At 43.0% G+C, this 72,089-nt stretch overlaps 1 protein-coding gene across 3 annotated transcripts; it reads left to right on the top strand.

Moving 5' to 3' along the window:
• The first annotated feature begins 25,761 nt into the window (after positions 1-25,761).
• LOC137074982 (macrophage receptor MARCO-like) lies at positions 25,762-65,223 on the top strand. Of its 3 annotated transcripts, XM_067443096.1 has the most exons (23): positions 25,762-25,776; positions 27,449-27,599; positions 31,723-31,824; positions 32,565-32,674; positions 33,511-33,598; positions 38,439-38,510; positions 39,974-40,027; positions 40,143-40,241; positions 40,339-40,383; positions 40,531-40,611; positions 40,904-40,966; positions 55,744-55,797; positions 55,915-56,013; positions 56,110-56,154; positions 56,302-56,382; positions 56,673-56,735; positions 62,554-62,649; positions 62,733-62,777; positions 62,862-62,915; positions 63,008-63,025; positions 63,138-63,194; positions 64,592-64,753; positions 64,859-65,223. In XM_067443096.1, the coding sequence occupies exons 2-23, from the start codon at positions 27,482-27,484 to the stop codon at positions 64,987-64,989; spliced, it is 1,737 nt and encodes a 578-aa protein (XP_067299197.1). In that variant the 5' UTR covers positions 25,762-25,776; positions 27,449-27,481; the 3' UTR covers positions 64,990-65,223. The 3 variants fall into 3 exon arrangements, with proteins under 3 accessions (XP_067299197.1, XP_067299198.1, XP_067299196.1); XM_067443095.1 differs by lacking the exon at positions 25,762-25,776 and having other exon boundaries at positions 27,378-27,599; XM_067443097.1 differs by lacking the exons at positions 25,762-25,776; positions 63,138-63,194 and having other exon boundaries at positions 27,376-27,599.
• The last annotated feature ends 6,866 nt before the right edge of the window (positions 65,224-72,089 follow it).

Genomic DNA, 72,089 nt, shown 5'->3' with positions numbered 1-72,089 from the left:
GTTTTTTAAAAGTTTTAGTTAGTTATTTGATGCTATTAAAATGAGAGTGTGACATCATGATTGACAGCTGGGATTGACGGCTTCTCTGAGCGTAGTCACTGAGGCAGTAACAGACTTCAGTTTTAATTTCTACATATAACTCTTTATTTCACACCAACATAATATGTTAATCTGCAGTAAACTGTGCTAATCAGTTCTGCGGGAGTATTTGATACCATGGCTCCACTTCACGCTCACTACAGCGCAAACTCAGGCTCCAAGATGTTAAGTGCCATATTGGGACATTGGCGGCTTTACTTCTCTACAATGGAAGAGAGTAAGGTTTCAAACCGGAGTCAAATCCTTGGGCATCAGAACCCAAAAAATGTGGGTGGGTCCTCTTTCAATTTTTTTTACTTGGATGGATGCCATTTACTTTAGCCTTCAAGTGGTCGTCGTTTAGAAATGTTGGCTTTGGAGTCTGTGAGACCCCAAAATTCAAAACATAATTGTAAAAAATATATGATGAAGATGATTATGATAATTTGATATAATAACTTGATATGATAACTTGATGTGATAACTTGATGTGATGGCTTGATGTAATGGTTTGGTAATACTTGTGTTCCACGATGGTACAATGTTGTCTGAGAGCAACAGCTGAATTTGAAATGTTACTTTTTATTAAATATGACATTTTTAATACATTATAAACTGGATAAATGTGTTTGTTCAGGTGTCTAGTTAAAGAAATTGATTTTTTCAATAAATATATTTATTTTTTCTACATGAAAATGTAAAATGTTTAAATTTGTCCATTGTGGTACAATGTTGCCTTGAGGCAACAAACTTAAAAAATAAAAAATAAAAAAAAATAATGAAATGTTTATTGCTATTGTTAAAGTGTGCTATTTTAAGCAGGAAAAACACCACAAATACATACTTCTTCCTTTTATATTAATTTAGAAAAAAAAAGATACTTATGTGTGTTTGTCAAATGGTAGACATTTGAACTTGGAAATAAATGTCAAATACTTGTGTTAAATTTGATTTTCCATGTATATTTCCACATTGTATATTTCCTTGTCCGCTGTAGAGAAATGCAGGGAGTCTTGTAATAGGTTGTTAAGCCAGCCTATCAGAATTTAGCAGTGTCCTCTCTGATTGGCTGGAATTATGTCATATTGTAACATTGAGTTGTGTTGAGCAAGGGAGCAGTCAGAGCGGGTATCGGAGCCCAAGCAAATGAGACGTTGCACACGTGAAGTATAATGTTGTACATTTTTTATAATGTAATGTTGTTACAAATTTTATTCTTTAAGGATAAACCCCTTGAGAGGCATCATCTAGTTTTCAAGGGGGTCCTAATACACAACATTAAAGATCAAAACACAAAACAAAACAATAACAACAATCATCTAACCTAAATCAACAGACATACCACTACACAATTACTACAAATACAAATAAAAAGTAAAACACAATTAATAATAATATTAATAATAATGAAAATAAGGAATTGTTGCAAAACAATAATACATATACTCAAATAATCTAAAACAATTACAACAAGTTTCAAAACAACATAATTTTTTTAAACACATTAAATGAAGTCACTGTTTGTTTTCCAATGTTACAATAATTATAACTTGAATACTTTTTTTTGTTTGTTTTTTTTTTCTTTGCTAACCACATTACAGTTAATTATTTATTTCTGTCATTCTACTGACAGAATAACACAATGTCAAACAGCATGCATCCATTTTATAATTTTAAAAAGTATTTTCTGGTGTATATGAACACTATTCCACCAAATTTCATTTGGTTCTGAGATCTTGAGAGGTTTATTTTATGAAGAAGAGGCATGACCACTACAACACTTTCATGAAAAATAGCATTACAACTGACCAGCCAAGGGATGATCCTTTCATTAGACTGTGACAGGCTTTGACATTCAGGAACCTTTCAAAATGTGTGCTGTCAGGAAATGTCGAAAATGTATGGCATTACCAGCAGCAGAAATGTGTAATAATTGGCATTGTTATATTGAGTGATATTGGAAAGGGAACTCACACTGCGTCCTGAGACACTATGGGGAAATGCCTTGGTGTGACTGGTAAGGCAATAGCCTGGCGTGGTCATACTCAATTCTAGTCAGAATATGAGTCTGATGCTCCATTGGGCTGTGATTATGGGGCGTGTTTCAACCCAACCAGGAAAGACATCAATTGGACAGACCAACAACCAATCAGAGCAATGAAGCGACATATTGTCAAATGTCAACAGAGCTCAACTGCACTGTGTTGCCAAGGCCGCGTTTTTTTCCGTGAACATGATCGTCATTTCTGAGAGAAATAGTGAAGGTGAAAGCATATACAAACAAGCTCTCCGTTTAGGATTCAAACTAATATAATCCAAGCCCCTTTGATGACGTGCATGATTGCGTTACTGTTGATCATCTGTCCATCATCGTCTAAAGCCCGCCCTGATGATCTCATTGGTCTGAACTGTTTCTGCTCGGGGATAATTACTCCTCTATGGAGCGAGGCCAGACCGAACTGCCCAACCTAAACAATTATAACATAATAAACAATAATAAACATTACCAATTAAAAAATAACTCTTCAAATTCATCTCTTACCTCAAGAGCATTTTTTACACTCCACCTCACATCAAAGAAGCACATATTATTAGTTATTTTACAGTATGCATGATCAGCAGCAACCCTGTACTCTACCAAAGATTTAAACATTCCAAGCAAGTCAGCATTTTGTCCATCATTCTTACAATTATGAGATTTTAAAATGGCCAACTTCGCCTGTCCTACAAGAAAGTTGCCAAGTGTACACTGAGTCTTCCATTCTTTCTTATACTTCACCCCAAGATGAACATATTTTTCGTAAACATCAAGCCAAGCTTAGTAAATATTTTATCCAACAAATCAAACAAAGGAGCTAATATAAAGCAATCATAAAATAAATGTAAAACAGTATCAAGAATATCACAAAAAGGGCATGCAGATAGAACCATTCCATTGAATTCTGACACATGACTATTGGTTGCCACCTCAAAATGGAGTACTCTCCACTGGAGATGTCCAGACCTTTTAGGAATAGGGGGCTTGTACAAACACTGAAACACTTATTTCTGAAGAAACTGATAAAAACTCTCTCCATTTGGTGTCAATGCATTTTTTCAGTTGATTGTAAACTCACACATAAAATATAGCATCTTTTTTGTGGAAGATTACATCTTCAAACCCTTTCAATAAAGTATCATTTAGATCCAAATCAGAACTCATGCTAACTCTAAGATCCGGAAATGACAAAAACATTTCATCATTACCAATGAGGAAAAGATTTTTTAAGATCCTCAATTAACTCTTCAACATATCTCTCTGATCTGATCCCAACTTTATCAGCTATCGATTTAGCCATATGCCACTGACCTTTTGTCAAGTCAATCAGGTCTTTTACAGTAGCTATTCCAGTTTTTAAAAACCTATCAATCACTGAACTCGAAAGAGGAAAGCTGGTTTTAAAAAGAGGATTAAAGAATAATAGTCTAAAACACCATAATGTTTATCATCCTTTCGAAGCATTTTAAACAGTTGCCAAGCTTTAAAGGGGGTGGGGGTGGGGGGGAGCAACAACAGCAGGACGTCCGTCTCTGTGGTATGTACTGTATTTAGTGGCCTGTCAACATGTGTGTGTGTTTATTTGCAGTTTTTGAGGACATAATTGGATTTATGGATTATTGTATGCGACTCAACATTAGCAGTAGCAAGCAAAACGGTTTTGCACGTCAGACTAGTGTAACGTTATACAGAGAACAACAATGGAGTAACCCTTAGCGCATTTGAACGATGAAGCACGCTTTGTGAGAACACTAGGTTTATGTTTGGGTGGTTTTCAATAAACAAACTGACACCTATAGTGGTCAGCTAAACAAATGTATTTAAACACACACCATAGATTGCATGCTCCATTGATAAATTAACTAACGTTATACGGGATCGTGTCGTTTACTGATGTTTACTTACGCGACGATAGCCAACAACATAGATATTTGAAGCAGTTTTACTCACCGCCTGCTTCCAAAGCACGACCGAACCTTTATCGTCACCGCTCCATCAAAAACACACTTCTTTGGTAATTGTTGATTTGGTGAAGTCCTGTGACAGCAGTTACGGTGGAGATCCACTTTTGCGACGCGACAGAAGCGATGTTGTGAAGCTTCCCGTCATTTCTGCGTTCAAATCGGTTCAAATACAGCGCTGCCTTCCCGAAATGCTGTGCTGAAGCGTTGAAGTCACCTGATGTCACCCATAGGAATAAAGTGGAGCGCGGTGCCACTGAAGCGTTGCTCAGAGGAGTGGATCTGCACCTGAGAGAGCGTTTATGGGCGTGCATTTGTCACATGCCTGTCCTGTCTTGTGTGCACATGTGGGTTTTGTCATTCTGAGCATGTGCTCATGTAATTGTCTGATCCCTCCCCCTTGTTATCTGATTAGTGTTGATTTTTCCCTCCTGTTCCTTCTTAATTTCTTCCCCTTATAAGCTCCTTGTGTTTGTCAGTCTGTGTTGGATCCTTGTTTCATGTATACGTCTTCCGTTCCCCCAGTGACTTCTGTTGGTATGTTTTGAGTTTTAGTTTATGTTCTATTATGTGTTTTGCCCCCTCGTGGGTGTTTGTTTTGTATTTATGTTTTATTTTGTTAATAAATTATCACTTCTTCCTGCACTTGAGTCCTCGCACCTTTTCCTTTGTATGTGACGTGACAGAATTTGGTGTCTCGCTCTAGTCACGCGCGCATGCACCCTTCCGGGAGAAGAGCCTTTAGGGCCCATACAAGGACCTTCCGCTCTATCGACGTCAAGTAGACCCATACTCGAAAAAAACTCTCCGAAACTTGTGAGAAACCAGAAGGAGTATTTTTGACACATAAATACTCCATCAAACGTCCAACTTAGTTTTTGAAACTTTGTCTATGTTTAGGATGGGAATCCAAGTCTTTAACAGTATAAAAAGCTCAGTATGCATGAAACAGCACCCCCCCCCCCTTAAAAACAGATAATTAAAAAAAAGAAAAGCTTTTGAAACAAAATATTTCTCAATTAAAGCTGCTGTCTGTAACTTTTTTTGTGTGTTCAAGATTTACAATAATTATGTAATGAGAATGTACAACATGAATCCATTTTCCAAAACGTCTTTTTGTCTTACCCTGAATCATTATGGTACATTTATAATAAGTATTTATATTGGGACTATTTCAGGCCACACTGGTAGGTACCGCTGCGGAGGAGCACAGTCCCTGCGTGATCTGCCATAGACATAAACAGAGAGAAGTAGCTCTGGCTGCAATGTTCTTCCGCAAGACGCATGCAGTTCTGTTTATAAACCACTAGAGTGCAAAAAGATACGGACTGCAGCCTTAAAAAACAACTGCTTATTTAAACTAATTCCACCAATATTCTGCAGAACAGACAACCCGAATGCAATCCAAGGTATTGTGTCTAAACAGTATAATAACTTCTGTAGTGTTTGAAGTTTCATTGTCTTAACCCTTACTTCTAAATGTATTAAACCTTGTCCTCCGTCACTGGAAGATATAAAAATCCAGGAGGAAGCCAATGATAGCCATCCCAAAAGAAATGGACAAAGGCCTTTTGTTCACAACCAGCAGCTCTTCAGGAGGCTCCGACACCGTAAATCTGCGCCCCAACATCGAAGCTGCTAAATTATTAACAATTAAACTTCTCCCTCTATAATATAGCAGGGACAAAGAGACTGAGGCGTTGGGATCCATCTGCAGTAATTTATTTACACAGGTGAGTCAGCAGAGGAATGGAGACAAACAGTATCAGGTCAGAGGCAGGCGGCTAAGGTACAAAAACGATATCAAAGTCCAAGTCAAAAACACAAGAGCAAACAAGAAAACAGCTAGAGACAGCGTTTGGGTAAATCAAGACTTCACAAATGAACAGTGCAGTCCAGATAAAGGTGAGCTGAGGGTCCACAGGTGACACTGATGATAATGAGGTTAACCAGGGGAAATGCAGTCCTAATACACAGGAGAGAGTTATCTGGTTAAACCAGGAGGAGGTGCTGTTGAATGTTCCGTGACAGAGGCCAGCAGTTCGCGATCACCCATTCATAGTTGCGTTCTGCAGAGGTAAGCTTGCGAGAATAAAATGCACATGTGAACATTTTTGCAGGTTTACCATACCGCTGCGACAGGACAGCCCCCAATCCTGTGTTAGACGCATCCACTTTAATGATGAACTCCCTATCAGAATCCGAGTGATGGATAAAGGGATCAGAAGGGAATCTCTCCTTGAGCTGAGCAAAAGCCGCGGTGCAATCCGCTGTCCACTTAAAATATTTTCCCCCTCCTCGAAGCAGAGATGTGAGAGGCGCTACAATTACACTGAAACTGCAGATAAATCTGCTGTAAAAATTGGCAAAGCCCAAAAAGCATTGCAGCTCTTTAACAAAAAGTGGGTTGGTGCCAATTCACCACGGCTTTGACCTTCCTGTCATCCATCAGGACTCCGTCCGCACTGATGATGTAGCCCAGGAAGGAGATACATGTCTGGTGAAACTCACATTTGGAGAGCTTAGCATAGATCTGGTTCTCAATCAGCCGCCCGGACATCCTGGACATGCTCCTCAAGGGAATCAGAAAAAAAACAATCTGAATATCATCAATATAGACAATCACTCTCTGCTGTAACATGTCCCAGAAAACCTCATTTACAAACGCTTGAAAAACTGACGGACTATTGGAAAGGTCTAACAGCATTACCTGATATTCGTAGTGCCTAGATGTAGTAGAGAACGCAGTTTTCCACTCATCACCCCTCTGTATACGAATCAGGTTGTATGCGTTCCTTAAATCCAGCTTGGTGAAGTAGTGGGCAGTGCGGAGCATCTCCAGGGCTGCAGGAACTAATGGGAGAGGATAGCGATATTTCACTGTCACTTCATTCAGGCCACGATAATCAATACACGGCCGAAGACCCCCATCCTTCTTTTTGACAAAAAAAGAATCCGGCAGAGGCCGGAGATGTAGAGGTAACGATGAAACATTAAGGCAGCTGTTAGTCAATGCATGCCCTCATGATCTCTGTTTCAGGTTGTGACAACGGGTAAACCCTTCCGTGTGGAGGCACTGCTCCAGGCAAAAGCTCAATAACACAGTCGCCAGCTCTGTGAGCAGGAAAATGAGAAGCCTCAGTTTCTCTGAAAGACAGAGCTAGGTCATGGTATTCGGGGGGAATTTTCTGGAAATCCACTCGCTTGAGGGAAGCGCTGTGGGGTTCAGTACCTTGGACAGCGACCATGACAGAATGCGGACCACTGGGAAATCCTCCCTTCAGACCAGGAAATTTGGGGGTTATCTCTCTCCAGCCATGGAAGCCCCAAGATGATAGGATGCATGGGCGAGTGAATCATGAATAACTGGATGGTTTCAAAATGCTGCATCCCGACGCTGAGCGTGAGGGGTTGAGTGGTGTATTGCACCTCTCCTGACCCCAGAGGGTGTCCATCGAGTGCTTCGACGGTTACACCAGAGTCACATGCGAGGAGAGAAACATGATGAGTCTTTGCGAATGTAAGATCGATGAAGTTTCCAGCAGCGCCAGAATCAGGTGAACTATTCACCTCAAATAATTTAGAAGCATGATTAGAACTCACCGCAGGAGAATTCTTGAGCGCTGGATTAATCGGATAGATGGCTCTCAGATGTCCCGCCTCTCCGCAATACATGCAGAGATGATTATGGCGTCTCCTCTCCCGCTCCACCATAGAGAGGCGTGTGTAACTAATCTGGATGGGCTCCGGCTCCGCGTTGGGAAGAGCGCCCTCGGCGAAACTGGCCCTGAAAGGTGTGCGGCGGGAGCGAATCAAATTGTCGAGGCGGATAGCGAGCGCCATCAGTTGATTCAGGGATTTGCCGTCGTCACGGCATGCCAGCTCTCCCTGGAGATCTGGGTTCAATCCCTTGCGATATAGGAGTTTTGGAGGTCCCTCCTCCCATCCAATTTGGGCTGCCAGGGTCCGAAACGAGAGTGTGTAGTCCGCTGCGGTCGACTTTCCCTGACGTAATGTGAGCAGTAGTTCTCTGGGATCCTTTCCTCCCGCTGAATGTTCAAACACCTCTCTAAATTGGGTTAAAAACTCATCATGAGAGGGAAAAGAGAGCTGACCTCCATACCAGAGTGCAGTAGCCCACTCCAGAGCCCGACCGGTGAGTAGGGAGCATATGAAGGAAACGTGGCTCGCGTAAGTGGAATAGGACTGTGTCTGCTGGTCAAAATACAAGCTGCACTGCAACAAAAATCCCTTACAGGCAGCAGGTGAGCCATCAAATTTCTCAGGAAGGAATAATTTAGGGTGGTTTGAATTGTTACTCACGGCAGGTGGAGCGGTAGCTGGTGCGGGAGGATTCGGAGCTTGATCTTCAGCCGCGCTCTGCGGGATAGAGCTTGGACAGATCTCACGAGCTCCTCAGTAAGAGCTGTTAATTTTACCAGCTGTTGTTGATGGGTGGTCAGCACCTCCGCTTGAGCGGATACCTCAGAGGCCAGTTGAAGGAAACCTGCTGGATCCTGATGTAGTGAAGTCTTCTGTGACGAAGAGACTGAGGCGTTCAGATCCATCTGCAGTAATTTATCTACAAAGGTGAGTCAGCAGAGGAATGCAGACAAACAGTACAAACAATATCAAATAAGGGCAATCCAAGAAACGAGAGTCAAACAGGCATAAGTCAGAGGCAGACGGCTAAGGTACAAAAACGATATCAAAGTCCAAGTAAAAACCACAAGAGCAAACACGAGGAAACAGTTAGAGACAGTGTATGGGTGAATCAAGACTTCACAAATGAACAATGAACAGCGCAGACCAGATAAAGGTGAGCTGAGGGTCCACAGGTGACACTGATGTAATGATAATGAGGTTAATCAGGGGAAATGCAGTCCTAATACGCAGGAGAGAGGGATCTGGTTGAACCAGGAGGAGGTGCTGTTGAGCGTTCCATGGCAATAGCTTTGGGAGGATCCATCTCCACTTCTGTAGTCTCCACACAACTTTGTCAACTAGGCCTTTACAATTATTTTTCATATAATCATCAGTTCCAAAATATATTCCAAGAACTTTAAAACCATTTAAAATCCATTTACATTGTTCTGGAAGACAAGGAGTGTCCGTGTTTTGCCATTCACCTAATAGCAAGGATGTGCACTTCTCCCAGGTAAATTTTAGCAGATGTGGCTTTTTGAAATGTTTTTAGACTAGAAGTCAAGACATCGATATCCTCAGTGTTTTTTTTAAAATGTTTTTAGACTAGAAGTCCAGACATCGATATCCTCAGTGTTTCTAATAAATACAGTTATGTCGTCAGCATAAGCTGTAAGTTTAACAGGTGGGACTTCTGAAGAACCAGGAACACCAAAACCACATTAACGTTTCCTTAAGTAACACAGCAAAGGCTCAATAGCAATAGAATATAAAAGTCCAGAAAGAGGGCATCCTTGCCGTATCCCTCTAGTTACTACAAAAGGTCTGGATAAACAACCATTAATCCTGAGCATACTAAATGCTTCACTGTATAGCAGCTTAATGCAAGAGACAAATTGTGGACCAAATCCAAAGGCCTCCAGAGTCTTTAGTAGATATAAATGGTCCACTCTGTCAAAAGCTTTCTCTTGATCAAAAGAAAAGAGTCCAATGCCAATTTGATGTTTTTTGGCAACTTCAATAATGTCTCTTATCAAAAACAAGTCAGTTTAGGAACACAGTATGACTGATCCTCATGAATTATAGTTGCCATGCATCTTTTTAACCTGTTAGTTATAGCTTTTGACAAAAAATGTAAATCTGTACACAGCAACAACACAGGACGCCAGTTCTTTAAGAGTCCAAGATCTCCTTTCTTAGGGATTAATGTCAATACTGCTCTTCGACAGCTTAGGGGTAAAACACCTTGCTTAAATGATTCTAGAAAAACCTCATACAAATCATTCTCAAGCCTATCCCAAAAGCTGTTTAAAAACTCAGCAGAGAGACCATCCAGCCCAGGAGATTTTCTACTACTCAGTTCTTTCACGGCACTTGAAAATTCAGAGAAAGTTATGAATACTTCCAGTTCCTTCCCCTCTTCTTTAGACAACCGTGAAAGTTCCTGAAGAAATTAATCTACAGCTGCTTCATCACAGAGCTCTGTTCCTCAGTTCCTCATAAAAAGACAACACAGAATATATAATTTCTCCTTGATTAGTTGTTTCTTTGCCATTAGAAAGTCTTAATTTGTGAAAGAATTTCTGCTCTTTTGACTTCTTCTCCCATCCAAAAAAAGGCAGTTGGAGAATCAATTTCATAACACTTTAAGTATCTCATTCTGACAAGAGTTTCTTTCTCCTGTTCCACCAATAAATTCTTCAGAAGGCATTTGTTCTCATTGATGATGTCAATTGATGATAATAATCCACCTCCATCTTTATAGATGCTTTGCTAAAGAATTCATTCTTCTGTTATCTTCATCTTTGTTTTCAAGTTTACAGTTGTATATTGTTGACAAAAAGCCTTTTCGACCTTTTCAAATTCTTTCAGAAAAACAACTATTGCTTTATTCATCCTAGAAGAAGACATGATGTTCTGTGCACCTACATCTTTGCCAACTGCAACTAAAACGTTCTCAATAGACACTGATCCATCCACCGGCATGCACTTACACGCATGCCGATCGGACAAACAGAAAAAAACCATCGGAGTTTGAGCCCACTTCTATCAGCTATGCTGACAGAAACGTCAACACTCCAATTCTCTATCCTTAATATTCAATATTCAAAAAGGAATAAACCAGAAAAAGAAGGGACATGTCCAGAAACCTTCTTGTTAAACCCATTTTCACTCATTATACCCTTCAACAGATTTACACATACTCAAACCTTATTGTCAAACTTACTATTTCCATCAAACCCAGTTTTCACTCATCGTGTTTAAAGGGGGGGGGGGGTGAAACACTCAGTTTCAGTCAATCTCATGTCAATCTTGAGTACCTATAGAGTAGTATTGCATCCTTCATATCTCCGAAAAGTCTTTAGTTTTATTATATTTCTAAAAGAAATATAGGCTGTACCGAGTCTTTCCGGAAAAAAACGAGCGCCTGGAGGCGTATCGTGTGGGCGGAGCTAAAGAATGACGATCGCGAACAAAGCGGTGACGTCCTCAAGCGTGGAGAAACCCATGGCTATCTCAGCTAATACAGATAATGATCCAGAATCAAATCTGAGGCAGAAATAAATTGAACAGGAGAAACGGCAACATCAGGACGTCCGTCTCTGTGGTATGGACTGTATTTAGTGGCCTGTCAACATTTGTGTGTCTTTACTCGCAGTTTATGAGGACATGATTCGGTTTATGGACTATTGTATGCGACTAACGTTAGACCTTAGCAGTAGCAAGCAAAACGGTTTTACACGTCAGACTAGTGTAACGTTATACAGAACAGCAATGGAGTAACCGTTAGCGCATTTGAATGACGAAGCACGCGATCGTGTCGTTTACTGATGTTTACTCACGCGACGATAGCCAACCGCATAGACATCTGAAGCAGTTTTACTCAGCGGCTGCTTCCAAAGCAGGACCGAACCTTTATCACTGGGACCGCTCCATCAAAAACACACTTCTTTGGTATGATTTGGTGAAGTCCTGTGACAGCAGTGGCGTGGAAATCCACTTTGAGACGCGACTAAAACAATTCTAAAAAGAATAAACAGATAAGATAGGGTGCAATCAGTCTGACATACAGTGGCACAGTGCTCATTCATGGTATATGAAGTAACTGTAAAATCACAGCAATCATATTGGCTAGCAATAGCCTATCACATTATACTAGTGCAACAAGGAAGTATAAAAGGGGTGCCTAGAGAACATCATCCTCTTTTTCGTCTTCAGGGACTGTTTGTTTGAAGTAGGGTTGTCAATTTTTTTTCAAAAATTACGTTCGAATATTCCCTCTAAAAAAACACAAATATTCAAACTATTCAAACTGATTGCGCATTTTGTCAATGGGTGTGTTTACATGCACATCAGTAAACTGATAAGTTAGAATTAACATTTTTTCCTAAGAGGAAAAAAACATATAAGTCGCACTGGACTATAAGTCGCATTAAGGCAGAAGCAGTGCAGAGAGTGTGCGCCCGCTCGCTGTGCATAATCGAGCTGCAGAAAGAAAGTTTGAAGTGAGTGAGAAACTTGTGAAGGACTTGCGAAAAGCAGAGGTTACTTCAACTGTAATGAAGAAAACAAAGAAAGCTAATCGCGGTCGGAAAGCAAGGTGGCCAGAGCTGGAGGAACGAGTCCACTGGGGCTTGAACTCTCTGCCGGGAGAGGCTCAGCTATGCGAGACAAATGCTGCTAGTGTGAATCGTTCTCTGCTGCATTTTTTACTACATTCAGTTTGTAATTTGCAGAATAGGATTTTCTTTATGGGGGGCATTTAGGGTGCATTCACACTTGTAGTTCGGTTCGTTTGGTTCGTTTGGTCCGGACCAAAAAACAAAAACAAACATAATAGTCCTGGTCCGCTTAGCGTTCACACGGGCATTTTTAACAGCGAACCTAAAGTTACCTAACCAAAGGCACAGGGAGACGCTCACAACCTGATTGGTCGGCTTATATGACGTAGGAGCTCGCTTACCGAACATTCAGAACAGTGCTGTGTGCGGATTACACGCGCGGGCATTTTATGCGTGTACATGGTATTATTTTTTACCAGAGAACTCATGAAGAGCTCATGAAATGTTCAAAACATTCAAAACGACGCTGTGTGCTGGATTAAACGCGATCATTTTATGCGTGTAACACATTTGGCATTATTTCTTACCAGAGAACTCATGAAGAGCTCATGAAATGTTCAAAACAACGCTGTGTGCTGGATTAAACGCGATCATTTTATGCGTGTAACACATTTGGCATTATTTCTTACCAGAGAACTCATGAAGAGCTCATGAAATGTTCAAAACAACGCTGTGTGCTGGATTAAACGCGATCATTTTATGCGTGTACATGTGGCATTATTTTTACCCGCTGAGAACTCATGAAGAGCTCATGAAATGTTCAAAACATTCAAGACAGCAGCAGGATTTCCTCCGTTGTGCAGAACAGAGACGGCCGTTCTGTCGTCTGTACCTGCTAATAATGGGCAACACAGGAACTTTGATGAGAAGAGCCAGGTCTGCTTTTTGTGTGTTTTTTCTAGCATTTTCGAAACATGCTCGTCTGACCAAATATTGATGAGGCTCTTCCTCGTTGCTCCACGTTTGCCCTCTAATGTTAAAGTTACTCATTTTGGATACACCGATCTTTCCGCATCGTCAAATCAGCTGCATTATGCGTCGCATCTTGTGACATTACGTCCGGTTTTTGGTCCGTTTACATGCCTTTGGTCCGTGTTGCGTTCATATATAAATCGAACCGCACCAGAGTTCGTTTGGAAGCGGACCGAGACCCATCTTTTTAGCGGTCTCGGTCCGCTTGTTTGGTGCGCACCAGGGTTCGGATGGCAGCGTTCACATATGTTCAAATGAACCGCACTAACCGAGCAACCGCACCAGGGTTCGTTTTAATCGAACCAAACATGACAAGTGTGAACGCACCCTTAGTTTGTGTTCAGTCTTTCTCAGTTGTTTTCTTTAAGTTAATATTTCAGTTAACAGTTTTTTTTTTCTGTTTTCAGTTAATTTTTTCAGGGGTTGGTTTACAGGAGCAGCATAGAGCGCCCTCTCACGGCTATTAGAGCTAAATGTTCAGTATGAATAAATTTGATAAATAAGTCGAAACTGACTATAAGTCGCAGGACCAGCCAAACTATGAAAAAAGTGTGACTTTTTTAAGTGTGAGTCTGGAAAATACGGTTGTGTGTGGATTTGTGTTCCAATCTTTTGGACACTCTTATGTGGGTTGGTTGCTAGGCAACGTGGGGGAGAGGACGCTGGCGTTGTCTGTTCGCCGCTTCTCCACCCACAAATCATGTTAATGTACTATTAGATTTAGATTTTATTTTATTTTCTTATGTTTGTGACTAGTCTAACAGTCAGAGCTACAATTGGGGCTGTTGCTGATTGCTGGCAGCCACTGAGAGGACGTTGTTCGTCGTTTCGCCGTTTTCCACCGCTTCTCTAATGTTTATGTTTGAATTGCTGCGGTTGGTTCTGGTTTGGAGGACATTTGATGTTTCTCGCCACGACTGCTCACTGGTGGTCTCCCTTGGGCTTAAGCTGCATGGTGGCTGAAGTTTGCACCGGGCTAGCATCATCCGGGCCATCGTCATCCGGCATGATGTTGGGATGTTCCGCTTCTCGGCTGCGCCGCTGTTCCGTCCTGCATTGCGGCCATGGAGCGGCTTGGACTTTTGCGCCGACCCCGGTGTGTCCACAAAAGTGCCCGGAAAAATGTTCTGCCTCCTGCATGGTGCTGCGGCGATCCCCATCATTTGAAACGTCATGAAGACCCATCATCTGGTCTTCAGCTGTCATGCCTCGACGATGTCATCAGGACACTGCCGCTGGGAGAAATTTAAAACATGGAGTGGACCACAGTGTGCTGCGGAGCTAACAGAGACTTCCACCATCAGCTGTTTTCTGTTCACCATCAGCTCTGTTTCTGTTCACCATCAGCTCTGTTTCTGTTCACCATCAGCTCTGTTTCTGTTCTGTTTTCTGTGTTGGTTGATTGTTTGTAGTATTCTGTATTTTTACTTGTTAATCATTTTTTTGTTAATTTTTTTTTTATTCATTCCCCCCCCCCCCCCCCCTTGTTGCACTTTGAGATTCTTCGGAATGAAAAGATTAAAATATATTATTATTATTATTATTATTATTATTATTATTATGTGTTGTTGTTTTTTTTGGGGGCGAGAAGCATGCACGCTCAGTTCCTGAGGAGAGCTGTTAGCAGGCAATGCAAGCGTTTCCCTGTTAGAATCAGTCTGGCTTCCCGAGGTAATAGGGACAGGCATCTCACTGAGAGGTGACTGAGATTGTGGAGGTCTCAGATGAAGCTTGATGAAAAGTTAGAGAGAGTGTTATCTCTTTCATTCTGAAGTGGCTGTAAAAAGTGAAAGAGTTCTCTGCTGCCGTCAAGCCAGGAAGAACAGGGGATGGCTGTCGAGGGTGAAGAAAGCGAGACATCTGAGCCCTCACAGGCGCCCTGCACCACAAGTGCTTTTAATATTAGCCCTGAGGTTGGGCTGATGATGAGTTTGTTCCATAATTGAAACCTTACTGTAGGTCCTGCATTGGACTTGGTAGTGAGTGCTTCCTTTCAGGCTGTAAGTGTATGGCAGGCCTCATTTACATTAAGGCCTCCGCTCTTTGAAGTCTCACCATTGGTGAAGAGCCGTTATAAATTATGTGACCTCAGCTCCCTATAAAAAGGAATAAAGGGGGTATTTATTCATAATGTTATATTTTATTTTAAATTATATAGGGATATTTAAACTAGGGCCCTGGAGCTCCAATTATTAGGGAAGGTAACTACTCTCAAAGGAGAGGAGGTACGTAGAAAAGTTGTCACATCTTACTACGTACCTCTTCTCCTTTGAGAGTAGTTTTTGCAACGTTTTTTTTATATAGTGGGTAATATTCAGAACGGAAATTACCTGTAGTGAGTGGCCTGGCCTCCTCTCAAATTAAGAGAGTAATTTAACTAAGGCCGCCACTCATTTGAGCTACCCATTTCAAGTGTTTGATCCCTAGGGTCGCCTTGATAATCATTTTGTGCTGAGTAAGCTGGCTTCCTCTTGCAAATCATTCTGTTGAAGCTGTTGCTCTATCAAGCTTAAGGCAAGTTCTCGATTTTAAGTGTATGGCTTTCTATGAGGCCTTTTTGATAACCTTCCTAGGTTCAGTGAATTAGTTTCCTTTCACTGAGAGATTAAAAAGCACTATGCTGAAGCCTCCGCTCCCCGAGCTTCAGATAGATCATGACCTCAAGTGTCGGCCTTCTGTCTTGCCAATCACCCTGTCGTGAATGAGCTGGCTTCCTCTCAGCCAAGAGTCAATATGTTGAAGCCATGGCTCCACTGAGCTCCAGGCAGATGATGTTCTTAGCATTGGCCACCTTGACTGTCTCCCTGTGGTGAGTGAACTTGGCCTCCTCTCACTTAAGCCAGGTGCACACTGTGTGATTTTGCCCATTTTTTTTTTCCGTCTGAGACAAATTTAGCAAATCCTACTGTCTTTGATCGTTAGTTTGCATGTTCACCGGCAGCCGATTAATGACCGCTGCGATCAAATTTTACCTCAGACGAAATTCTCGCAGTGTCAGAAGATTTGCCGCACAATCCTGCAGTGTGACTTCTCCTATAACGAAAGTCAAATATCTATTTTTTTTCAAGACAAACTATGACCAAATGAGAGCTAGTGGTTTCTTTGTAGCCACCATTGCAGTCCCGTATGTAATGCAGCTCACCGTCACCGCCACCACCACCGAACGTGTCATTCATTGATGATATAAAACACCGGACAAGTTTTTAGCGTGCCTTGACTATCGATCTTACAGTGTGACATGGCTTACATCGGGAATCATGTTCATACAGTCTGACAAGCAACATTCACCAAGGATTTTGAAAAATTTAGTCTTTTGCTCTGTCTTTCCCCTCCAAAAGCTGAGCTTTGACTGATATATTCTTTTCAGTTTCATCTGTGTCAGAAGAAGAAAGTAAACATAGGGCCAACTGATATTTATATGTTTAATGAATCATTTTCTTAGGCAAGTTAATTTACAGCCGGATCCGGGCCATATCTAGGTCAGATGGTGGACCTGCACCTAGATATGACCACAATGTGTTTCACAACAGTCGCTGCATAAGCTTCCTTCGGATCCTAATATTAGGAATGTGTGGTTGAACTTTATTTTTAATGAAGTTCCAGCTGACGTGGGGAAGACATGTTCACTTCAGTTCACTGCGGGATCGTTTGTAAACAAATCTCGATGCGGTCGATGCTGGATTTGGATCCGACAGGAATGGTGCAACACACTTATGTGAGTAAAACGTGTTTTTATATGTAATAGTGTTGCATTGTTATAGATCGTTTTGCTTATGTGTACGTGTCTAACAGAACATACCTTTAGAACGCTGGACTCAGACACGTATGGGCCGGGGATCGCAAAGCCTTGCAGGCCGATGAATCTCATTATATTCTGTTCTTGATCCGCTGTTGTCTCTCGAGTCTGGACATCTGAAGGGTGGCGTGCAAGTGCGCGAGGTTCACGCTTATATCGACTATATATAGTCCAATCAATCGTGTGTCGATGAGAAATAAAACATTGTGTTTGTTTGATAAAGACATTTACGAGCCCTGTGGTCGAGATAATCATTCTGGTTGCTGCTTCTCCCTCAATCTCTACTCTCCCTCGTGAACTGAACTGACAGTGGCATAGATATGATAGGAGCTAAAGCTCATTAAATATGCAAATCTTATCCAATCTTAGCCGTAGGCATTTACTTCTAAGTCTCCGGTGACACGCCCATCAGAAACCAGCGTTCAGGAGAGAGCCTCAAAACCAGTGTAGAAAATAGCCTATTACTTATGAGTTATGTTTTTGAATGTAAAAACAACCCAAACATCATTAGTTGACCTCAGACAACAGTATAAAAAAATGTAAATTTAAAAAGCCGTTCATGAAACCTTTAAAGTATGCTATAGTATACTTATTTTTCACAAGGGACCTGCTGGTTCCGCTAAGTCACACTATTGGACATTCAGGGTCCCTCTAGAGCCCCCTAAGCTGGAAATATCCTAAAAGAAGTTATCCTGCAGTTTCTCCGGAGGACACCTGTGCTTTTACTCTTCAAAGACAAATGCAACCTTCCATGCACAAATAGCTCCACCTAAAAGTCTAGCCACTTATCGTTTTAGCATTTGAAACTATTTTTAAGTGCCCCTCCCTTCTGTGTTCCTGTGGGATTTCTCTCTCTCCCCTCTCTTTCTTCATTATTAATCATGCCTGGTGTGCCATTGTGTTTAAGATGATCAGCAGGAGAAGATCTTGACAGAGGACAAGGTCAGAGTGAGAAACCGAATCCCAGCTAAGCAGAATGTAAAGAGACAATGACGGGCTCTGGGAAAATGCACACGTACACACGCACAGTCATTCGCAGCAGGTTTGTGTAAAGAGCGATCAGATTTATCTGAGCCGTTTGGTCAACAGGAAGCTGTGGAGGTTTTAAAGCAGAAGAAAGTGGACAATATTATCTTACACTCCTCTCTTTATCCTACATTTTCACTCTTCTCCAGGTCCCTCCATAACCTTTAAATCAAATGCAATAACCATTCTACAAAAGGGAGCGAGCCAGAGACAGGGTGTGTGTGTGTGTGTGTGTGTGTGACAGAGTAAGGTGTGTTTTATAGCTTTGATTGAGGTCTAGCTGCTGTTTGGTGCCGACACTACATTCCACAGCTGTCACTGCCAATAAAACAATGTCACATGCTCCCTTTCGCCACAATAACCACTGGTTTGACACCTGAACAACTTGATCACAAGAGACACAACAAAACGGTTTGCTAGATACGCTGTCTGTTCACTTAAAAGGGGAGCAACAAAAGGATATAAAAATACACCCCTCCTTTTTGCTTTTGATTTTTGAATTTTCAGGCACATTCTCCCCTGATAATGTTTGATTTGTTGTCCATGAGGGAAACCATTCTAATTATCCTGACAAACAGAACAGGGTGTTGAGCTCTCTCTCTCTCTCTCTCTATCTCTCTCTCTCTCTCTCTCTCTCTCTCTCTCTCTCTCTCTCTCTCTCTCTCTCTCTCTCTCTCTCTCTCTCTCTCTCTCTCTCTCTCTCTCAAATCTTTATTATGAATATAAATTTATTTCAAAAGTGTTAGCTACAAGACTTGGAAGGGTTTTGGAGGAAGTAATCAGTACTATACCTGGAATATGCATTTTTGATAATATCAATTTATTAAGATATTTAGTTGATGTTTCTAAAATAATGGGTTTGATTTTTTTTAGATCAGGAGAAAGCTGATCGTGTAGAACATGACCATCTGTGGAAAACTTTACAGGCATTTGGTTTTAGTGTGCTCCATTTTAAGTATATTGCAGTGATTTGTACTTGAGACTTGGACTCGGTCTCGAGACCATATTTTAATGGTCCCGGTCTTGTCATGGACTTGTGTGCATTTGGACTCGGAATTGACTCGTCCTCTAACATGTTAGGACTTATTTCCAAATCCCATTCAAAATATTCAGGATTATTACTTTATGTTAATATTTCTAGTTAATAATTGATGTTTGACACTTCCAATGATGTGTGGATTTCTTAAGCACAACTTGCACATGACTAACGCAAAGGTAGCAGGACTCAGGTAAGGAAGGATTATGTGGAGCAAGCCTCTAGCTCTTAACTATGTGTGAAATTGTCTGCTTCAACATTTGTTTTTCAGTTTGCATATAAGAGCCACAAAGAGATCATATGTAGTAAGACTCTAAAAAAACAAAAACATTCTGTGATGTGTTAATTCTGCGGTACATCAATTATCAAAGCAAAGGGAACAACGTCTAATTTTCAACGACATGAAAATTAATACATTCAACTAAATAAAATTATTTACTAAATTAATTGTATAAACTATAATACTGATCTGCCCACATTGTCACTATATGATAAATTGAAGTGAGCTGATAACTTCACTGTTCCCTATCTCGAGGGAACTTCGAGCTGCGTCGTAACGCTAGGGGACGCCTCTGCGTACCATGTCATGAAGCACTTGTGTAATCAGTCCAATAGCGGGACGATACGTCACGGGCGGGTGACGTCATCGACCAGGAAGCTATAAAGCACACCTGGACCAAACAGTCACTAGCTTCTGTGTCTTCACAAGCGCTCTGTGTGAATTGTATGTCCATTTATTGTGTGTGTGTTCAAAAAAGAAAAAAAAAAAAGAAAGAAAGAAATAGGGCAATTCCGTATAGGTGTTGTGTTCCTCCCTGCCCGCGTTACATCACGGGTGGGGATACACACGTCCTAATGTGTGATGTGTTTGGGGCTCGAGCATGCCCAGTCAGCTCTCAAGGGGGTTGGCTGCGTGCATTGCGAGAGACTCCCAATGCGCATATTAAGATCACGCCGGGCACTCTTCGAGGAGAGTGCTTTGGCTCGCGGTCCTCAGGGCTCGGGTCCCGCTGTTGCCGAGGCACAGCGGAGGCTCGCGTCCTGGAGATCGCAGTTGGATCTAGTGGCGGGGTTAGAGACGGGTGCCCTATCTCTGCCTTTACCCGCTGGATCTCATGCCTCAGTTAGCGAGTTGGAAGCACACAATGCGGTTTTCTTCCGCTCGCGCTGAGGCACAAACGCAGCAGCACTCCAGCTCCGAGGAACTGGATGTTGTTAGCGCTGATGATGATGATCTGCCAAAAGAAAACGACACACACACACTCATAAAAAGAGGAGCTATTGGTGTAACTCGCGCTGTGTCCAGGTTAAGTTTAGACTGGCCGGCCGAGTGTCAAGAAGTTAGCCAAAAAATAAATAAATAAAATAAGAAAGAGAAAGAACAATATAATGGCGAGCAGACAGCATGTTTGAGATTACGAGGGGCTGAATCTAGTGGCTCGGATCTCACGTTTGCCGAGGCAGCGTGTCGATCACGGGTCTACAATATAGATTCTATGACTCGATCGCGGATCTCGCGCTTGCCGAGGCAGCGTGTAGATTACGGGGTTGGGTCTAGTGGCTCAGATCGCGTGTTTGCCGAGGCATCGCGTAGATTATGGGTCTGTATCTATCATTCAGAGGCGACGATGTCTCGCGGGGAAGAGACGCTTGCGAGCTATCTCTCCCCCGAGTCCGCATCGGATATGCTCCCAAGGTCCCGACTAATGTGCCGGGACCAGTAATGCTGCAGGCTTTCTGTCCGCCTCCGTTCACTAGTCAAGACCAAGAGAAGCTAAATCTGCTATGTCCAGTCAGGGCCCTAGATGCATATGTCCACAGAGCTGCCCTTTGGCGAAACTCAGAACAGTTGTTTGTGTGTTTTTGGGTCCCCGAGCAAGGGAAAACCGGCTTCAAAGCAGACGCTTAGCAAGTGGATAGTCGAGGTTATTTCGCTCGCTTTAATGAGTCGGCCGGACATCCTTCACCAATGAGGGTCCGCACCCACTCCACTAGGAGTATGGCTGCCTCTATGGCTCTTATTTCGGGAGTTTCATTGTCAGAGGTATGTGATGCGGCTGGGTGGTCCTCTCCGCATACATTTGTGAGGTTTTACAATCTAGATGTAGCCTCTACACCGGGGTCCCGGGTGTTTCTGGGTTGATTCACACATACAGACATTTGGGACTCTGGCGGCGTGGGTATTGAGGTCCCCTAGCGTTTCGACGCAGCTCGAAGTTCCCTCGAGATAGGGAACGTCTCAGGTTACGTATGTAACCAAGGTTCCCTGAGAGGGAACGAGACGCTGCGTCGCTATGCCATACTCCCGGCATGCCTGTGATCGACTTGTTCGGCTTTTTCCAGAAGCTAGTGACTGTTTGGTCCAGATGTGCTTTATAGCTTCCTGGTCGATGACGTCACCCGCCCCTGACGTATCGTCCCGCTATTGGACTGATTACACAAGTGCTTCATAACATGGTACGCAGAGGCGTCCCCTAGCGTTTCGACACAGCGTCTCGTTCCCTCTCAGGGAACCATGGTTACATACGTAACCTGAGACGTTTTCTCCAGAACGACTGTACAGCCGAATCAAATTTTGTTGCAGTATTTTCCTGTTTAACACTGTGAAGCTGCTTTGAAACAATCAGCATTGTAAAAGCGCTATATAAATAAAGCTGACTTGACTTGACTTTTGCATTACAGAAAAGAAAAATGCCGCACTGAGAGTGAGCCTGGACCCTAGAGACCTAAATAAGGCCATGCTCCGTCAACACTACAACATTCCCATCCTGGAGCACATACGGAGTAAATTAGCTGGCAAAAAGTTGTTTACCATCCTAGACGAGAAGGATGGTTATTAGCAGGTTAAACTAGATGAGGAGTCAGTAGACCTGTGTGCTTTCAACCCGCCATGGGGCTGGTATCGTTTTCATTGCATGCTTTTTTGTATCAAGTCAGCAAGCTAGGTAATTCCGCGTTTGAACTAGGAGAGATTTGGTGACATTGAAGGTGTTTTCATGGTGGCCAACGACATGATCATGGCAGCATCAATTAAGGCAGAGCATGATACCCTCCTAGAAAAGGTGATGAACAGAGCAGAGAGTCTCATCATCAAGGTCAATAAAGAGAAGCTGCAGTATATGGTCAAGGAGGTGTGTACTTGCCTTTATGGGAGTTAAGAGTTCAATAAAGAACACAACTCCTTCATTGATGACAGTAAAATGAAAAAAAAAGGAGAATTCATGTTTTTCAATTTCAGAATAATATATATATAATCCTAACATAAGACTAACAGTAACCCCTAAATATGCAGCGGCTGCAGAAACACCCTTGTGTATGTATTCAGCACACTGTACTATGTGCGTTTCACATGGGAAAGCAGAAGTACGAATGGGTTGACCCTTAGGGGTCATTGCTGAAAATCTCCTTTCATCCTCAAGTTAACTCCTCTATCCTCAATGAGGAAGAGAAAACTATGGTTTTACTACAAACAAAACCAAAAAACATGGTTATTGTAGTTCATTCATGGTAACCACAAATGAACCATGGTTTTGCTACTCTAACCATAGATTAACGATGGTATTTGTAGTAAAACTGTGGTTAGATAAATGGTAATCAATTAGCCAAAAACAAACATGATTACTACACTTTTACTATAGTAAAACCATGGTTATTTTTCGTAAGGGGTGAGGGAAGGGATACTTTGTTTTAGTTTCTTGTAAATCATGAGACTTTGATGTGAAGGACACTCAACTGTGAACAACACAAAACACGAATAAGCTTTTAATCTTCTAGGCAATCAGTGTTTCCTCCAGGTGTGTGGTCCTTATTTACCCAATAAATGCAGACAAATCCTAAGCAAATATCCCAAACCCTCTTTTACAACCTTTATTTTTAATTGGTTTATTTTTTTGTACCCATCAGGTTTTTGCAAGACTAAACATAAAAAGGAATAATACACTGATCACCCATAACATTATGACCACTCACAGGTGAAGTGAATAACACTGATGATCTCTTCATCACGGCTCCTGTTAGTGGGTGGGATAAATTAGGCAGCAAGTGAACATTTTGTCCTTAAAGTTGATGTGTTGGAAGCAGGAAAAATTGGCAATCATAACGATTTGAGCGAGTTTGACAAGGGCCAAATTGTGACGGCTAGACGACTGGGTCAGAGCATCTCCAAAACTGCAGCTCTTTTGGGCTGTTCCCGGTCTGCAGTGGTCAGTATCTATCAAAAGTGCTCCAAGGAAGGAACAGTGGAGAACCGGCCACAGGGTCAGGGCCAAGGCTCATTGATGCACGTGGGGAGCGAAGGCTGGCCCGTGTGGTCCGATCAAACAGACAAGCTACTGGAGCTCAAACTGCTCCAGAAGTTAATGCTGGTTCTGATAGAAAGGTATCAGAATATACATTGTAGTTTGTTGCGTATAGACTGCTTTGCTGCAAACTATTCAGGATGCCCATGCTAACCCCTGACCCCGCTGAAAGCACCAACAGTGGCACGTGAGCATCAGGTGATGAACAGAATAGAGAGTCTCAACATCAAGGTCAACAAAGAGAAGCTGCAGTATATGGTCAAGGAGGTGTGTACTTGCCTTTATGGCAGTTAAGAGTTCAAAGAACACAACTCCTTCACTGATGACAGTAAAATGACAAAAAAAGGAGAATTCATGTTTTTCAATTTCAACATAATATATATATAATCAAGCAGGATAATGCTTCTAACACAAAGCACAAATGCTTCAGGAATGGTTTGAGGAGTACAACGACGAGTTTCAGGTGTTGACTTGGCCTCCAAATTCCCCAGATCTCAATCCAAATGAGCATCTGTAGGATGTGCTGAACAAACAAGTCTGATCTATGGAGGCCCCACCTCTTAAATGGTCTGCTGCTAACATATTGGTGTCAGATACCACAGCACACCTTCAGGGGTCTAGTGGAGTCCATGCCTCAATGGTTCAGGGCTGTTTTGGCAGCAAAAGGGGGACCAACATGACAATGTCATAATGTTATGCCTGATCAGTGTATTTTAATCATATTAAAAAGAACATTCACATGTATCATTGCTGTCTATAATGGATGGGATATAATATTATAATGGAGGGAGATGATGCTTCTTAAAACCTCAATACACATGCAAATGCACAGACACAACGAGTAAATCTAAATATGTTGATTGTATTTTACAGTGCAGAATATATAAGCGCCTCTGTGTGGAGAGGACACATGCAGCCACCGAGGCTAAGAGACGACGAGAGTGTCTGATACACACTGACAGGGTCATACAAGGTCATCAATCACCCTAAAACACACACATCAGCAACTGAGCGGTGTGGTCATCAAACAAACAAATAAACAAAACACTGAGTACAGTAAACAAGGTCATTCTGTCAGCGCAGGTTAAGTGTGAGCAGAGAGGCTGTTAGGGCTGATCTGAGGTCTGCGTCTAAACAGATGGCCTGATCACCAACCAGTTTACCCAGCGACAGGAACACACACTCATAGAGACCGAGAGGTGACCGTTTGTCATTTTTAATGTAAGGACAAATGCATATGTACATTCTGAAGCTTTAAATACATAACTCTTTGCACACACACGCACACGCACACGCACACGCACACACACACACACACAATTGAATTACCTTTCCATAATGAGGACAGTACTTTTGTGTATATAACCAATTATTAGTATTTCTATTTATAAATACTGACTTACCATCACCTTAAAGTACCCCTATTATGGATTTTTGAAAATTGCCTTCCATGCAATTGCCTTGTCTTCCGTAATTAAAATGGCGTAGCATAGTTTAAAGTAAATGAAAACATTCTGAATTTTTACTTTCTAAAAAAAACTCATCCTGATTTATAAGCATTTTGAAAAGTGGGGACAATGCATTACTACATGCAATAATATCTCAAGAATCATCAGGAACTAACAGGCGTTCAAAGTGTTTTTGGATGAACAACACCTTAAATAAAACATTAACTAAGATGGGTACATCATCATGAATACATATGATCATGATGCTTTCTATGTTCACAAAAAACATTGGTCTAATTCATGCATGTAAGACTACTTGAAATTATGTTTAATTTATTTTATTTATCAGGAGAAGGACAGATAATTAACCTAATTAATAGGCTACTCTTGTTACGTTCGCTGGTGGAAAAGAGACAGAGAATCCAGTTGTGAGAATTAAACAGTTTATTATACTCAAGTTCAGGATGAACACAAACAGTTCGCTGTAAGACGCGAGGCGAATACTCAGGAACACAATAGGACAGGCAGGCTGTAGATCAGGCACCAGCAGAGCGGGCAGGCAGGGAGAGCACGCCGGGTTGTGACGAAGGGATGAATGGGCTATTCGATTTGGCGGGAGACGGGACTCCGGAGCAACGAGTACAAACATCCAAGACACACAGGAACAGGAACAGGAACAGGAACAGGAACAGGAACACCACGCGGACAGGACCCAGATGAACTGCAATAATCTGACAGCAAAGGAGAGTGAGGACCCCATATAAATGGTCCCCGTGATGAGTGCAGCAGGTGTCCGTGTCCGTGAGTGAGAGTATTCAGAAACCACGCCTCCAACAAACCCACACACACAGAAAAGGTGAGACGATGCATTTACATCACGTGACAACTCTGGGTTCGGGCCAAAATTCAATACTCTGAGCCCTCCACCAGACAGCACACCAAATACGCTTAACCTTTACTCTATTTAATGTAGCTAATGTATGTGTGAACTCATTAATTATTAAAGGAATATACAAAAATCCACATTACATTATGCATGCACAGGCTAGACCAGTAATTAATAATCAATTAATGTGATTAACTAAAGTTTTTCATTAATCACTCTGAGCTAAGCATGTTCATGTCTTCTTCATAGTAGCCTGCAGGTAAATAGTCAGACCCCAAAATCGGCCAATCACAGCACAAACCACTTGAATTCTGGTGACATTCAAATACAGTAGTCATCATTAACTGACCATTAGATTCTCATGACTTCATGTGTGTGGCCCCTCAACTAAAGCGGTCACTTAGTCCTTTGAAACACTGAACAATTGACAATGTTATATTAAGGATGGCATAATTGTGAAATGACATGAATTAATGCTTTTTTCATGCATCAATTCATGATGATTCATGTACCATAACCATAGCTTTGTCCATAGAAGGAGATTAATGTTTTTTTTTTTTTGGTGAACAAAGAATGCATCATGGTCATGCGTATTACACCATAATTCATGATGATGTGCCTATCTTAGTTAATGTTTTAATTAAGGTGTTGTCCATCCATGAAGTCATGAATGAAAGACTTTGAACTCCTGTTAGTTCCTGATGATTCATGAGATACTAATACACATAGTAATGCATAAGCCATGCATAAATTTATGATAATTCATGTTCCCTTACTGTAAAGTGTGCCCTTTAAAATGTGTGTTATTTTGCATTGAATTTTGAGGTTAGCATTAAGCTGATGTGTAGACCGTGTGGTTAGGCTGTTGGTGCTGTGTGAACTATATGCTGTTCTCAATGAGTTGTAACTGTGCTAATGCCAGTGATACGTTTTTCACTTCTTAATTACTTGCATGCTACAAATGTTACACTTAGCAACTGAACAAGTGTTGCGTTGACTATTGTTTTTCATAGAAATAATTAAAATAAATTAGTTTGACACAGTTCCCACAGTCCACATACGGTCATCAGTTCTATCCCTCTTTATCCTACTTTATCCTAGTGGGAACACCACAACTTTTCAGTAGTCTTGACTAAATTAATTTAAGAGCATACAACAAGATTACAGCAAATCATTTCAAACAATTCAATTTTGTTTGAAAAATGTAATTACATTTTGTGGCTTAAAAAAAGAAAAGAAAAGAAATGGATACTTTTTATTCAGCAAGGATGCATTAAATACATACATATAATCCTACAAAATAATTTGAATTTTTTATTTAACTTTTTTTTTTCAACATTGATAATAGGGAATATTATTCATATTTAAGCACCAGTGATAATAGATAGTTAATGTCAAATTAGCTTATCACACAATAAATGTGACCAAAAGCTGAGAACTTTCCTGTTTAGTTATTCTTAGAAATGAAACTGACTGGAAAAGCAGTTTATGTTCAATATGCTTACTATAGCCAATACAACACAACACCACACAACTTCCTTTTTCTTGACCACCTCATTGGAACAATTTCCGCTGCATCTCTCTTGTCAGACTGATGGTTTGATGAGCCAGCATATGTTTTGTGTTTTAATCTGTCATCCAGCTTGTGTACAGGTCAGTGTGTGTGCAGTGACTGATGGAGACAGAAGTGGACTGGATTGAAGGGAAGGCCTCTATATTCAGCCAGGCAAACCCTCTTTATGACAACAACATGAAGCTCCATGAGGCCGATCGCTACGACTTCCAGCAAAGTGGTGAGTCTAGGACAGGGGTTTTCAAACTGGGGTCCGGGGAGCCCAAGGGGTCCTCCAGAAGGTTCTAAGGGGTCCCCAGAAATTTTCAGTGAATAAAAAGACAAAGCAAAAATGATTGAAGTCTACTAAACATTCAAAATGTTTCGGTTCTAAATGTTTCTCTCCTTTCTTGATGTATACATAGTTTCCAGAATTGTATATGTTTGCTTTGTTTCTTTCAAGTGAGTTTCTCTCATTATTGTCCCCATTATTTTGCTCACTCACTGGGGTTGTAAGGCAGGATTCCTAATGCAGTAAGTAACCTGCTTACATACATTTATTGTGAAAGATGTTTAAATAATTTTTGATTGAAAAATTTTCTACTTCAGGTTTTTATCCAACATTATGTATAGCCAATTTAAGTTTAGAAACAATATGTTGTATTTATAATGTCTATTTACTATTTATCTAACAGTTTAAATGTTTTTTCACGCATAAAAATATATACTGTAGATTGATTTTAGGAAGAGGGTCCCTCTTAAGAGGTTAATCATATTTGGGGGTCCCTGGCATCAAAGTTTGAAAACCTCTGATCTAGGACAGAATGACATTCAGAGATGCTTGTGTTTCTGGAAATTTGTGACATTCAGCGGTCTGATATTTCCTAATATTGACTATGGAAATACTGTAAAATGGCACTGTGATAATGTTCGTTAAATTCAGGAAGGAAGAAGACAGGGTTGGCTTTGACTGGGACTCGCTTTTATTCAGTCTCTTAGAATTCAAACAAAACAAATGCTCAGCGGCGTAACTCTCTTCTTTATACTTGATCGCTCCTTTAAGGATCCTCGTTTAACAGCTCAGGTTTCTCTCTCTCGTTGTGCAACAATCGTGAAGTCCCAGTCCAACTCTCTCTCTTAACTCTCTCCCGCCCGCGGCTTAAATGCGCTCTCTCCACGCCAATTACTGCAACCAGAAACAGGTGTTCGTCATCTGTGCTTGACCTACTTACCTGCCACTCCGCTCTGAGCTCTCTCTCCCACTGCAGACCTCGCAGAACCACGCCCCCTCCGCCACATACCCCCACCGCCCCGACTCAGGCCGGTGATCCCCTCGTAGTTAAGATCCCCTACTCGTCGTGTGACCTCAAAAGGTCCTTGCCACTTGGCGAGTAATTTGGAACTAGAGGTGGGACGTAATAGAAGTACTTTATCTCCCAGTTAAAATTTCCGTAACCTAGCCCGTCTGTTGCTTAGCTGTCTCTGTTTGTCTTGAGCCTGTAACAAATTCTCCATAGAAAGCCACCCAGCGTGTGGAGTTTTGTTCTCAGGTCCAATACAAACTGAATTTTGTTTTTACTAGCTGATGGTCCATCCTCCCAAGCTTCTCTAATGACATCCAAAACCCCGTGGAGGCTTGGGGGACCTTGCGGACAGCAAACAAGAGAGGTTCTAGCCATTTATCCCAATTTTTGGCGTCTTCGTGAACAAACTTACGAATCATTGTTTTTAACATGCGATTAAATCTCTCTACCAGCCCGTCTGTTTGTGGGTGATAGATGCTGGTACGAATAGATTTAATGCCCAACAATTCATACAGTTCGTGGATCGTCCGTGACATGAACGCAGTGCCTTGATCGGTGAGAATCTGTTTCGGGATTCCCACCCAGGAGATTAGGGAGAACAGTGCACTCGCAACACTTTTCGCCGAAATGTTGCGCAGTGGCACTGACTCCGGATATCGCGTTGCATAATCCACTTGGACTAAAGCAAAGCGATGTCCGCGAGCTGACCGCTCTAATGGCCCGATGAGGTCCATACCAATTCTTTCGAAGGGGACCTGCATCAATGGAAGGGGGCACAATGGTACTTTTGGTTGGGCCGGTGGGTTTAGCAACAGACATTCACCACAAGACGCACACCACCAGCGTACAGTCTCGTGAATGCCCGGCTAAAAGAATCGGGCCATGAGACGGTTTTATGTTGCTGTTTTCCCTAAATGCCCGGCCATCGGATTGTAATGAGCCACCTGGAAAAGAATTTCCCGACAGCTTTTCAGAACTAACAACTGGGTTGTAGTCTGCTTTGTCTGGGCATCTTGGGTCACCCGATACAACCTGTCTTTTAACAGAGTAAAATAGGGAAAAGTAAGTGGTTGGTCAGGACGCAGGAGATGGCCGTTGATGGCACAGACCTGATTAAACGCATTTTTTAGCGTTTCGTCCTGGGACTGTTCCAAGGGAAAATCATTGCGCTCCGAAAACACTAGCGTTTCCGGCGTGCTCTGTTCCCCCGGAGCAGTGCCCAGTGGTCTCGGCTCGACCTCCCCCGCCTGAGCGACCGCCACCTTCCCACTGTCTTGTTTACCCCAAGAGGTATCCACACACAAATATCCCAATAATTTATTAAAATCTGGCCAATTGGTCCCCAAAATCAGTGGATGCCGGAGGTGCTGGAATAGAATATCCACGGGCACTAATGGGTATTCCAACACCTCCCCGTGTACACACCTCACCTTAACCACGCGCCGCTTATCCCATGCCCCATGCTGAATCAGGCTTTGGTGTATGGAGGTCTGGTTACAACCTGAATCCACCAAAGCTTGATAAGTACCCCCCCTTGATACTCACGGGTATTTGGTACAGTCCAGCCTGATCAGGGGCGGCATGTCGGGGACCCGGACCAGCGTCCCCACCTCCATCCCCAGACACTGATCGATAAAGTGTCCGGGGTGCCCGCAGCGCCAGCATGCCGGCCCAAGTTTCCCCACGGCCCTAGTGGCTGGAAGTAAGCCTGTGTATTGGCGCGGAGAGAGCGTGGGCCGGGAAGCCGGCAGATCGGGATCCTGAGCTCCTCCCCCTCCTCTCACTGACAGCTGGTACCTGGCGGCTGGTTCAGCTGAACCCCCTGATCTTCACCGTGGAGCCGGCCGGGGCGCCAGAGCACTGCGCGACCTGGGTAGAGGGACAGGCTTAGAGATATGAGAGGAGGGGGAAGAAGGAGAGAGAGAGAGAGCGAGAGAGAGAGAGAGAGACGATGGCAAGGGCTCGCTGACCCCGCGGCACGCCACCATTTCGTCATCCGCCAGCTTGATGGCCTGGTCCAGCGACGTCAGGCGGTGGCACTGAACCCATTGAGCAGTCCTCTTCGGCAATCTGGCCACGAACTGCTCCAGTGCCACACGATCGATGATTCCCTCAACGTCGCTCCCGTTGGCCATCAACCACTTGCGACAGGAGTCCCGGAGCTGGTGCGCGAACACGAAGGGCCGACCAAACTCATCTGGTCACTTCTGGTCTTCGTAGACCAGGAGATTCTGGACTGGCAGTTGGTGGCCGCATTGGCCAGTCCGCTTTGGGCCATTCCTGATACCCGGCCGCCCGCTCGAAGAGCTCGATGAAGGCCTCTGGGTCATCCTCCAGACCCATCTTTGCCAGTGGCATCAGTCGATGTTCTGTCTCTGGGGAACGGCCCGAATCTCCCGGTCCATCCAGCTCCGAAACAGCTCGTGGTCTTCATGCTGGGCCGTGAGGAGAGCTTCGAAACGTTGGTCTTGATGGTGCTCTTGGTGAAGACCGGCGAGCGATTGGACAATATCGGCAAGTGGTGTCTTCGGCGGAGTTTGCATGGCGGCGGCTCTCTTCTCCCTTCCCGCGTTTCGGCACCAGTGTGATAATGTTCGTTATATTCAGGAAGGAAGAAGACAGGGTCGGCTTTGACTGGGACTGGGGCTTTTATTCAGTCTCTTAGAATTCAAACAAAACAAACGCTCAGCGGCGTGACTCTCTTCTTTATACTTATCGCACCTTTAGGGATCCTCGTTTAACAGCTCAGGTTTCTCTCTCTCGTTGTGCAACAGTCGCAAAGTCCCAGTCCATGTCTCTCTCTCAACTCTCTCCCGGCCACGGCTTAAATGCGCTCTCTCCACGCCAATTACTGCAATCAGAAACAGGTGTTCGTCATCTGTGCTTGACCTACTTACCTGCTGCTCCGCTATGAGCTCTCTCTCCCGCTGCAGACCTCGCAGAACCACGCCCCCTCCGCCACAGGCACTAATTTCATGTCCTTAATATCATATCACTTATAATCAGCTTGCATCAGTTTTCTGTAGTTTATTATCCAGAGTTCTGCATTGTTTGTTCCAGATCCAACAACAAGGAAACCACAGAAGAAGCACCACTGTACTGTTGTTCTCATCGTGTTTCTCCTGCTGCTGATCGCACTGAATTCTGTGCTGGCCTACAAAGGTGAGATTAAATAAATTCACATTTAAACAGTATACATTCATAAATGTCCTTACATTACACTGTTAAATATAAAGGCTCTTAAATGGTTCTTTGGCAGGGTGTATGGTTCCATGAATAACCTTTAATATCTAAAGAACCTTTCCATTGAACAAAAAGGTTCTTTGTAGTGCAAAAAGGTTCCTTAGACTATAAAATGGTTTGGAAAAAATGGTTCTTTAAAAAACCTTTCACAAAACGGTTCTTTGGGGAACCAAAACTATTCTATGTCATCACTGTGAAACCCCATTTTTGGTTCTTCCTGGGACCTTTATTTTTAATGGTGTAGATACAAAATATCAAACCAAGTGGCGTTGATTTAGAGGAAGAATGATGCTTTTCAAACAGGTCTTTAGGTTTTAAATAATACAGTTATAAATAAAGTGAACAACATGAAGAAGCTTTGTTTGTTACATAATGCAATGAAATGTGTAGATTTTCAGTTGTAGCCTTAAGGTTCTGTCACATTTACCATTGCTTGGCGAATGGAGTAATTGCAATAGTAATTCACACAATCAGGTGCAAAATATTCCCCATGCAGATTTGGCTTATTTTTAAGTTGGTCACTTGAATTCGCTGCACTGACCAATAGGAAGCTGCTTGGTTTGAATGTGAGTTTGAGTTTTGCATGAGAACACTTTTTATGTGTTAACCTTGTTTCTGTGGTTATGTAATCTGTGTTGTATGATGTGTATTGTGTGCAGTCTTCACTCTGAAGGATTGCGTTCACACTCACTGTATATCAGCTGATCCCAGAACCGAGGAATTCAATTCTTCTGCAGGATTCAAGCTGGGCAGCTCCAGCTCAGATGAGGTACACACACACACACACACACGTCACACCATCATTCATGTGTGCCATACAAGCAAACGCACATAGAGAAAGGCCTGTTTTAGAGATGAAGCATGTATGTGTGGACGGGCATGTTTTTGTGACATATATTGTATATCTCATTATACACAAACGTGTATAATGAGATGGGTATGACATAGGTATTACAAGGAGAGGGTGAAATATGAGGACATTACCCATGTCCCCACTTGTCAAACTGCTAATAAATCTTTTTTTTTAGAAAGTAAAAATGCAGAATGTTTCTTGTGATGGGTAGGTTTAGGGTCTGTGTGTGTGTGTGTGTGTGTGTGTGTGTGTGTGTGTGTGTGTGTGTGTGTGTGTGTTGGGTAGGTTTATTGGCAGGTGCAGTGTAAGGGGATAGAAAATACGGTTTGTACAGTATAAAAAACATTACGCCTATGGAATGTCCCTATATGTCACAAAAACAAACGTGTGTGTGTGTGTGCGTGCGTGCGTGCGTGCGCGTGTGTGTGTGTGTGTGTGTGTGTGTGTGTGTTTGTGTACCAGATGTCCCCACAATGTAAAGGATTCATAAACATACTAAATAATATTTTTTGGAAAATATAAAAATGCAGAATGTTTTGATCGGTAGGTTTCAGGGCACTGTGTGTGTGTTGGGTAGGTTTAGGGGCAGGGGCAGTGTAGGGGGGATAGAATTTACAGCTTGTACAGTGTAAAATCCATTACGCCAATGGAAAGTCCCCACAATTCACAAATAAACAGTGTGTGTGTGTGTGTGTGTGTGTGTGTGTGTGTGTGTGTGTGTGTGTGTGTGTGTGTGTGTGTGTGTTTAACAGGAGTGTCTGACCGATCTGTGTGGGATCAATGGGACTCTAGAAAAGCTAAGGACTCAACTAAACCAGCTCAACGTTAGTTCACAAAGAGGTACACATATACACACAAGAGAAATCCTATTGGTTGACCAGGTCCTATTTTGAGAATCTGCCATGAATTATTAAAGGGGTCATGAAATGCATTTTCAGATCTTTATATTTAGTGTCTTTGACGACTGTATGTACATATATGTTTACACTGTACTTTTCAGCATGTAATTACACCAATAACCACAATCTCTTAACCCACCCTTAAACTACCCATGCTACTAAACCTGTCCTAACCTTACCTGTATCCACCTCGATAGCAGAACAAGTGTTGTTGTTTTTTTGTTTTTGTTTTATTATGCAAGTTCATTGTAGTAGAAGACACAGAGTATAAAGTGTGACCTGCTTGATAATGTCTTTGGGCCAGATTTACTAAACAGGGCAAATTAGTGAGAGCACAATTTCATAAAAGCACAGAAGCGACTGGACAGTTTTGTCTGTGATACTGACGATTATTCAAAATTTAATAAACACAGACGCAGCCGGATCATTTCCATAAAACTTATCCTGCAAGCGTTTTAAACTCATGATAACTGCATTTAGAATGAATCACGTTCTATTGTATTTATTGTGGTAAGTTTTGTCTAGTTGTAGAATTTATAATCAAAAATATATAGAAAACTAAACATGAAACAAAGCAACACTTACATTTGGGCAGCAAACAAACAGTTTCCCAAACCAGGATTCAAAAGCGAGAGCAGCAGACAGCATGAGGCAAATCAAACTGGACCTAATTCTTCTTCTTCTTGTTCTTCTTCTTGTTATATGGCCGTTCTTACCTTTGGAGTATTACCGCCACCTACTGTATAACTTATTTACTTGCATGGGTGATGTATCTGTATAATTATTATTGAATTGCCCTACCCACCCCCAAAGGATCAGATCCCATGCTTTAACTGACGCTGTGTGTTCAGCTCCTCCAGTTTCCACAGTGGACTCCTCACTCTCTGAGATGGAGGAAAGCATTAGGCTACTACATCTATATCCTATGCTCTAATCCTGTACACTTTAAGAAGGTTAAAACCGCCGTATATCCCTGATTATCTCTCAAATCCTTTCCCAATAGGTCCACTACACTGATCACACATACCATTTTCATGCTTCCCCATTATTGCAAGTGTTGAATTTAACCCTGTATGCCAAAACCTTAATCTAGATATCATAACTTCTTCCTTTCTATGTCTTCCACAAAACTTTTCCTTTTTCCTTACTGATTTTTCAATATTATAAAACTATCTGCCTGTACTACTATTTTCCCATCTTTGTTGCCACGGTTTAATTATTTTCTTATTAATCACTGATTTTACCTCACTTCTTCCCAGGGGTACCTTAATATCCACCAAATTTTTCTGTAATGCTTCTTTTGCTAATTGATCTGCCTATTCATTCCCTACTATCCCTATGTGTGCTGGTACCCAACAGAAATAAATTACTATACCCTCTGCTTTCATTCTGTACAATACATTTCCACTATCAGGTCTTCTCTATCAGTTCTTGTTGACATTTTAGAGCTGATGAAGAGTCTGAGCAGAAAACAACCCTATTTGGTTTAATCTGTTCAACCCACTGCAATCCTTTCTATTATAGCACCTAATTCTGTGGAATATACAGATAATTGATCACTTAATCTTAAACTTATTTGTGATTTAAATCTGAGAATATACACTCCTATTCCCACTTTCTGACTCACTATGTCTTTAGATCCATCTGTATAGATATGTACAAAGGAATCAAATGTTTCTCTCATAAAACCACTAATTTCAAAACTTTAGGTAATAGGTATTACTATACCCTTCTTCTTTTTCCCGGGCATCTAGTAATCTCATTTCAACAACAGGTTCTGTAATATTTCATAGTGATACACCATGTAGTGGTATATTAGGACAGATAACGTCATCATTCAGGCCACACTCCTTGACCCATTGCTCATATTTCCATCTAAAACTATTCCCTCCTTTCTTTTTATATTCCCAGCAATCTTTTAAAACTGTTTGCGCGTGATGATTTCTTTCACTTCCCTGTAGATTAACCCAGTACATCAAAGACATTTTCTCTCTTCTCAAATCTAATGGCATCTCCCCCATTTCACCCCTGATGGCATCTAAAGGGGTTGATCTTATTGCTCCACAACATATTCTAACTGCTTTAGATTGAATATTTTCCAATTTCTTAATCTCCATTTTAGATCCAGCCCCATACACTGCACATCCATAATCTATACTAGAGCGAATTAATGCTTGATATACATGCAATAATGAGCTCTTGCTTGCTCCCCATTCATACTTGGATATTGCTACCATACAATTTATTATACCTTTACATTTGTTTTCAATTTTCTCTTCCATGTTAATATTTCATCAAAGATTAGTCCAAGATATTTGAATTCTGACAATCTTTCTAATTGTTGATCATATAATCTCAGTGTAATTTGTTCCATCTTCTTTTTCTTTGTAAAAATCATATATTGAGTCTTTGATACTGAAAACTTTAATCCCCAGTCTACTGACCATCTTTCAACTTCATATATTGCTTCCTGTAATCCTTTCACTATACTCCTAAGATTCCTACCTCTTTTCCATACTGCTCCCATATGGCATACAATGCCTTTCCAATGTTAGGATTACGTTTTTCAAAAATATCATTCATCATTAAATTAAACTAAATTGGACTGATTACACTTCCTTGTGGGGTCCCATTCAGTCCCTATTCTTATTTGGAAAGTGCGTCCAAACAGGAAATGTAATATCCAATTATACACTCTCCCCCCTATTTTAATTTTATTTAGCTTAATTAACAATCCTTCCCTCCATAGATTATCATATGCTTTTCCAATGTCAAAGAAACCAGCAATCAAATATTCTTTCATTATACGAGCTTTTTTTAACATCATTCTCAAATAATATTAGAGCATCCATTTTAGACCTCTTTTTCCTAAAAAACACTTTGATCTGAAGTTGATATTTCTTTTTTTCTCTATAAAATATTCAACCTTCTTACTATCCTTTTCTCCATTACTTTACATAATGTCGACGTAAGGGCAATTGGTTAATAACCTTCCCTGGTTTCACTATTAGCATAACTATTGCACTTTTCCAATCTTTGGGTAATATGCTTTCACTCCATATATGGTTATAAAGATCCAATATTGCTTAATAGGCCACCTCTGGTAAAAATTTTTAACATACTATAACTGATCATGTCTCTTCCTGTGCTGCGTTCCAGTTCATTTTTATCATGCCCTTCACCCGCAAACTTCCCTCTGTCTCGTTCACTCGGATGTGCGTCATGCCTACGTTGCATGAGTGCCCACTACTGGCGGAAACTTTGCAAATGGACTGAACTGGAACTCCATAAGCCCTTGATCACTTGGAATCCACTATGGAGTTGATATATTATTTATTTTTTACCTTTACGAAATTGTTTAATGCAGCATTCTATATGTATATGGATGTGTTTGTGTTGTTTTAAATGTTTTTAAAAATAGTTATAGTTGTTTGTGGTGGGGTAAATTAAACGTGATATGTGGTGACGTCACAATCGCGCTGCATTTTGATATATGAAGCTGCCTGAAGTGTACATATGAAGTAGACTCGCTCACTCGGTCAAAATCGAGGGAGCAAGGGTCTGTCCATATAAACTTCCATTGTACACTTCACGAAGTGGAACGCACTTTAAAATGGCGGCGGGGATTCCCCCAAGGGGAAGTGCTTAGGGAAGTTTGCAAGTGCGTGTCTTAAAGTGGAGTGGAACGCAGCACTGTGCTGCGTTCCAGTTCGTTTTTATCATGCCCTTCACTCGCAAACTTCCCTCCGTCTCGTTCACTCGGATGTGCGTCATTGCTTACGCTGCATGAGTGCCCACTACTGGCGGAAACTTTGCAATGGACTGAACTGGAATGCCCTAAGCCCTTGGTCACTTGGAATCCACTTTGGAGTTGATTTATTATTTATTTTTTTCCTTTACGAAATTGTTTAATGCAGCATTCTATATGTATATGGATGTGTTTGGGTTGTTTTAAATGTTTTTAAAAATATCATAGAGTTGTTTGTGGTGGGGTAAATTAAACACGATACGTGGTGACGTCACAATCGCGTTGCATTGTGGTATATGAAGCTGCCTGAAGTGTACATATGAAGTAGACTCGCTCACTCGGTCAAAATCGAGGGAGCAAGGGTCTGTCCATATAAACTTCCCTTGTCCACTTCACGAAGTGGAACGCACTTCAAAATGGCGGCGGGGATTCCCCCAAGGGGAAGTGCTTAGGGAAGTTTGCAAGTGCGTGTCTTAAAGTGGAGTGGAACGCAGCACCGGTGTTGTATCTAATTCTTCTTCTGCTTTTCCTCAAACTTATACCAAACATAGAGTACTACTAGTGACCCCCAATGGTGAGGATGAACATAGCCCCAGAAAAAATAGCTTGCCTTGTAATAGGCTATGACTGTTACAACTTCAAGCACTGCATGCGACATAATGAATTGTTCTGGATCTGCTTCCTGCTCTCTACTGCACAGACTCGGTCACAAATCAGCAAAAAATGTCAGCACTATATTCACTTTTCTTCAGTGGAAGGTAGTGAAGACACATAGTCCATATTTTTTACAGTCTATGTGGAAAATTGTTACATCACGAATGGGCTGATTTGAGAGTGAAAAAACCCTCCTATTTCAAACTAGAGAGTCTTCTTTAAGGAGTGAATGTTGCAGTATGATTTTATTGTAGCGTAAACTCTTGTGACGTGGAAACACCAAGAACATTTTGATTCTCCATTTCATGACCCCTTCAAAGCAGGAGACACCATAGGTGTGTCCCAAAGAATTGAGGTAATTATTTGTCTTATTTTATAGCCATGGTTTGTCCGCCTGGTCCACCTGGTCCACCTGGTCAAACTGGAAAACCCGGCCCACCTGGATTACAAGGTAACTGTGTACTTTCAATCACTTCTGATCTGTATGAGGATCCATGCATTGAAAATATAGTCATTCAGTTAACCTCTCACTCCAGTTTTACAATAGTAATATAAGAAGAAATAAATATTTAGGCTATAGCTAAAAAAAGTTTAATATTCAGGATTTATTTGTACAATGCTTGACTTCACTCAAATTGGACACTTCAAAAAAAGTTAAAAAGTTAGTAAAACATCTTTATAAGGAGTTATTTGAAATATAGCTATTCAATAAAGGTTAGATTTTTTGAGAGATGCTAATGACTTTGCTAATATAACAGGTCCTACTCAAACCTCTATATCAACTAATCAACATGTCCTCCAACCAATACGCCTATATAGGTTGTTTGTCCCTTCCTTGAAATATGACCAATGGAGCGTTTACTAAAGTTGCGCCCTGATCGACAATATTTTAATTCATGAAATACGATGCATAGAAGTGTTTACTAAAGTTGTGGTCCTAATGACAGCAGGACACTTTCATTTTAAAGCATTTTCTCTGCATAATATTTCAGGTTTTGCATAGCTTAGTTGGTAAAGTAATGCACTATACAACAACGTGATCATGCAATCGTGAGTTTGATCCCAGGGAACACATGTGCTCATAAAGTGTGTATGCACTATACATCACTTTGTAGGTTTAGGGATGGAGTGGGTGGAGTTGTAAAAAGCAAATGGTGGTAAAAAATCCACACATTGCATTTAAATGAACACACATCACACAGAGGAGTAAGATTTTACCTGCATAGCTCTTATTAGCTGGAATCTAATTAACACTCATCCCCTAAAACGCACTCCCCTCCGGGTCATGGCACCACTGTAACTGGTCCTACTTGTACCTCTCTGAATGGGATTTGATACCTCATCAACTAGGATGTGTAAAACCACTGCCTCTTGTGTGTCTCTTGAGGTTTTACCTGCACATCTCTTACTCTCACTCACCCCCCTAAATGTCACGTCCCTCTGGGTCACTGGACCAATGTAACTGATCCTACTCGCACTTCACCGGATTCAAACCAGTGTTAATCAGCATGGGAGGGCAGAGGAGTGAGGTTTTACCTGCACAGCTCTTACTAGTTGGAATCCAGAGGGATACAAAATATCTGTGAGGCACCCACATCTCTGAGATCATGTCCCCTGTTTATAGGGGCGAAAAAGGGGCTGGTTTTGATTGGTCTCATCTTTGGGATTCAGTAGCAGAGCTCAGTGACCAGAATAGAGCCGATCACTTTCTGCATGTTCCTTAACAATCTGTGTGTTTTTAGCTTCCCCTGCTGGTCACAACAGACTTTACACTGAACTGAACTAAAACAGTCCTTTGAGCCTTTGTTCTGGTATTTTGACCTTTACTGATGTGCGTGTGAATATTATTTTTGTTATTTTGATGTCACAGCTTTGTGCAGTCATTATTTATACTCCATATTTATTCTGTATCAGGTCCTCCTGGAATAGAAGGGAGCCCAGGACAGAAAGGAGACACTGGCGCACCAGGTTAGTGTATTTTTGTGCATCTGTTTGAATTTGTATGCATATGTGTATAGTGTGCACGCCCTTGAAAAGCATGTGTAAGTATTGTGCTCTTTGTTAATTTTTTCTTGTCTTTCAGGTGAAGAAGGGGTGCCTGGAGCTCTAGGTGAAAAAGGACAGAGAGGAAACCCAGGTTTGGTAGGGCAGATGGGTCCGGCTGGCATCCCGGGTGTACCTGGTAATCGCCTCCTCGCTTTCACACATCTCTCATCCCATATGGAACAGTGTAAAGCAGATCCACATCTCTCCCTGACTTTATTTATTTCTGTCTCCAGGTGTTTCAGGCCCGAAGGGGGATCCAGGAGAGAGGGGAATACAAGGTGCCTGATTATTATGATCAAAGGCCACCTTAATAATTCACACCGTAATAAAACAGAAAATATGTGTTGTGGAAATGCCTTGCACATTTTTCCCATGCGGTAAGAGTTTTACTACTGCTCTAATAACTACTACCCTGTGCACACAAGGTTTACCTGGGAATGATGGTCGTCCAGGTGCCGTTGGAAAGACCGGTTTGCCAGGAATACCAGGGGCCCGTGGAAATCCAGGTACTGCTTGAAAGACTAATCTGAACCAAATGATTTAATAGATTGTCTTCAGTTTTATTATTACTACTACTAAAAATAGCAAGAAGAAAATAAATCAATACAAGTATTTTTTTTACATTGCAGTGCAGTTGTGCAAAAGTGAAACCACTTTAATTTGTTTAGTCTGACCAGTAGTAATAGTGATGCTTCCCTAATTAAACACCATTAAACTTAAATCTCAGCCATTACCATATTTGACTGTTCAACATTTGGCACTGTTTGACACCTTGTACTTGAAATCTTTCTTCATCAGGGCCTAAAGGAGACCCAGGTCCCAGTGGTGAGCGAGGAGAGCAGGGGCCTTCAGGTGTAAGCGGTAAGAAAGCTTGTGTACAGAAACAATACAACACTATAGCTCAGATCATTACCCAGACTGACTTCATGCCATTTAGAAGGGGCTGACCTCATTTGCCAAATTGTCAATCTCTCCGTTAAAATTATAAACATATGGTGCGCTCAAGTCATATTGGAAAGATTGTTTTTATGAGTTGAACGCACATTAATGCCACCACAATGTCGAAAATATGAGTGGGAAGCTCGGGATTGTCTTTTTGAGCCCAGAGTTCCCTATATCGAGGGAACTTCGCACTGCGTCGAAACGACGAATTTGGGGATGCTCCCTAAGCATCAACGCATCTGAAGTATGAATGAAACTAGTCCAATCCTGATTGGTGTTACGTCATGATGTAGATGTGACGGCATACCCGGAAACTATAAAGGGGAGGCCGGCGCATAGTAGCGTCAGTTATCGCTCTTCAGCATAACGCTCTGTGTGAAATTGTCTGTCTATTTATTGTTGTTTGTCAGAAATATATATTGTGTGAGTGCCGACTGAGAGAGAGTTCAAGCAATGTGTGCACTCATGTCCCCGTTTCATGCAGGCTCGGACACACATTTGCTTTGTGTGAAGTGTCTGGGTGTTCAGCATGCTAGTGCGGCACTCGAGGGAGCCGCGCATTTTGGCATTGTGATAAGCTGACGCCCAGGGTGCTTCGCTCTCTGCTGGCCGTGTGCTCAAAGAGGCCGGCCAACCTTATCTGTCCCGCGTCTGTTTAGGCAGCGTGCGGCGGCATAAATCAGTGTACTCACTAATGAACTTATCAGCGGGTCTTGGGACTGCTGAGGCACCATCTCAGTCCTCGCTGACAATTCAGATGTTCTCCTTTCCTTTGTTGAAGCTTGCTATGCTGCCTCTTCCCCCGGAGTGGAGAACCGGATGCTTGAGCCGTCTGACGTGCACAGCATTGAGGCAGGTGAAGTTAAGCACCAAACACGATACTTTGGTTTTGATAAGGTCGCTCGGGCAGTTCTTGAGGGGGCTGCCTGTAGTGATTCGGTGTTCTCCGTCCCCGTGCGGAAGCCCGCTCTATGCGGTTTCTTCCCCCGGGTGGAGAACCAGATGCTTGAGTAGTTTGATTCTGAGGAATTAGACATACTCAGCATCGAAGGAGTGAAACAAATGAGAGCTCGCCACTTTATAATGCAGGCTCGATATCGCGTTGCCGAGGCAGCGCGCAGATTACGGGTCTGCAATAAAATAAGTTGAACATACGCAATCGGTGTACGTGATACTGTTTGGGGCGAGGCAGCAGTCAGCTCCTGAGGGTGCCGGCTGTGGTTATTGAGAAATATCTCGACGCTTGCGCTTTTCGGGCATTTCAGCCTCGCGCCTGTGGTCTTTTATCTCAAGGGATGGAAGCTAAATATGTTGTAATCGGATCGAATCTCACGTTTGCCGAGGCAGCGTGTAGTTGACGATTCCGTATGAATAAATTCCGTATGGCCCGTTCAGGGCCTTGAGAATATACTTGGAAGGTCAGCAACACCTCCCTGCGACGCCGGTGCTAGGGTGCTCCAGTCCTAATTGTGCCTGGTCTCCAGCTTCACAATAGGGCAGGCGTATCCTTGGCGTGGCCTAGTGGGCACTCGTTCCCCAAATTCGTCGTTTCGACGCAGTGCGAAGTTCCCTCGATATAGAGAATGTCTCGGGTTATGTATATAACCCTTGTTCCCTGAGAGGGAACGAGCACTGCGTCTCGTCGCCACACCGCTTATCGCCTGAGAGCGTTTTGCTTCATCGCGATAATTGATGCTACTATGCGCCGGCCTCCCCTTTATAGTTTACGGGTATGCCATCACATCTACATCATGACGTAACACCAATCAGGATTGGACTAGTTTCATTCATACTTCAGATGCGTTGATGCTTAGGGAGGATCCCGAAATTTGTCGTTTCGACGTAGTGCTCGTTCCCTCTCAGGGAACAAGGGTTATATACATAACCCGAGACGTTCTTTGATTTCTAGAAGGAGAGTTTAAAAACCTTTCTGTATTTTTTGTAGTTAATTAATAAAAGGTATACCGCCATCTTGCTCTGACCAAAGTGCCTTGAACCACCTGACACCATAAACACGACTTCTTAACTTATAAATACAAACTTCCCAGGAGAACATTAATTCAGCAATAGCCGGATTAACTGGCATAAAATCTGGTGTGCACTGGTTTATCTGAAATGGTTATTGTGTAACAACAATGAGTTTAGGGGAATAAATAATTCAAATGGAGGGCATTGTTACAAATCAGGTGTGTAGGTCAAACTCACAAAGGCAAAGGAGAACTTGAAACTTTTAATCACAGGAATATCCAGACACACCACTATACAAGAACAACGATGGACAAACACTGAGGGGAAACTGAGAACTAAATACACAGAGCTAAATGAGGTAATTAACAGGACACAGGTGATAGACATGACTCATTAACTGAACTGGGGAGAAACACAAGCTAAACTAACCCAGACAGGACAGGCATACATGTAACATTACTTCCCCTCCCGGAAAGGCGTGTCCTCGCACCTAAATAATAACATCAGAGAAGGGTGGGAGGGGGCTCTGGAGGAGGGCGTGAACACAAAGAGGCAGAAACAGAAAGTTCAGAACAAAGACCAGTCCAACAAAAAAGGGAAGTCCAAGGGGGCATGGAAGGAGGGAGGAGCCAGTGGGGAGCCTGGAGCAGGAGCCAGATGGTCCAGAGACCAGCCAAGGTGAGGCCCCAGGGCGGAGTCGGAGGAGGGAGGAACCATGGGGTCAACGACATGATGGGAGACACCCTGGGGATGACCGACGATGTAGCAGCCACTGATGGAGACCCCGGAGGAGCAGCTGGGTCGATAAGCCAACACGAGACCAGAGGCCCAGGAGACAGAGGTGGAGCCATGGCAACGAGTGTCCGAGGTGGAGACGGACAACTGCAAGACAGAGGCTGAGCCGGTGTGACCAGGGATGAAGGCGGAGCAGAAGGGAAGAAGGAGCCAGACGAAGCGGAAGGTGTAGGAAGGACGACGAATGACCAAGGCGGAGCTGGAGTGACGAGGGAACCCAGAGAAGCCGTTTGGCCAAGGGTGTCTGGTGGAGCCGAGGGAGGGAGGAGCTAGGGCATAGCCGATGTGTCGACGGGCCACTGTGGAGTGTAGGGTGGGAGCTCTAAGGGCACAGGAGAAGCTTGGAACACTGGAGAAACAGGGTTTACTGGAGAGACAGGCGTTATGGGAGAAAGTTCTGAATACCATTCAATTAAATCTGCCTCGAAGATGTCTCGCAGTTCGAGATGGCCGGCAGAGGTCCTTATCACTGACGGGCTGATGGGTGGGGCTCTTGTCCCAACCCGCGGTCTGCGGTGGGCTCTGGCACTTCCTTCATGCCGGTCGTGGTCGGTGGTAGATGGCTGGTCTCTGGCGATGGTGAAGTTTTACTGGTACCACTGTCCTCTTCAGCCGGGCCAATGGTGAATGGCGAGTGGTTATGTTCCTGTACCCACTCCGAATGCGGCGAAGTCTTCCTTTGGACCGCACGCTGGAACGCGTGCCTTCAACCGCTCGCTCAGGCCGCCGTAGTAGAAAACGCTGTGCAAATGGTCCGGGAAACGGGAAAGGCACGCAAGCTGGAGGAAGTCCCGGGTGTGTGCCTCCAGCGGGCAGTCTCCCTGCTCCAGGCAGAGAAGCTGGACATCGGGGAGAGCCATGGGAAGACGGGGAAACAAAACAAAATACACAAAAAAAACGCAGCAGAAGAAAACTGTATTGGTCAGTCGTTCTGTTACAAATCAGGTGTGTAGGTCAAACTCACGAAGGTGAAGGAGAACTTGAAACAGGAAACTTTTAATAGAAACATCACAGGAACATCCAGACACACCACTATACAAGAACGACAAACTGACGATTTCAGTTATCCAAGTTTTTCTCTCATCTTGGGAGTGGAAAATTAGATTTCTTCATCAAATATCAATCTTACAAACTTAAAGAAACATTAATCTGTTTGATCAGGACAAATAATATTTCATATGTTTGTACAATTTGTATTACTGAAATAGTAACAAGATAATCAAGCTTGATTTGTAGCTAAGATCTTACGTCATCACTGACTTCAACTCTATGAGCAAAATAATATGGATGAAATTTCAATGAAACTATTGGGGTTTAATAAACAACTAGAGTATACAAAACTACGATTTCACACAAGGTAAATATGCATATACAAGTAGTAAAACAAACAACATACAGGGAAAAATCACACTTAATAAATAATAAAAAAGGAGAAAGAATGAGAGAGAGAGAGAGAGAGAGAGAGAGAGAGAGAGAGAGAGAGAGAGAGAGATAGCCTTTGACGCTCAATCCTTTGCAAGGGACCTCAAGTAATCTAATTAATACTCCTGTAAACAGGAATGATCGGGACAACCTTTTAAACGCAGTTTGATTGTAAAATAAAATACTTGCATTGAGGTGGCTTTAGATGTGTGTGTCTGTCTGAGTTTCTCTGAGTCTTTTCAGGGCAGTGAAGCTCGGATTGGTCTCTCGGAGGATTTTTTCAAGTGCAAGGCTGGTTCTCTTCTCTTCTCTATGGCTGGGTGCCATTCGTCTCACTTAGTGGAATGCTCTCGTGGCGGAAGGCACACGCAAAGAGTCAGTGTTTAGGCTCTACTTTTATAGATTGGGATTGGCTGACGCCCTATCTTTGAGATGATCCAATCAGTAAGGGGCTTCCAGGCTTTCTTTGTCTATTGACCTCCCCCCTTCCTCGTGACTTAATCAGAATGGATTATGTATTTAAGCACATGCATTTATTCACACAAAGCTGGTACTTCTGTGGTACTTCTGTTCTAGGCATCTTGTGGTAATTTGCACATGAGATTCGGTACCGTCGGGGTTCTGTGATTGTAAAGATACCATAGCCATGTGGGGAGGGGGGGGGGCTATGCTAATAAGAGCTATGCATTTTACCTGCATAGCTCTTATTAGCTGGATTCTCATTAACACTCATTACCTAAAACTCACTACCCTGGTCACGGCACCACTGTAACTGGTCCTACTTGTACCTCTCTGAATGGGATTTGATACCTCATCAACTAGGATGTATAAAACCACTGCCTCGTGTGCATCTCTTGAGGTTTTACCTGCACATCAATTAGTTCCCTGAAGGAAGGGAACGGAGACGTTACATCAGTACAGACGAAATGGGGGTTTCGCTTAGAAAGACAGCTGCCTTCAATCACAATCAAAACAATCCAATGACATGAAAATGTCATGGGTCTGCAGAATTTGCCTAATGCAACCCCGCCCCACTGCATGGGTATAAATGGCGTTGCATTGCAGTCACGCATTTATGTTACCTGCTGAGGAGCCGAGGCCGACCGCCCCGGCCATACCAGCGGTACAGCGGATGTGGCATGGGGACGCAATGTCTACGTTCCCTTCCTTCAGGGAACGAGGGTTACATACGTAACCGAGACGTTCCCTTTCAGTCAGTACACTACGAGTTACATCAGTACTGACAAAATGGGGGTCCCAGTCTAATCACGCAACAGCGGCTGTCTTCCAGCATCCTGGGCTGACCTGTGCACCCTGCCTTGGAGTTTAACATGACGAGGGACTGGCTCAGCTACCAAGGTACACTGGGAGGCATATCCCACTTGGAGAAATGCAATCACAGTGCCTACCCGTAGGGAGGACTTAGGAATACACGTATGACCCACGTATGGGATGCATACGGAAAAACCTGGAGTATCCAGCCGCAGGTGGAAAAGTTTTTCAACCCCAGGGGTGGCAAGAGTCTCGCCAAGGGAAGACACAAGCTCAAAGAGACTTACCGTGGAGAATACACATGTGACGTGTGGCCTGCTGGGGAACCGTGCACACGGGGCACCTAGCCTGACACGAGGGCTGGGACCATTCGGGCATGCACTCTGGTGCCGGCATCAACAGTGCTAGAGGAACTCAGGGCCTTCGGAGAGGCTCACCTGAGCGAATATAAGTGCACGTATCCGGTCCATTTAGGAGGGGAATGGCACAGCAAGCAAAGGCACCAGTGTGTGTCCAGTCACTGGCCATCTGGGGCGAGTAAACGAGAGGACACAGGCTCCACTGGCAGATTATAAAACCTGGCGAATGTGCTCGGTGTTACCCAGCTTGCAGCTCTACAGATGTCTGTCAGCGAGGCACCACGCGCTAATGCTCAAGAGGCAGCTATGCTCCTAGTGGAGTGTGCTTTGACCCCAAGGGGGCATGGCAAGCCCTGAACCTGGTAAGCCAGGACAATGGCGTCCACTATCCAGTGGGATAGCCTCTACTTGGAGAGAGGCTTCCCTTTCTGCTTCCCTCCTTTCTATGTAAGCGCAAAGGGCGCGTACTGGACAGAGCAGTGCCGAGGCTGGGTCTGCCTCCTCCAAGGGCAGCTTTGCAGGTTCACCACCTGGTCCCTGAAGGGAGTGGTAGGAACCTTGGGCACATATCCAGGCCGGGGTCTCAGGATAATGTGAAAGTTAGCCGGCCCGAATTCCAGACATGCTTCGTCAACCGAGAATGCCTGCAGGTCCCCTTCATAGACAGGAACTGAAGCTCCACTGTCTGCAGAGGCTCGAAGAGAGCAGTACGCAGTTAGGACCACTGCGAGGTCCCAAGAGGGTATCTGTAAGGGGAGAGGTGGATTTAATCTTCTTGGCCCCTGAGGAACTGTGGATCAGGTCATGCTAACCCACTGTTCTTGCATCCAGCAGGTCATTGTGAGCAGCTATTGCCACCACGTAGACCTTGAGTGTGGAGGAAGAAAGCCTTCTCTCCAACCCTTCCTGGAGGAAGGAGAGCACAGACCCAATCAGGCATTTGGTGGGATCTTTTCGAGAAGCACACCAGGTGACGAAGAGGTTCCACTTCAAAGCGTAGGCCTGTCTCGTGGACGAGGACCTCGCTGAAGTGATAGTGGCGACCACCGGTGGTTGGTAGGCCACTCAAACCTGCCGCGTCCTGTCCAGGAGCACACGTGGAGGTTCCACAGGTTGGGACGTGGGTGCCATACGGTGCCCCCTCTCTGAGAAAGGAGGTCCCTCCTCAGAGGAATAGGCCAGGGAGGTGCTGTCGCAAGGAGTATATTTTCGGAGAACCAGGTCCGGCCAGGCAAGTACGGGGCGACCATGAGGACCTGCTCCTTGTCCTCCCGGATCTTGCACAGGAGCTGTGCGAGAAGGCTCACTGGGGGAAACGCATATTTGCGTAGGCCCTGTGGCCAGCTGTGCACTGGTGCATCCGTGCCAAGGGTCCCCTCGTTCATGGAATAGTACCAGCGGCAATGGGAGGAGTCGTGGGAGGCAAACAGATCTATCTGTGTGTCGCCGAACTGGTCCCACATCAGCTGAACCGCTTGGGGATGGAGCTGCCGTTCCCCCGGCGGAGGCTGAAACTACGACAGCTTGTCGGCCGTACGGTTCAGTTCCCCGGGCACATAAATGGCACGAAGCGACCTCAGATGCTTTTGACTCCATAACAAGAGCGGGAGTGTAGACCACGTTGGCGTTTGATGTACGCTACTGTTGCCGTGTTGTCTGACCGGACCAGTACGTGCCTGTCCTTGAGCAGGGCTCGGAAGCGGTGCAGGGCAAGACGTACGGCCAGCAACTCGAGGCAATCGATATGCCACACCATTGCACATGGCACCCCAGCCTGTGGCAGAGGCATTCGTGGACACCACAACATGCCTGGAAACTCGTTCTAAGGGAATTCCCACCCGTAGAAACTGGAGGTTCCTCCATGAGGTGAAGGTTTGGCGGCAGGCCGAAACAAATCGCATGGACGAGCGCATTCGAAAATGCGTTTGGCTGTCAACATCTTGAAAAACAGCCTGTGTAAGGTTCGGTTCAAAATGCGCAGGTCCAGGATTGGCCGTAACCCACTGCCTTTCTTGGGTACAATAAAGTAAGGGCTGTAGAAGCTGGACTTCATCTCGGCCGGAGGGACGATCTCGATGGCACCCTTCGCCAGTAGGGTGTCGATCTCTGCACGCAGGACAGGAGCATTGCCACCCATCAACGTATAGCGGACTCCCCGGAAGCGGGGAGGAGATCCTGATGGTGCGGGCGAGCCAGTTGGACAGCTTGGGGAGCGTTAGCCAGGCCCCCAAAAACTGAACAAAGTGGATCATGCGAGCCACAGGCGTACCCGGCATGGGGCAGTGAAGCGGAACGACCGGCCCAGACCCGGGAGGTATGGAAGCGGCCCAGATAGTGGGTGGGGTTGTGTTCTGCGCCCTGCCAGTGGAGACCAGGGAGGGGGCTGGCGACAGAGGGGACCGAGAGTGGCGAGGCACTGAGGCGACACACACTGCCAGTCGTGCCCTCTTGGGGCCCGGAGGTGAATGATTCAGTTCTTTCTTTAACCCCATGCGTTTCAAAGATCGTATATGGCCTCAGATTACTATTGTTTAACATTCACTGCTCATTAAACATCACACACTATTACTTTATCTGGACAAACTCAGTATCATCAGAAAGATTAAAGACTCCAGCTTCAATATTTGATTACTGTTTATGATAAAACTGGGATGCAGTGACATTCATTTCTTAATTTATGTCAGGAGTGCATTATTAACGATCCATTATGAACGATATTTTGAATAGATTTTCACACGCACGTTCATTTTCTCTCGTCTGCACTGGTTCATTTGTGTTCACAGAGATCGCAAAGAACAGCTTTTAGTTTAGCTCTTAGTTCAAAAGTACTTATATTTGGAGAGATATTGACATATTATCACATGTTTGCAAAATATTTTGTCATACAGAATACCATTTCTATTCATTTCTCACTGAATTATTCAATATAAAAGAGTTGAAACATGCACTTAGCTCTCTATGGGTCTCCTGCTAATGATATGCATCATATATCAGTCATCAGGCGTTCATTTGCTCTCTGATCTGTCAAATCTTATGATATTGCTCAACACCACCCTCGCATGAAGCGCTTCTCCTGTATGGACATTTCCTTATTCTGGTTCTGTGAAGAACGAGTCTATTCTTCATTTCTATGAGTGAACTAAGAAGCTAATAAACACACTATAACTATGGAATAAGGTTTTTGTGTGATTTGTCATGTGATATCAGCTATTTTATATCAATAATGGAAGTTTACATTATGACTGCTAACAGGTGTAGCGATTAGCTCCATATAAAATGATAACTAAAACTTGTTTTAACATCACCATTCGAATAAAATCCCCATTATATCACGACAGGAAACTAATAAAAACACTCGATGGTGGTCTAAAGTGAGATAAAGAATGAAGGTGTAATTTTAATGTTTTAATTTGTGTTATGTGGCTTAATGCTAACTGAAGCTCTGATACACCTTTTGGTTAGAATACAATAATTCACATAATGTGCTTTTAGTTTAGTTTTCATTTTTATTTTTAGAAAGACAAGCTAATGTGGAGTACTAAATGAAATACTGTGCTGTCGATGGGTAATTTAGACAGGCATACATGTTATAATGGATTTGAATAATGGCTGTTAAAAAAACAAAAGATTCATAACAAAAGGATAATGAGGATTACGTCTCAGACATTCAAAAGTGTGAAACGGTCGTCGAGTGAGCACATTGTAGCATTAATTGAGCTGGTCTCCTCACCAGACATTAGAAAAAGTACTGCAAACGTGTATTCAGGCCAACAAACTTATTTGATAAAAAAAAAAAAAATCCAGACATGGTCTTAGAAAATGTTTCATGAAATCCATAGTTTAGGACAAAACAGCCTCAGATTTTAAATAAAGCATGACCACACTTGTGCCTTCAATTTAGTTGTAGTTATAAGTCCTTATACTACATTTACATAATATTTTTATACATGAAGAAAAATATTTAAAATATTTAAATTTTTTATTTTTATGTTTTAGCCCAGTAATTCTTAAAGTGTGGTCTGCGGACCACTAGTGGTCCGCCATCGACCCCTAGTGGTCCGCGAAAAGATTACCTAAACTAGGCAAGTGTTTATAAAATCGTGACTTATTTAAGTAGATTTTTAATGTACTTGCGAAACAGTTCTTGCTATTCTGTTTTAATAACGTAAAAATGGATCTAAAATCCACAGATCTATTAGTTTTGTAATGTACTAGTTTTTGTTTCATGTGTAAAATCCCAGTAATTTCAGTGATATTGGACATTAAAGGCCCTTTCACACCGGACGCGTAACGCATGCGAATACTTTGCGTCAAAGCCATTCACATCAGCCGCGACACGAGTTTGCAACGTTCAGAGCTCCAACATTCCAAAACATTTGCTGCGTCAGCTGAGAAAACACGGACAGTGAAGATGAGCTTTTCATTTTATTTAAAAGACGGTTTCGGGTGAAACCCAGTCTTGAAGGACAGAGAGTCTGAAGGGGAGTATGCTAATCATGTACAGGAGCTAAATCTTTATCATGGCCGGTTCTGCACTTTAGTACTTTCTTAAGTCTGTGGGACGATTTGAGGATCTCATCCCGAGACAGCAGCGCATCTGACGAGACAAACCGCGCTCTTCAGGAACCAATCCATCCGGTCTGTTTCCAGTTCAGTCACAATGTAAACATTTAAGTGCCACAGACATACTGATGGCAGCACATTCACTTTCCATAATCGCGGACATAAGGTAAAAAAAAAAAAAACGATATATAAAAAGTTAACTTAGGTTATTGCTGTCTGTAAACACAGTAGTAAACACAGCTGCAGATGCACAGCTTTGACTAGACCTACAGCTGTAATCTCATGAGATGCCATACCTGGCAATGGTTAATGTTGAGTGAATAGCTCACGACATCAACTTGACATTTCGTCACCTTTGTTTCCTTGTATGTGATTGGTTGAAGCCGTTTTTGACGCCGCTAGAGTAAAAAAAAAAAAATCAAAACTGAAACGAAAAAAATAAATGCCGTTTTTTCGCCGCAGCACATTCGCGTTCGGTGTGGAAGCGCTCATTACACAAACAGCTGACCAAAAAATAAAATCATCGTGCAAGTTATTTGCGCGTCAAAATCACGTCCAGTGTGAAAGGGCCTTAAGGGGAACATTCTTTTCAGCATTTTATTGTTGCACAACCATAGTTACACAACCATAGACTTCCTATACCCAGCACCTCAGTTTTAAACTAATGGCTCTTTGGAATGGCATTAAGTGGGACCTAGGCTGTTACAGTATGTTTAATTGCAGTTTTTTTTCTTCCACATGTGCAGTTTGTTGTTCATATTAAGCTGCAACTCATTTCACATTTACTTTTTCAAATTAAATAAAAATGTATATAATAATTTCTGGTCATATCATTGCATTTGTGTTTGAATAATTAGTTTTTGACTTGAAACAGTTGCATATTAAACTTAAATGTAGCTTATCCTTCCTATTTTGTTGGTTTTTGGGGGCGTTAGAGTGGGATTCTGTAGGTGGTCCTCAGAAAAAAATTGGAAGATATATTGGTCCTTGGGCTGAAAAAGTTTGAGAAACACTGTTTTAGCCTATACAGGTCCTTCTAAAAAAAATAGCACATTGTGATAAAGTTCATTATTTTCCATAAAATTTAACTTTCATATATTTTAGATTCATTGCACACCAACTGAAATATTTCAGGTCTTTTATTGTTTTAATACTGATGATTTTGGCATACACCTCATGAAAACCCAAAATTCTAAAAATCTAAAAATGCTAAAAATCTAAAAAAATTAGCATATCATGAAAAGGTTCTCTAAACGAGCTATTAACCTAATCATCTGAATCAACTAATAAACTCTAAACACCTGCAAAAGATTCCTGAGGCTTTTAAAAAACTCCCAGCCTGGTTCATTACTCAAAACCGCAATCATGGGTAAGACTGCCGACCTGACTGCTGTCCAGAAGGCCATCACTGACACCCTCAAGTGAGAGGGTAAGACACAGAAAGACGTTTCTGAATGAATAGGCTGTTCCCAGAGTGCTGTATTAAGGCACCTAAGTGGGAAGTCTGTGGGAAGGAAAAAGTGTGGCAAAAAACACTGCACAACGAAAAGAGGTTACCGGACCCTGAGGAAGATTGTGGAGAAGGACCGATTCCAGACTTTGGGGGACCTGCGGAAGCAGTGGACTGAGTCTGGAGTAGAAACATCCAGAGACACCGTGCACAGGCGTGTGCAGAAAATGGGCTACAGCTACCGCATTCCCAAGGTCAAGCCACTTTTGGATGAAAGCAAATTTTGCATGTCATTCAGGAAATCAAGGTGCCAGAGTCTGGAGGAAGATTGGGGAGAAGGAAATGCCAAAATGCCCAAGTCCAGTGTCAAGTACCCACAGCCAGTGATGGTCTGGGGTGCCATGTCAGCTGCTGGTGTTGGTCCACTGTGTTTTATCAAGGGCAGGGTCAATGCAGCTAGCTATCAGGCTCACAGTGCCAAACCACTGGTAAATGGTTTACTAACCATGGCATTACTGTGCTCAATTGGCCTGCCAACTCTCCTGACCTGAACCCCATAGAGAATCTGTGGGATATTGTGAAGAGAAAGTTGAGAGACGCAAGACCCAACACTGGATGAGCTTAAGGCGGCTATCTAAGCATCCTGAGCTTAAGGCGGCTATCTAAGCATCCTAGGCCTCCAGAACACCTCAGCAGTGCCACAGGCTTATTGCCTCCATGCCACGCCGCATTGAAGCAGTCATTTCTGCAAAAGGATTCCCGACCAAGTATTGAGTGCATAACTGGACATAACTATTTTAAGGTTGACTTTTTTTGTATTAAGAAAACTTTTATTTTATTGGTCGGATGAAATATGCAAAATTTTTGAGATGGGACTTTTGGGTTTTCATGAGCTGTATGCCAAAATCATCCGTATTAAAACAATAAAAGACCTGAAATATTTCAGTTGGTGTGCAATGAATCTAAAATATATGAAAGTTTAATTTTTATCATTACTTTATGGAAAATAATTAACTATCACAATATGCATTTCTTTTGACAAGGACCTGTATATCTCTATATGTATAACTGTCTGAGTAATTCTGAGTAATTATATATTGGTTATGTGTATATTCAGAATACCGTACAAGCAGCTGTCTTTACTATGAGTATGTCTAAATGCTCCATTTGCCAAATCGGGAGATGACAGGTAAGGGGTTAACCATCAAAAGGGTACTGCCAGCCCCTTTTTGTGGGCCAGCAGCGGGTTGGGTGATTGTAAACAAAAGATTCTCCCCCGACCCTCCTCCGGGGGAAGGAGCGGTCCTGTCACCATCTCCTTGGAGAGAACCGAGTTCACCTCCGAGGGTGGACTCGATTTAACCTGCTGCTTAGCCACCTCTGCTTAGCCTGCTGCTTAGCCGGCTTTGGGCGGCGACAAGCTGGGCGGCCCTCCTGCAGGCCCCTCTGCGCTTTGGCTCAGGTGAAGGCTGTTGCTGTGGCCGAGCAGGAGGGGCAGGAGGGCGGCCTCGACGGGGAGCGGAATGAGGCACCTGGGCCGGCGACAAAACGGAAGCAGCAGCGGGCCGCCGGGGCAGGATGTGTTTAATAGCCTCTATCCGTCTCAGTGAGGCTGAGAACTGTTGGGCGCAGTCCCCAACCGCCCCACCGAATAGCCCAGCATGGGAGATGGGAGCGTTTAGGAAGCGTGTCCTATCTGACTCACACATCTCAGCCAGGCAAAGCCATAGATGGCGCTCCTGGACCACACAAGTGAACATCACCTGACCAAGGGCCTGCGCTTTCGTCACCTGTAGGACGAGGTCAGCAACCGCGCGCAGCTCATGCACAAAAGCAGGGTCAGCACTGCACTTGTGCATGTCTCTGAGCATCATGGCCTGAAAATCCTGAAGAATGGCCAAAGCATGCAGGGCAGACGCGGCCCAGCCCGCTGCACTATAGGCCCTGCCCACTACTGAGGACGAGAACCTACAGGCCTCGGATGGGTGCTTTGAGTCGCCGCACCACGCTGGGGAGCTCTGAGGACGCAGTTGCATCACAACAGAAGCCTCCACGGGGGGAACCCCAGTGTACCCTGTAACCGCAGTGCTATCGAGCGCCGTGAAGGCGGAAACGGGCGCCAAATTATCGCGGAAAGGCAACGGGGACTTCCACAACCTCGAGACCTCTTTATGCACCCCCTGGAAAAAAGGCACTGCCAGCCGGCGGGCGCGCTCAGCACGGGCCGCCCCCAGATACCAATCATCCAGCCGCGAGCGTTCGGATTAGCATGGCTGTCAGCTCCGGATCAGACTCAGGCAATGCTGATACATGCGAGGGAGGCAGCACCGCCGAATGCAGCTCTTTTAGAGAGGAGTTTTACTCAGGCAGAGTGCTGAGACGCCCAGTCTCGTAGTGTACTGACTGAAAGGGAACTGATCCTACTCGCATTTCACCGGATTCAAACCAGTGTCAATCAGCATGGCAGGGCAGAGGAGTGAGGTTTTTACCTGCACAGCTCTTACTAGCTAGAATCCAGAGGGATACAAAATATCTGTGAGGCACCCAAATCTCTGAGATCATGTCCCCTGATTATAGGGGTGAAAAAGGGGCTGGTTTTGATTGGTCTCATCTTTGGGATTCAGCAGTAGAGCTCAGTGACCAGAATAGAGCCGATCACTTTCTGCATGTTCCTTCACAATCTGTGTGTTTTTAGCTTCCCCTGCTGGTCACAACAGACTTTACACTGAACTGAACTAAAACAGTCATTTGATCCTTTGCTCTGGTATTTTGACCTTCTGTGATGTGCGTGTGAATGCTATTTTTGTCATTTCGATGTCACAGCTTTGTGCAGTCATTATTTATACTCCATATTTATTCTGCATCAGGTCCTCGTGGAATAGAAGGGAGGCCAGGACAGAAAGGAGACACTGGCGCACCAGGTTAGTGTATTTTTGTGCATCTGCTTGAATTTGTATGCATATGTGTATAGTGTGCACACCCTTGAAAAGCATGTGTAAGTATTGTGCTCTTTGTTAATTTTTTTATAACTCTTTCAGGTGAAAAGGGGGTGCCTGGAGCTCTAGGAGAAAAAGGACAGAGAGGATTGCCAGGTTTGGTTGGGCAAATGGGTCCGGCTGGCATCCCGGGTGTACCTGGTAATTGCCTCCTCGCTTTCACACATCTCTGAAACATATTGAACAGTGTAAAGCAGATCCACATCTCTCCCTGACTTTATTTATTTCTGTCTCCAGGTGTTTCAGGCCCGAAAGGGGATCCAGGAGAGAGGGGAATACAAGGTGCCTGATTATTATGATCAAAGGCCACCTTAATAATACATACCGTAATAAAACAGAAAATATGTGGTGTGGAAATGCCTTGCACATTTTTTCCATGTGGTAAGAGTTTTACTACTGTTTAAATGACTACTGCTCTGTGCACACAAGGTTTACCTGGGAATGATGGTCGTCCAGGTGCCGTTGGAAAGACCGGTTTGCCAGGAATACCAGGGGCCCGTGGAAATCCAGGTACTGCTTGAAAGACTAATCTGAATCAAATGGTTTAATAGATGTCTAGAGTATTATTATTTCTACTACTAAAAATAACAAGAAGAAAATAAATCAATAATTGTTTTTTTTTACATTGCAGTGCAGTTGTGCAAAAGTGAAACCACTTTAATCTATATAGTCTGACCAGTAGTAATAGTGATGCTTCCCTTATTAAACACCATTAAACTTAAATCTCAGCCATTGCCATATTTGACTGTTCTACATTTGGCACTGTTTGACACCTTGTACTTGAAATCTTTCTTCATCAGGGCCTAAAGGAGACCCAGGTCCCAGGGGTGAGCGAGGAGAACAGGGGCCTTCAGGTGTAAGTGGTAAGAAAGCTTGTGTACAGAAACAATACAACACTATAGCTCAGATCATTACCCAGACTAACTTCATGCTTTTTAGAAGGGGCTGACCTCATTTGCCAAATTGTCAATCTCTCCGTTATAATTATGAACATATGTTGCGCTCAAGTCATGTCGGAAAGATTGTATTTATGAGTTGAACGCACATTAATGCCATGTAAATATGAGTGGGAAGCTCAGGATTGTCTTTGAGCCCAGAGTTCTTTGATTCCTAGAAGGAGAGTTTAAAAACCTTGCTGTATTTTGTGTTGTCAATTAATAAAGGGTATATTTACATTTACATTTAATCATTTAGCAGATGCTTTTATCCAAAGTGACTTACAAAAAGGGGAGGGCAATAGAAGCAACGAAACAAACAAGGCCAACAACCTGAAAGAGCTGTAAGAATTCTCAGTTAATCTAGCACAGTACACAAACGTTTTTTATTTCTTTTAATTTTTTTTGAAAAACAAACAAACAGAAAATTTGATTGGCTCATTGAGTGCTAGTCTTTATTGGCCAGGTGCAATTGGAAAAGATGTGTCTAAAAATGTTTTTTAAAAATGGCTACAGACTCTGCAGCACGAATTGAGATCGGCGGGTCATTCCACCAGGTGGAAACGGTCCAGGAAAATGTCTGTGAGAGCGATTTCATGCCCCTTTGGGATGGAACCACTTGAACTTTGCGCCGTTCACTCACAGAACGCAAGAGGGTGTGTAAGTCTGTACAAGCGAGTCTGGGTGCTTTGCGAAAGTATTCGGCCCCCTTGAACTTTGCGACCTTTTGCCACATTTCAGGCTTCAAACATAAAGATAAAAAACTGTAATTTTTTGCGAAGAATCAACAACAAGTGGGACAATGATGAAGTGGAACGAAATTTATTGGATATTTCAAACTTTTTTAACAAATCAAAAACTGAAAAATTGGGTGTGCAAAAATATTCGGCCCCCTTAAGTTAATACTTTGTAGCGCCACCTTTTGCTGCGTTTACAGCTGTAAGTCACTTGGGGTATGTCTCTATCAGTTTTGCAAATCGAGAGTCTGAAATTTTTGCCTATTCCTCCTTGCAGAACAACTCGAGCTCACTGAGGTTGGATGGAGAGCATTTGTGAACAGCAGTTTTCAGTTCTTTCCACAGATTCTCGTTTGGATTCAGGTCTGGACTTTGACTTGAGCCCCGTTTCCACCACAGGAACTTTACCCAGGAACCAGGAACTTTGGGTGGTACTCGGTGTGTTTAGACCGCAGGAACCAGGGTCTAAATGAAGTTCCGGGTAAATATTTCCCCCTCCAAACGGCCCTGCTCGCGAGGTAGTACTTTTTCAAAGCTCAGGAACTTTCGAGGGCGGGACTTGGGCGCTGAACATGCTGATTGGTTCAACCGGCATTTTTAAAAGTCTTTTGCGAGGTTCGGTCTACGTTCAGTAAATATCAGACTTGCTCTCTGTCTGATGGCGTGCGTTCGTCTTAGCCATCTCACGTGCAATGTCCATAATAGCTGATAAAAATATACATTGTCATTTTAAATCTAGCTTTACAAGCTTTCTGAATATGCTGCTGAATCTGCATATTAGTGCTCTTTTCTGTCGTTGTTAATTTCCTCTTTAGTAAACCTATCCATAACCAGCAAAAGCAGCACAGCTTGAATTTCTTCCATACTCGTTATTATTATTTTTTTAACCATGTAAACGACCTGACCGATTACTTTTAAGTGCACGTCCTTACATGACGTGACAGCGTGCACCGTGCTCATGTTGACGAGAGGAAAGTTAATTTTTCTGAGGGGTAAACTTTTTATTTCGTAAGTTATGAAGATAATGTTGGAGTAATGACACAGCGTATATTGCCCCAGGCAGTTTTTACTTTAACTCTGCGCCTGACAGAAGAATTTTTTTTTTCTGAGATGATTATTACACTTTACAACAAATAAATAGCTTATATACTGTATTAGTCCTGGTGTCCGTTAAGAGTTGCTATGGCTACAGTTAACACATTCCAGCTGCTGGAGAAAACAACGTTGACATTTTTGATGCGGCAGACAAACTGCATGTGACAAAATGATTGCGATTGAAAGTCATCACATGTAAACACCAGATCGGTTTAGATAACGTCTCATGTAAACAGTCCACTAAATCTTTCAATCGGTACACACAAAAATTACTGTCCGTCACTGACTTGGAGGAGCAGTCGCGCGCAGTCCTACATCACCGGACTAATTTGCCTAATCTTCTCGGAACTTTAGATCGCGGTCGAAACGCAGACAGTTGCAGGTCTGGGGGGGAGAAAAGTTCCTGTAAAAAAGTTCCTGGTACAAATTGTTCCGGGTAATTTTGGTGGAAACGGGGCTTTGGCCATTCTAACATCTGGATATTTTTATTTTTGAACCATTCCATTGTAGATTTTGCTTTATGTTTTGGTTCATTGTCTTGTTGGAAGACAAATCTCCGTTCTAGTCTCAGGTCATTTGCAGACTCCATCAGGTTTTCTTCCAGAATGGTCCTGTATTTAACTCCAACTATCTTCCCATCAATTTTAACCATCTTCCCTGTCCCTGCTGAAGAAAAGCAGGCCCAAACCACGATGCTGCCCCCACCAATGTTTGACAGTGGGGATGGTGTGTTCAGGGTGATGAGCTGTGTTGCTTTTACGCCAAACATAACGTTTTGCATTGTTGCCAAAAAGTTCAATTTTGGTTTCATCTGACCAGAGCACCTTCTTCCACATGTTTGGTGTGTCTCCCAGGTGGCTTGTGGCAAACTTTAAACAACACTTATTGTTGTCCTATGGACAGAGTCTCCCACCTCAGCTGTAGATCTCTGCAGTTCATCCAGAGTGATCATGGGCCTCTTGGCTGCATCTTTGATCAGTCTTCTCCTTGTATGGGCTGAAAATTTAGAGGGACGGCCAAGTCTTGGTAGATTTGCAGTGGTCTGATACTCCTTCCATTTCAATATTATCGCTTGCACAGTGCTCCTTGGGATGTTTAAACCTTGGGAAATCTTTTTGTATACAAATCCGGCTTTAAATTTCTCCACAACAGTATCTCGGACCTGCCTGGTTAGTTCCTTGTTCTTCATGATGCTCTCTGCACTTTAAACGGACCTCTGAGACTATCACAGTGCAGGTGCATTTATACGGAGACTTGATTACACACAGGTGGAGTATATTTATCATCATTAGTCAGTTAGGTCAACATTGGATCATTCAGAGATCCTCACTGAACTTCTGGAGAGAGTTTGCTGCACTGAAAGTAAAGGGGCCGAATAATTTTGCACGCCCAATTTTTCAGTTTTTGATTTGTTAAAAAAGTTTGAAATATCCAATAAATTTCATTCCACTTCATGATTGTGTCCCACTTGTTTTTGATTCTTCACAAAAAAATACAGTTTTATATCTTTATGTTTGAAGCCTGAAATGTGGCAAAAGTTCGCAAAGTTCAAGGGTGCCGAATACTTTCGCAAGGCACTATATATTGGTGCAGAGCCAGTGTTTGCTTTGTAGGCGAGAACCAGTGCCTTGAATTTGATGCGAGCAGCCACTGACAACCAGTGCAGTCTGATGAAGAGAGGCGTGACATTTCTTTGGCTCGTTAAAGACCACTCTCGCCGCTGCATTCTGGATTAGTTGCAAGGGTTTGATAGTGCATGCTGGAAGGCCAGCAATATCAGAGCAAGGTATATCGCCATCTTGCTCTGACCAAAGTGACTTGAACCACCTGACGCCATAAACACGACTTCCTAACTTATAAATACAAACTTCCCAGGAGGACATTTATACAGCAATAGCCAGATTTATGACAACTGTCATAAAATCTGGTGTGCACTGGTTTATCTGAAATGATTATTGTGTATCAACAATGAGTTTAGGGGAATAATTAATTCAAATGGAGTCTATGAATATGATTTGCTTGTTGTACATAACAATATTTACTTATAACAGGACTTTTAATCATGTAAAAGTAACCTTTATCTAAATTTGGGGCTGCACCGGCTAGTCGACTAATCGACTAGTCGAACTTAATGCTCTGTCATGACGCTTTAAGCTTGACTTCGACTAGTCGCTGGCCTATAGAAGGTGCAACAGGATGAACAATTTCCTGACACGCAGGCTCTGTTCTGAACAGTTAAAAATGACAGATAAATGCATACTCCGTGAGCTCTCCACAAGACATGTTTGATTATACCATATAGATGCTCAAAATTTATCAGGAGAATGCGCGGTTCCTATGCACGTAAGTTAATCATCGCGCTAAACTGCGTGCTGCATTGCATCGCACACACATAGCCAATCGCACATCACGCAGAGATTGCGCGCGCCTCACACAAAACCATTCAGTAGCGCAGAAATATTTGTCAACACTGTTCTGTGATTTATCAATAAAATACTCACAGCTTCACTATTAGTGGAGAGACGCTGTCAGGTAGAATTAATTCACATGCAATCACTCACTAATGCATTCATAAACATGTAATCTTTATTGTGCTACTTTATCTGCATCTTATTCAGAACGAGCAGAAATCTGTGAGAAATATCACGACCATAAGACAAAAGAACTGATACAGAAGTGTCATATGCCATCGCTGTCCTGGGCACAAGAAGACCCAAGTTTGCGTCTTAGCTCGAGGTTCAGGCTTATTTGTTCATTAATGATGTCATCAGCGACTAGTCGACGTCGACTCGACATTCATCACATAAATGTCGACTTTAAAAAATCGGAAATCGTTCAACCCCTAATCCAAATCGATTTCAGTCATCCAAATTTTCCTCTCGTCTTGCGAGTGGAAAATTAGATTTCTTCATCGAATATCAATCTTACAAACTTAAAGAAACATTAATCTGTTTGATCAGGACAAATAATCTTTCACAGGTTTGTACAATTTGTATTACTGAAATAGTAACAAGAAAATCAAGCTTGATTTGTAGCTTAGATCTTACATCATCATTGACTTCAAATCTATGAGCAAAATAATACAGATTCACTTCAATGAAATAATTGGGTTTTAATAAACAACTAAAGTATACAAAACTACAATTTCATACAAGGTAAATATGCATATACAAGTAGTAAAACAAACAACATACAGGGAAAAATCACACTTAACGAACAATATAAAAGGAGAAAGAATGAGAGAGAGAGAGAGAGAGAGAGAGAGAGAGAGAGAGAGAGAGAGAGAGAGAGAGAGAGAGAGAGAGAGAGAGAGAGAGAGAGAGAGAGAGAGAGAGAGAGAGCAAAGAGTCATTGTTTAGACTCTATTTTTATAGATTGGGATTGGCTGACGCCCTATCTTTGAGATGATCCAATCAGTAAAGGGGGTCCAAAGGCTTCCTTTGTCTATTGAACTCCCTCCTTCCTCGTGACTTAATCAGAATGGATGATGTATTTAAGCACATGCGTTTATTCACACAAAGCTGGTACTTCTGTTCTCGGCATCTTGTGGTAATTTGCACACGTTTCTGTGATTGTAAAGATACCATGGTTAAAATTTCTTTTTTTTTGTTGCTACAATTGAGTATTCATGGCCCGGTAACAAAACTTTCAGAGATTTGATACCACTAATTATAACACTTGATTTTACAGTGTCATTGTTACATATGTTACATGTTGTTACTATAGTAATAACTATAAATTATGCATAATTACAGGCAACTAACCCCAAACAAAACAAAAGTTCTTCTTTGCAAGTACTCATTGTATATTCCTGGTACCCTGTAAACGTGTCTTTGTTTTAAGACAGAATTGTACACCTATGAAGTTTCATAATTTCCAGTCATTTGTGCCCAAACATATGGTTGGTCTTTTAGGTCGTCCTGGTCCACAGGGACCTTCTGGCCTGCAAGGACGATCTGGAGATAAAGGGTCACCTGGACCAAAGGGAAGCAATGGCCTTGGTATTCCAGGTATTGTATGAGTGCTAAGAACACATGCACATAAAAGTGAAATATGTTGTTGTCAATAATTTGGGGCAAATAATTGTTTTCAGGGCCACCAGGTCCACAGGGTCAAAAGGGAGATAGAGGCTTGCCAGGTAAATAAAGACAAACAAGAAAACAGATGATAAACATTGGGTTTATATCATGCAGCCATCATCTGAGTTTGATGTTTTATGTAGGTATCCCAGGTTCTCGGGGTCTGAATGGAGAAAAGGGCAGTAAAGGTGATTCAGGTGAGTTTATTAATGACAAGAAGGCAACATTCATCGTTGTCCATTTCTTGACTTTTGTTCTTTCCTCTTACTCTCCTTTCTCTGTCTCCTAGGGCAAAGTGGAGTTCAAGGTATGTTTTGGCTTATTTTAGGCATATCCATGATATCTGTGAGTGCACAAAATCTATGGTATTATTTTGAGAGTGAATTGATTGTATGTACATGTATGATGGTCTGAAACAGGTCAGAAGGGTGCGAAAGGAGATGTAGGACCCAAGGGTGCATGCGGTTCTGCGTGTGGTAATTTCCATAACTACTTATCCATCTGTCTGTACTACTGTGTGTTACTAGCTTTGTTTCTATCCAAAGTTGTGAATTTAACTTGCAAAATTGGAATATGGCATAAAACATTTGTGAATAAAACATTGTTTCTATTCAATGTGTTCAAGAGAACAAAACCGTCACTTCCTTGGAAACTGGAACAAAATATCTGTAATAAAAATGGAAGTTGTTACAATCAGGCTTGTTTTCCCTCCATTGTAAATGAGTAGTGTCTCAGAATGGCAGATTAAATGCAATAAACGCTGTCATGTTCTATTGCATTTGGATGCTGGTGTTTGGGAACCCAATCGTGTGAGATGCTTCTGGAGGGAATTAAATCAAATAATTCTGATGACAGACTTTGACCCAGAACCACCAATCAAACATTTGAGATGCTGCAATGCCATTGGTCCGATGGTTACCTTTTTTTTAATGCAATAACCCAAAATTAAAATAAAAATAGTTGAATGAAAACATAGCTAGCATTAACATATATTCAAATCTCAGAGATTCTTGTATTGTTGGGTTTTTATAGGTTCTACTCTACAAAATAACAGTCACTTTAGCATGACACACTATATTGCCAAAAGTATTGGGACGCTCCTCCAAATCATTGAATTTAGGTGTTCAATCACTTCCATGACCAAAGGTGTATAAAATCAAGCTCTCGGCCTGCAGACGCTTCTACACACATTAGTGTAAGAATGGGTCGCTCTCAGGAGCTCAGTGAACTCAAGCGTGGGGCCGTGATAGGCTGACCCCTGTGCATTAACTCCATTCCTGACATTTCCTCACTACTAAATATTCCACGCTCAACTGTTAGTGGGATTATAACAAAGAGGAAGCCATTGGGAACAACAGCAACTCAGCCACGAAGTGTGTCAAATTACAGACCGGGGTCCGAGCATGCTGAGGGTCACAGTGCGCTGACGCCGCCAACTTTCTGCAGAGTCAAGAGCTCCAGACCTCCAAACTTCTGTGGCCTTCAGATGAGAACACCTTTGGGAAGAATTAGAACGGAGACTAAGAGCCAGGCCTTCTCATCCAATATCAGTTCTTGACCACACTAATGCGCTTCTAGAAGAATGGTCAAAAATTCCCATAAACACACTCCTAAACCTTGAGGAAAGCCTTCCCAGAAGGGCTGAAGCTGTTAGAGCTGCAAAGGGTGGGCCGACTCCATATTAAACCCGACGGATTAAATATGGGACAGCATTAAAGTTCATGTGCATGTAAAGGCAGGCATCCCAAAGCTTTTGGCAATATAGTGTATAAACATGTAGCTAATAAAACTAGCTAAGCACTATATATATTGCTATATACTGCAGCTGGAGACAGTCCAACAGAGTGTCTCATGTATGTTTATTTGTCTTTAGGTGTTCGTTTAGTGGGAAGCTCCACCCGTGGAAGAGTCGAGGTGTTGCATAATAATGTCTGGGGAACGGTGTGTGATGACGAATTTGACACTAAGGATGGTTTGGTGGTGTGCAAGATGCTGGGCTTCCAGAGGGCCACCCAGGTTTACACGGACGGTGCAGGTGATGTATCTGTCCATGTTTAAGGGCTTTTAGTTAATAGTTCATGGTATACATGCAATGGTTTCCAAAACCCACTCAGGACAATCTGCTGTGTATCTGCTGCAGGAACTGGAAACATCTGGCTGGACAATTTGGCATGTACCGGAAATGAGAGGAGCATTTTTGACTGTCCACATGGAGGATTAGGAGTTCATAACTGTGGCCACAACGAAGATGTGGGAGTTAGCTGTTCTTGAATAAAACGAAGAAAACTTCTCACACCAAGAACTCATTTTTGTGAACTCATCATATCTGTGTTTTGGTGATTGTTTAGTGGAAGCATTAAGTCCAGTATAAAGGTTAATGTTCTCCTCACACAGATCAGATTATCTATATTCAACTAATGTTTGAAAGTGTTGCATAATGTGAAACTAAATGTCATGCTTTAAACGTGTGCTTGGTGTCATGAAGGCATCGATATTCATGCATTTTTTTTAAAAACTGGGACTTGTATACTGTATAAATGTATACTGTGCTATCCTAAAACTGTCTTAACTCATAACACTTATGCAAAATAAAGGGCTTAAAATAGCTTTTGACTCTAAAATGTGTCTTCTTTATGTTTCTGTAGACTCAAACACCCTTCCACATGATCATTCTTTAACTAGCGCTGTCTTGAATTTTGGATCTAAGAGACACTAATCTACGATTATCATTCAGGGGGCTTCTCTGCTCCTGTTCTCCTCTCCAGGGACCTCCTCTCTCCAGTCCTGCCTTTCTCTCACTGTGTCTGTCTGGCCCCTCATTAGCTGTAGGACCCTGGGTAAAGGAAGCGTGGGTTTGGGAGTGAGGTCCTCTGGAGTGGTACGAGGCCGCACTAATAAATAAATGATCCAGTCGGTGACAGTAATAATAATGAGGGAGGAAGGGATACGGTAGCATTTATAAAGAGCTCGGGTCCACTGGGAGCAGTGCTCAGTGCTCTTTTAAACTGAAGCCAAATCTGAGAACTGATCAACTGCAGCGTGTATTACAGACAATAATTACTACAATGGACTTACAATGGGAGCATACAGGGCAATACGTGACATGTAGCACAGTAGACATGTATTGATTTCTCTCATTTAATTTGTTTGTTTTAAAATCGGTAAAAGTATTGTTTTGTATGTCAATTACTAGTGTTTGACTTTTTCTCCCCAAAGCCCTCCCCAAGTTCAATGATCGGCCAGGAGTCGAATTATCAATCAAAAGTATTATTTATTATGAATTACAGCAATGAAAAAAAGGTTATCTGATATCAAGATTCTGAATAGCAGAGATAAGCATCTGGGTGCTCCAAAATGCTTTTACAACTCTTTCATTCATTTTTATATTCTTGTCCTTCAGTCTCCTCCCCATGCCACGTTTCCTCCAATCAGGGGTCCTGTATCGTCAGTCTCCAGGCAGCAATCTATATAGAGAAAGTTTAACACACAAGAAACAAAAGGCACCCAGTAGTTTTCCATTTCATAATACAAACCCTTTTATGATCTATTTATTGATCAGTTTCGATTTGTGGTTATGCATTCCTCGGAAACCCCCTACCTAACCTTTTAACCTCTAACCATATAGACATCCACATATAGACATTAACTTTTTCACCTCTAACCACAGATAGACATTAACTTTTTCACCTCTAACCACATATAGACATTTTTCACCTCTAACCACATATAGACTTTAACTTTTTCATCTCTAACCACAGATAGACATTAACTGTTTCATCTCTAACCACATATAGACATTAACTTTTTCGTCTCTAACCACATATAGACATTAACTTTTTCACCTCTAACCACATATAGACATTAACTCTTTCACCTCTAACCACATATAGACATTAACTTTTTCGTCTCTAACCACATATAGACATTAACTTTTTCAGCTCTAACCACATATAGACATTAACTTTTTCAGCTCTAACCACATATAGACATTAACTTTTTCAGCTCTAACTGTCACATGCCTGTCCTGTCTTGTGTGCACATGTGGGTTTTGTCAGTATGGCCTTTGTGCTTCTGTCATTGTCTGATCCCTCCCCCCTTGTTATCTAATTAGTGTTTGATTTCTCCCACCTGTGTTTCCTCGGTCCCTGCCTCATTTGTTCCCTGTTATAAGCTCCTGGTGTTTGTCAGTCTTTGTGGTATCGTTGTAATGTCTGCGTCTCCCGTCCTCCCCGTGATTCTGTTCTGGTATGTTTTTGAGTTTATGTTTTGATTACGTATTTTTGCCCCCTTGTGGGTTTTGTTTTGTATTTATGTTTTATTTTATAATAAATTACCACTTCTTTGCACATGAGTCCTCGCATCATTTTCCATTGTGTTTGTGACGTGACAGAACGATACCAACAATTAGAGGACTCAGCAAGATGGAAGGCTTCCTTTTCCCATCTCCCTGCCCCTCTGCTTCACCGATGGCAGGACGACGGCGCAAGCTCCTCTCCCTCCGGCAAGAGGGAACCAGCGTGAAGGAGTTTGCGCACCGGTTCGTATTTGCAGCAGAGGGGCTCAACATCAGCGCGACAGAGCTCAAGGACATCTTCAACAACGGACTAAATGAGCCTGTTAGCGCTTGGGAGATGGGAATGCTGGGGATTTTATCATTTTGGCAGTTTGTGGGATTTATGTACAATCGTGGTGGTGGAGGAGAGTTATGGAAGGGTGGCCTTCCTCCGCTTGGTCTTCCTCCACTTATCCTCACAGACTGCCAGGTCCCCAGTCCTTCGATGAACCCTTCGGGGAGAGGGAGGAGGAAGAGAAGGAGGGCTCCTTCGGTGATTGTTCCGGTGATCCCAGTGCCGGTGGATCGTGTTCCGGTGGTCCCAGTGCCGGTGGATCGTGTTCCGGTGGTCCCTGTGCCGGTGGATCGTGTTCCGGTGGTCCCTGTGCCGGTGGATCGTGTTCCGGTGGTCCCTGTGCCGGTGGATCGTGTTCCGGTGGTCCCTGTGCCGGTGGATCGTGTTCCGGTGGTCCCTGTGCCGGTGGATCGTGTTCCGGTGGTCCCTGTGCCGGTGGATCGTGTTCCGGTGGTCCCTGTGCCGGTGGATCGTGTTCCGGTGGTCCCTGTGCCGGTGGATCGTGTTCCGGTGGTCCCTGTGCCGGTGGATCGTGTTCCGGTGGTCCCTGTGCCGGTGGATCGTGTTCCGGTGGTCCCTTTGCTGGTGGTCCCTTTACCGGTGGATCGTGTTTCAGTGGACCCTGTTCTGCCCGCGCCGACCCGGCGCCCTGCTCTGACCGCGCCGCCCCGGCGCCCTGCTCTGACCGCGCCTCCCAGGCGTCCAGCTCTCACCGCGCCTCCCAGGCGTCCAGCTCTGCCTGCTCCGCTGAGGCGTCCTGCTCTCCGTGCGCCGCTGAGGCGTCCTGCTCTCCGTGCGCCGCTGAGGCGTCCTGCTTTTCTTGCGCCGCTGAGGCGTCCTGCTCTGACCGCGCCTCCCTGGGCGCCTGAACTTTGTGGGCCACCATGGCCTCCTGAAAATTTTGTTTTCCCCATTCCCTCCTTGTTGACCCTTCCCTTGTTTGTTCCTTCCTTCTCTGTTTCCCCTGTTCCTCCCGTCCCGCCCTGGTCTGTCCCACCCTGGTCTGTCCCGCCCGTCCCGCCCTGGTCTGTCCCACCCGTCCCGCCCTGGTCTGTCCCCCCCGTCCCGCCCTGGTCTGTCCCGCCCGTCCCGCCCTGGTCTGTCCCGCCCGTCCCTCCCTGGTCTGTCCCTCCCTGGTCTGTCCCGCCCGTCCCTAGTGGAGCGTCTGGTAGCCGCTCCTTAAGGAGGGGGTAATGTCACATGCCTGTCCTGTCTTGTGTGCACATGTGGGTTTTGTCAGTATGGCCTTTGTGCTTCTGTCATTGTCTGATCCCTCCCCCCTTGTTATCTAATTAGTGTTTGATTTCTCCCACCTGTGTTTCCTCGTTCCCTGCCTCATTTGTTCCCTGTTATAAGCTCCTGGTGTTTGTCAGTCTTTGTGGTATCGTTGTAATGTCTGCGTCTCCCGTCCTCCCCGTGATTCTGTTCTGGTATGTTTTTGAGTTTATGTTTTGATTACGTATTTTTGCCCCCTTGTGGGTTTTGTTTTGTATTTGTAGCGACTCAGGCGAATCAAACACACAATCGCCAGTTACATTCAACAAATATGTTTTGAATGCGTTGTGCTGAGGAACAGACCTTCCCCCAACACAACAGAGAAAGATTCTTCGTTACCCTGGAAACCATCTGATAAGATGTTTTATGGCCCAAAAGAATTTGGCCACATGAAGTTTCAGACACAAAGAGTTTAAGACACAGAGCTTTTACCTCAAATTATAGACAAACCATCTATAAATGAAATTACACCCCTAGGACATTATATGTAAACACATAACTGTCTTGTAAAATGTTTATTCTGTATGGTATTTTGCATCTTTTTGTCTTTGTCTTAACAAAGTACTAGTTCAGATAACCTCATATATGTCATGTCTCCTATCAAATTAATGCTCACTTCACGACTTACACTTCCATGTATATCACTTATTCAGAAAATGCAGTGTGTGTTTGTTGCATTAATTAGAAGATAAATGCCCAGAGACCCACTGAGTCGAGCTTTGAAACAAAGAGCCATAAAATCTGCTGAGGAATTTCCCGCCTGGAAATCCCAACAATCTCATTGGTTAAGTCTAACCCTGGAGGGTGGGACTACTTCCAGACCTTAAAAGACCAGTGGAGACAATCTTCTCTCTCTTCTCTGAAAATCTCTTGCTCTTACTTCTCCATCTCTCTCCCTGTGGGAGCCAACACCCACGGTGGCTGGCACTTAAGCCATGCCACCAATGCAGGCCCTCCAAGCAGGGCCCAGCTCTTCCTCTCTTCCCTGGTTCTCCTCGCTTCCCTACTGAGTCATCAACTTACTAGCCCCAAGGGCATTCTTCAGAAGGAGAACACGGAGCGTCTCCAGAAAGCAACCAGCCGCTCCCTCTCGACCTCGGAAAGAACCACCGGATACGCAGGAACAAACGCACACACGCGAGAAGCCACAACTAGAGCAAGTATTATCTTCCAAATTCAAACTGCTGTAAAGAGGGTGTGTTAGTTTCCCGTTGGGACAAGTTAACTCCGTGAAGGTCGCATTTGATGAACTGAAGGAAAGCTGCTTCTTACCCCCCCCCCCACTCTCTTTGTCTCTCTCTCTCTCTCTCTCTCTCTCTCTCTCTCTCTCTCTCTCTCATCTCTCTCTCTCTCTTTTATCTCTCTCTAATTTCAGTCTATTCATTATTCTCTTTTATGTATTCTTTCGTTAATATCTATACTTCTACTCTCTTGATGCATATTTAGTATGTACTTTCTGTGTGAATTGTAGTGTTATTTTTAGTCTGTGTTTATTAAACCTCCAAAAGACATTTAATGAGTTGAATCTGTTATTCTGCCACATACACAAAGTCAATGAAACTTGCGATCTAACGTTACCTAACTGCTTATCCTACTATGTTTGTAAAGTAAACTGTATGACCATTTGAAATATTGAACTTGTCCTGATCAGTAAAGTTAATGTTTCTTATGCGCTCGTAAAGCAGTAATCCCTTATTGAGAATTGATTTGGAAAGTCTATAATTAATTTGCAGGACAAACTTAGTAGGATAATTTCAAGCAATTCCGTAAAGGGTTACTTGTATTTAATTAAACAATTTTCCCTATCGGAAAATTTTAATACGTAATGAACAACTGGCAAATTATATTCATAAATTCATGAATATTGAATATTAAATCCCTTTTGAGTTAATTATTCCCCGAGATATTAAACTCATAGTCATTGTTGTTACATATTTAATGGTGGAGAATACGGGCAAGTTTCAAACGTTTGTGTATGTGTGAATGATATTCATATTCTATTCATGGTGTATTTTTGGGGTATTAATAACCTGCACGCGCGTTTTTGTTTCGTTTTTGTTTTGGTGTTGTTTTGTGAATTGTGAGGTACCGCGTAAAGCGAACCCAAGCATAAACAGATGCTGAGAAATGTTGAAGTAGCCGGATTATATTAATGAAAATATGAACGATACGCGAAAAGCGAACCCAAGCATAAACAGATGCTGAGAAATGTTGACGTAGCCGGATTATATTAATGAAAATATGAACGATACGCGCAAAGCGAACCCAAGCATAAACAGATGCTGAGAAATGTTGACGTAGCCGGATTATATTAATGAAAATATGAACGGTACGCGCAAAGCGAACCCAAGCATAAACAGATGCTGAGAAATGTTGACGTAGCCGGATTATATTAATGAAAATATGAACGGTACGAAAATCCAATATTGACACGAAAACCTCTGCGGCCGTAAGCGCAATAGGGTTTATCCGCGTGATTTCCAAACAAATGTATTGTAGAAAACCCATACATTTGACTCGAGCAATATATTATGTGTTCCATCAAAATAATGAGATTTTGATGTAGTCTGTAGACACGTACGTTGCGGTATCCCGCTTGATCTGAACTACGAAAAGTTTCTATCTTTGCGGAAGATTGGGACAGGACGGGACTCTCCTGTACAATATAATAGGCCTAAGAATAATTATTATATCGTTAAGATAAACGATAACTCCTGGTTTAAGTCTGGCTTAGCTAACCAAAGACCTGAGACCTAAAACATTTGAATCAAAGATGCTGAAAACCGTCAGCCATATTGATAAATGTCTATTGGAGTCCATGTAAAATGCGTGAATAGGCAGACGGTAAATTCCTGTCGTTGCTCGGGCACCTCGAGTCAATTTTTTTTAGTGATTGTAAAAGCCAGTAAAGTGCAAAAATTGCAACGCCGCTTGCAGAACGCCAGGGCGACTCAAAAATTGCAGCGCCGCTTGCAGAACGCCAGAGGGCGACTCAAGAATTGCAACGCCGCTTGCAGAACGGCAGGGCGACTCAAAAATTGCAACGCCGCTTGCAGAACGCCAGAGGGCGACTCAAGAATTGCAACGCCGCTTGCAGAACGCCAGGGCGACTCAAAAATTGCAACGCCGCTTGCAGAACGCCAGTGTCACGGCTGTAATGAGAGACAGAGAGGATCCAATAGCGAATCAAAAAACAAGTTTATTGTTCCACAGGACGGCAAGCGTCAACAATAAACCAAGCTCAGATAACAGGCAAAAGTAATAAAGAGACAGGCTCCAGGGCACAGGCAGGCGAACTGCGGCGAAGGTCAGGTGCAGGCGGTCAGGCAGACGATACGGCAGAGCAGGGAAGCAGCGGACAACCAGAGGCCGAATCCTGGACCAGGAACAGAGATAATCCCCCAGGGGAAACAGAAGCCGAAGCCAGCCACGCCAGAAACGCCTGTAACAATCTGACAATGGGTGCCA

The sequence above is a fragment of the Pseudorasbora parva genome, chromosome 5, assembly GCF_024679245.1.
Source record: "Pseudorasbora parva isolate DD20220531a chromosome 5, ASM2467924v1, whole genome shotgun sequence".
NCBI classification, from domain to species: domain Eukaryota; kingdom Metazoa; phylum Chordata; class Actinopteri; order Cypriniformes; family Gobionidae; genus Pseudorasbora; species Pseudorasbora parva.
This window is presented reverse-complemented; position numbering and strand designations above follow the sequence as displayed.

What these genes read in the sequence shown, in the direction of transcription:
- LOC137074982 (XM_067443096.1), top strand. Translation starts at nt 27,482, where the DNA reads ATGGAGACAGAAGTGGACTGGATTGAAGGGAAGGCCTCTATATTCAGC. An exon ending in GCAGCTCCAGCTCAGATGAG is followed by an intron (nt 32,675 to 33,510) that starts GTACACACACAC and finishes TGTGTTTAACAG; the next exon opens with GAGTGTCTGACCGATCTGTG. An exon ending in GGTTTACACGGACGGTGCAG is followed by an intron (nt 64,754 to 64,858) that starts GTGATGTATCTG and finishes TATCTGCTGCAG; the next exon opens with GAACTGGAAACATCTGGCTG.